General features: G+C 39.5%; 4 protein-coding genes across 4 annotated transcripts; 3 read left to right on the plus strand and 1 right to left on the minus strand.

Moving 5' to 3' along the window:
• Positions 1–6354: 6354 nt before the first annotated feature.
• LOC126800678 (uncharacterized protein At1g10890) lies at positions 6355–7522 on the minus strand. Its single transcript, XM_050528115.1, has 4 exons — positions 7434–7522; positions 7138–7350; positions 6787–7006; positions 6355–6698 (listed from the first exon to the last, which is right to left on the minus strand). Exons 1-4 carry the CDS (start codon positions 7508–7510, stop codon positions 6438–6440), a joined length of 771 nt encoding a protein of 256 aa, XP_050384072.1. The 5' UTR covers positions 7511–7522; the 3' UTR covers positions 6355–6437.
• A 5089-nt stretch (positions 7523–12611) lies between these two features.
• LOC126800169 (uncharacterized) lies at positions 12612–14401 on the plus strand. Its single transcript, XM_050527497.1, has 3 exons — positions 12612–13098; positions 13226–13489; positions 13938–14401. The coding sequence occupies exons 1-3, from the start codon at positions 12697–12699 to the stop codon at positions 14130–14132; spliced, it is 861 nt and encodes a 286-aa protein (XP_050383454.1). The 5' UTR covers positions 12612–12696; the 3' UTR covers positions 14133–14401.
• Positions 14402–42961: 28560 nt separating this feature from the next.
• LOC126798648 (asparagine--tRNA ligase, chloroplastic/mitochondrial) lies at positions 42962–49810 on the plus strand. Its single transcript, XM_050525698.1, has 15 exons — positions 42962–43414; positions 43494–43562; positions 43799–43909; positions 44604–44708; positions 44975–45112; positions 46034–46114; positions 46553–46630; positions 46734–46802; positions 46901–46975; positions 47111–47194; positions 47373–47459; positions 48135–48230; positions 48354–48428; positions 49161–49287; positions 49571–49810. The coding sequence occupies exons 1-15, from the start codon at positions 43043–43045 to the stop codon at positions 49684–49686; spliced, it is 1683 nt and encodes a 560-aa protein (XP_050381655.1). The 5' UTR covers positions 42962–43042; the 3' UTR covers positions 49687–49810.
• Positions 49811–57454: 7644 nt separating this feature from the next.
• On the plus strand, positions 57455–58879 carry LOC126802844 (probable transcription factor At1g61730). Its single transcript, XM_050530557.1, has one exon. It carries the CDS (start codon positions 57455–57457, stop codon positions 58877–58879), a length of 1425 nt encoding a protein of 474 aa, XP_050386514.1.
• The last annotated feature ends 982 nt before the right edge of the window (positions 58880–59861 follow it).

Here is a 59861-nt window from a genome sequence, read left to right on the forward strand (position 1 = left end):
ACCCTTGGAAGCGACATGCCGTTGCTCGCCGCATTGAAGCTCGATCGACGATTTAAAGCGCCTGCAACTCGCCGCCGTCCAAGCTCCGTCTCCGGCAACGCAAGCACTCGGGGATAGCTTTATTGGACAACTAGATTGGCCGTCCAATGTTTTACGAGTACATCTATTTTTAAATGTCATTTGTATTTTCTTTAGTAGGCGATGTGTGTTATACTATTGGTTTACTCATACGTGCTGTAAAGCTTACCGGGTTTGTATTTACAATCCTGATGCACCTATTCGATGGTGTAGGGGATAGTTCTGTAGGTACGGATTAGCCGCATTGGAGGGCTTTCTCTAAAGATTGACGAAGTTTATTTATTCTATTTGTGGTGAGGATTGAGCGGATTTTACATTTCCATTTGTTGTAATGCTTGAATTATAAACTTGTTTTGTAATAATTAAATTGATTGAGTCGTACTTTGAACTCAGTTTCGATATACTGTGACTATAAGATGATTTCAATATATTTGAGATTGTTTTAAAGTTTTTCATGGTTTCGATTTCGAGTTTTATTAATCGAAATTTCGGGGTCACGACACAGGTCGACCCCAACGTTTTTAATGTGCCCTGAGATCCTATGGCCCGGCCATGATTAAACAATAGAAGCAGGCTGTAGCCAGAATACCATGATATATATATATATATATATATATATATATATATAACTATAATGTAATGTGATCAGTTCCACATTAATCAAATTAAAACCATCCAACAATTAGGTCTAAAAACATTATTAAACACTACGAAAAATTTTCCAGTAGGAACCAGATAAACCTTTGTTGCCAAATACAAAATGCATGAAACTACATATACAAAAGAAAAGGACTTTTTTTAATGGAGTCAATTGCCTAGTAGTTCGTTGATGTGAGATTAAGAGGAATAGAAATGAAGAACAAAAAAAATAAAAACAAAACATTAGCAGCAGTAGGAGAAACTTATCCAAAGGCAATCATATCATCAGCAAACTTAAGATTGGAAAAGGCGGCCATCATAGGCACATAATGAAGATATAATGCCTAATTGATGAGTCTATTATGTATGTATTTCGATTCAGGGATTCACTACGTACCTAATACAGTTGCATTCTCCGAATATATGCATGAGATTATGTAATAACTCAGAAACTACATCGTATCTGCCACTTTCAATTTTATTATCAGCACTAAGAAGATAAAGCCAGTCGGTTAGCTTGTATTTTTGCTGTGGAGAATGGTTTAGCTCCTGTAGTCTTTGAGACGGATTGCTTGAAACTTGCTAATGCTGTGAGAGATACGGGTGGTGATGGTTCTAACTTTGGTACTTTGGTTGAAGATGTCCAAGTTAGTCTTGTTTCTTTACAGTTTTCCTTCTTTTCTCGTGTTGGTAGAGATATTCTAATGTAGTGGCTTATAAGTTGGCCAAATAGCTCTTCAGACTAACTGTTCCTTTAGTTGGTTTGAAAAAAAAATACATTTGAAATGTGAGCAAGTACGTACATATCGATCTGTTAGTTTTTTTTTAATTTAATTGATTTCTTTTTATTGAATTGATTCTTTTATCTCCCATGTAAAGCTCCCTGGCCAAAAATACGTCCAGGGCATCGTAAACTAGTATTTTGCTGTGTAAAGTACATGTACCAGTGAATTATGTCATAATCTCGAAAACATTACTACTCAAATATCTTCTTCTTGATCTCTTTTCTAGGGCAGCCAATTCAATGGTGCTTACTTAATTTTGCATATTGTTTCGATGACTATACTGCTTAACCTTAATTAAGCGATCTATGCAGAAGTGCAGAACTCATCAAATTCACTTAATATTTCTCTTCCTCCAACATAAGTTGATTAACCTAATGACATAAGGTGGGTCTTTGTCAAGATAAAGTTCGATTTTATAAGTTTTTCTTTTAACAATAAAATCCCACATCCAAAAATTATTCTTCTATGAAATACCTAATATAATTAAACTTTAGGAATTAGTTTGCCGAGCTCAGTAACGTGAGCTTGTGACCTGAGTTGGGGGCATTAAGGTGGAACCGTGACAATGTGGGAGGGCTCCAAGGTACTCACAACTTGGTGAGACCCTCTTGTCTAGGAGTTGGCCATTACTAGACAAGGGTCAGCGTGTGCTGTATCGGCAACCTCTGAAAGGCAAGTACATAAGGTGCCTTTGCCTCCTAGTAGACCCACTGGGGCAATACTCGTTCACTTATCAGAGTGAGCGAGTACGTGGTCGAAGTATTGAGTCCTCCAGAGGTCACAGGTGTCGATATGGAGGGTACGCACGAAACCAGGTCTGCCTGGCTGCTCGACCTCCATCTTTTTCATATGCCCTCTTATATCTTTTTCTAGGGAGACCATGTTGCATCTTCTCTTTTTAAGACTTAAGGCTACTACATAAATCAATAAGAGTGATACATCCAGCCAAAAGTTGTTCAACCAATAAGGCAGCATACATATCAGCTTAGACTTGTTGCATTGCCATCAAGATCATACATATATTCTGCACGTCCACTTTCCCTTAATATTGACGAGGTATGTACTCATCATATTGAAGAAGTACTTCTCTAGCTATGTGTGAAGATCTCGCAAAGTAAAGAGTGATTATTCAGAGCAAGTGCTCTATTTTGTTTAAGGCATTACCATGAACTAGCTAATGACGAGTAACAGATACAGTTCAGGGAACTCGAAATCGGGATTTGGAGGCTTGGAGCTGGCCGATGATGTATTTGAGGCTGAGTTCAGACTGTTAACCACCCTTTACACACACAAACATACGAAACACATACGAGATCCTAAATTTATGTACAAGTGCTTCCGGCTTCCTTAGGGAATTCTATAGAACAGTTGTGCATGCCCACAAAGTTCCAAATTTCCCATTACAATGGCAAAATCAAATTGTAGAAAGTTCCAGGAGATAAGCATAGAGACCATTTAATTCCTAGAAAGGCATTGTAAGGACATTTGAACACAGGTGGATGTTGTGAGATTGAACACCAGGCATATGTACAAAAGCCGAATCGTAGAAACAATTGTATTCATTTCCTAGTATTGTACAGACTTTAGTAAACTAGTATCCACACAAAGACCAATTCCATAAAACTAAAAAAAAAAAATTTGAACAAATAGCTCAGCATGCCCATGGTCTGCCAAACTTTTCATCTTAATTAGGAGCTCAAAGACCACCAAGAGGATTGGCCTCAATGTCCTGCATAATAAGGTTTAAGTTGATTCCGATTAATTCAATATCCAATTTGCAATACTCAAAGTTCTCAAAAAAAAATTGCAATATTCAAAAACATTCTGAAACCAAAGTAACAAGTAAGCTCAGCATCTAAACCTTGAGTATGATCTCAGGGAGTAAAACCTCTTTTGGAACATAGACACGAATATATGAGCAAGTATCAGAAGTGTGCCACAAGCCTAGAAGTGTTCATCAACTTTAAAAACATGATTTCTCATCGATTTCATCCTAACCTAATATTCTTCTTTTTCTAACAGAGACTGCTTATCCTAATTACATAAGGAGGGGTCTTTGTCTAGACAAAGATTGTTTTTATAAGTTTCTCATTCGAAATAAAAATCACACATCTAAAAATTATTCTTATCTCACATACTAAATAAAGGTAAAGTTTCTCAGTAACGTGAGTTTGTGACCCAAATTGGGGGCATTAAGGTGGACTCGTGACAATGTGGGAGGGGCTTCAAGTTATAAAAAAAACTTGGTGAGGCCTCTTGTCTAGGAGTTGGCCAATACTAGACAATCGGCAGCCTCTGGAGAGGCATATACACAAGGAGGCATAGCCTCCGGTTAACCCGCCGGTGGCAATGCTCGTTTCCTTATCAGAGTGAGCGAGTACTTGCTTCAAGTACGTGTTCTCCCGTGGTAGTGGTCTGTGACCACAAACCAGCGTAATGGTCTGCGACAGCCCCAAAGTCGATACGTGCAAACCGCACGAAACGAAGTAACCCCGACCTCCAACATTTTTTATGTGCCCTGGCCTGAAAACCGATAGGTACATTTGATTGCTGCCGGAACTATATATGAGCCTAAAATTGTTCCAACTTTCCAATATATATAGACAAGGTACTTGGTCGAGCTGTTCTATTTGAAAAGTACTTCTCTAGCTATGTACTTCAAGAAGAGCATCTCTCAAGTTAAGACTTAACAGTGCTCAACCATGACTAACGAGTTTACAATCAAGACAGATCAGGAACTGGAAATTTGAAATCTGGTGTAGCAAAGTGAAGAAGTTGAGCCTGGGTTCAGAATTGCTTGGTTGATATTATTCTGAAACTTCTGTGATAACCAAACATATGAGATACATTTGAGATCCTAAATTCTCAGGGGCATTGTATCGAACAGTTGTGCCCTCAACATTCCAAATTTCCGATTACAATGGCAAAATCAAAATGGTATAAAGTTCCAGGAGATAGGCATGCTCATGCTCTGGATCTTCTGGAAAAGTTGTCATCTTTGGAGCTCAAAATGTTACCAGCCTCTTTAAACTCGATACCTTGATTAAGTAAATAGAAACAATTCTCTTGACTAATTAATCCTGAAGAAAAGGAAAGGCTTCCCACTGCCTTAACTTTAAGCAGAAAGATGTACTTGAAAAGAGAGGGTTCCTGCAATCTCGAGCAGGAAGTGCAATGTAGACTAAAGTGGGGGTGGAGAAAACCTTAAAAACTACCAAAAACAGATCAACAATAGAAGCATAACTAGAAGCAGGCAGTATAGCATGATATAGATACAATCATAACTAGATATTGCAGACAGATGTGATCAGTTCCACATTAATCAAATCAAAACCATCCGGCAATTAGGCCTATATTTTAACACTACGAGAAAAGAGCCAACCATTTTCCAGTAGGAAACATAAGCTTTGTTGCCAAATACAAAATGCATATACAAAAGAAAATCAATTATATTCCTTTTTTTACTCCATTTGTTGCCTAGTAGTTCACTGATGAGAGGAATGTAAATGAAGAACAAAAAATATAAAAACAAAACATTAGTTCAGGATGCTAACTATTATGTTAGTAGCTGAGACACTTTATAGGACCTACTATTGTAGGAATAGAAACATTACAATATACCAAGAATTTTACTCTAGTGAACTGAAGCCAGGTAGTAGCACTAGGTATACGGTGAGAAAGTTCTGAGAAATATAGGCATAAGAGACCTAATTTCAAGGATTTACCTTACAGAGAGCATTTTGGACATTAGAAAACAGGCCAATGCGAAATGATAATATCAAACACCAAAATTTCCAGAATATGTTAAAGAAAGCCAAAACATAGAAATAAATGTATCCATTTCCTAATCTGATTAGAGACCAATATTTTCATAAAAATCGATTCCAAATAATTAAAAAAAAATAGCAAGTAGCTCAGGCTCATGGTCTGAATCTTCTGGCATACTATTGTAATCTACGATCCCAAATTCAAATCCCAACAAAAAGAAAAACAATTCCCACTTCCTTAACTTCAAGCAGAAGATGTAAGAGAAAATAGAGGATTCTCAAGCAGAAGGTGCAAGGAATACTACAGTGGGGGTGGACAAAATGGAAAATAAAAGCAGAAGGCGCATTGTACCAACTATAGAAGCAGACACCTAAGCATGAGAGACTTCTAAACATAACTAGATACTGAAAAAACCGTGAACATATTCCACAATAATCAAATCAAAACCATCCAATTTTTAAGGTCTAAACACTATGAGCAGTAAGTCAACCATATTCCAGTATGAAGCATAATCTTTGCCACCAAAGGCAAAATGCATGCAACTACAAACGCAGCAGAAAATTAATTCTGTTCCTTTTCAATCTTATAATGCAGTCGGTAACTTAGGAGATTACTATCTAATGATGAGAATAGAAATGAGGAAGAGGAGACAAAATATAAAACAAAACATTAGTTCAGGAGGTAACTATTATGTTATTTAAGAAGTAATATTAGCAGTTTAGATACTTTATATGAATTATTGTAATGCCTTTAAAATTTTACAGTATTAACAAAGAATGTAGACATTCAAGTAAACTACGGTGTTCATTATCAATTCAATTCTTCAAAAGTGACCCACCATTCATGTGCTGCAGCCAAGGATCTGTCACGCCACAAGGCCCTCCTGTACTACAGTCATGAAGATGGGTTCTTGAAGGATTTATTTATTGTTGTATGTTCTCTCATAAGTAAAAATTTGAATTAATCACACAGCTATGTCCTAGAAGAATCTCAAATTACAAAATCCAGTTCAATACCCTAGTATGATCTAGCTACATCTAATTATTTCAGTAAACACTCTCTAGTAATGCTGAAATAAAAGAAAGACAGATAACATCATATGAATTAGAATGCAAATTTTCACTATTATTCGTCAATATTAGACTAGCCAATTGGCACCAGTCGCAATTAAAATCCCATACTAGAAGACTTTGACCGAGATTTATTCTTACTAGACAACTTCAAGAGGCGTGCATGTTCTTCTTCCTCTTCCATCTTTTTCCTCCTTGCAGCCTCCTCTTTGTGCCTCTGAATCAGCTCCAACTCCCGATACCGCTCCTCCTCTTTGCTCTGCAATTCCAAAGCTTCTCTCCTCTGTGCCTCCTCCACCCTCCTCCTATTCTCCTCTAGCATCTTATCAAGCTCCTCTCTCTCCCTCCGAGCTTGTTCCTGCACAATGTAGCAGCCACATCAACACCTCATAACAATCAGTCATAAACACACAACATATGCAATCTACTCGCGCTACGATGCTTACTTCTTTCCACCGTGCTTCATTGAGAGCAGCTTCTTTCTCTTTCTGAAGCTGAACCTGCACATCCTCAAGCAGCTTCTTCCGGCCTTCCTCTATCCGCCTCTCTACTTCAATCCTAACTTCCTCAGAGCTCAGCCTCTCCTCTACATTTCTCCTAATCGCTTCCTCGATCCTCTGCGTAGTCTCCTCCTCTAATCGCTTCAGCTCCGCCTCCAGTAGCAACCTGAAATTCCACACCACAGCTCAAATTTCAATTACAATCAAACCTACTAAGCATCATACTGCATTCAATCTCATCAATACAGAAACTGCGTTGTTCGATTCGAAACGAAGAGTCAGCTTGATCAGAATTACCTGGCCTTTTCTTCCTCCTCCTTCTTGACCTTATCGGCGGCATTTTTCCGGTCAGTCGTCGACTGACGAGGGGGCGGAGGAGGAGGAGACGGGGAGCTGCTCTTGCTCCTATGACGGCGACGTCGTCTCGGCGTGGGAGAGCGGCTCTTGCGGCGGCGGTAACTCGGCGAGCGGCTTCTACGGCGGCGCGGGGAGACACTAGAACGACTCCGTCTGTGATTTCAAATATGAATGAGAAGAGTGTGAGGAGTAAAATGGAATAATGTAAAAAGATGGAGGTGGAATTTGGAAGTGACCTGGAGGAGAAGGGTGAGCGGCTTCGATCTCTTCGGCTTCTTCCTCTCGACGGTGACTTTGATATGCTCCGACCCATCTTTCTTCTTCTTTCGCCTCTTTTTCTACTACTTGCGATTGAGGAAGGTTAAATACTTCTAAGAAAGAAATTACTGTCACAGAAATTACACTTTTAACAAAGAAATTACTGTTAATCAATTGAAAATTACACATTAGCACCGAGCTGAATTTAAATCAATAATGGCAAATTAATTTCAAATAATTCAAACAGACTCGATTTAGGAAATTTTTTTAATACATTGAGATGACCTGAGCTGATCTTAAATACAGAGAAAAAAAAATTCAAATTTTAACCCTCAAGCTCGATCTCGATCGAATGAAAACGAGTTGAACATGAACAACTTATTTTTTTTACTTTGCTCGACTCACTTACACCCCTACTAACGAGCACTGTTTTTTACACTTGAATTTAATAGAGGTGGGTCATTTCGCCATGTGTATTGTAAATATGGACATTATGTTGTGTCAAAATTAACATTAATACTCCACCTTGGTTTATTACATAGACACTTAGTGATGGTCTCTGATTACTTGTTCATGCAGGCAACAATTAATGTGAAATAATATACAAGCTATACATGATTGATTATACCTATTACATGTACTAGTCATTAGTTAGTGAAGTAGAAATGTACCACATGTGGTGGCATGGCTTGGTTGGGTGGGTGTCTTCAATGTCATTTTTATGCGTATGCGAAATTGCAGATATAGGAACTTAGTGCAATGTATAGCTAGCCATGATATGAAAGTTACCAAGAGGCAGACGAAAATAGACACAGACATTCTCAGAGTATATATCACCATCCAAGTAATTACTAGGCAGAACACCCGCGCTTCGCTACGGTTTTTATCTTTTTAGTTTATACTATGAAATGATACTAACAAACACTTAGTTAAAAACAATATATAGGTAAATGCTAGCTTACAAATATTCGAAAGAAGAACCATAGAATTTTGAAACTTAATATTAGTCATTCATGTATAGACAAATATAGCTATATGTTCCAAAATAAGTAAATACTGCAGATGGAACTAAGAAATAGTTAATTTTTAGCTCCTTTCACAATACCAATAGCAATCCGCTCTCAAATATCGCTTTCTTCAAACCCCAAGGTTTTGGTCTCTTTCTTCAAACCCACAAATGAAAACTCGCAGACTGAAATCCAATGGAATTACCATGTTCGCTCAGCTTCAAATAAGTGTGAAAATTAAAAAAAATATGAAAGAATGAAGATCAAAACATTTTCAGCTTGATTTGATCATGAAACGAACTTTGATATATGAAATTTGAACTTGGAAAGATTATATCAGAACATTCATTCCTTTACATACAACCTCTATATTCAATTTGCTTCCAATATGACCATAAACCTTGACTAAAATGGTACAACACTACAAACTCACAATACCCTGTTTTTACAAAACCTCAAACTGCAATACACACAAATACCAAAAAGAGCTCTTGTTAAGATGATAGTTTGTTTCCTAAATCTGAAGCTGTTCCTAGGAAAAACAAATTAAATCAAATCTTCCACCAACTAAGCCACAAAACTAGAAACATTTATTACACAATCATTTTATATGAAGGCACATGAGTCACCCTTGCAGTCATTGAATATCCAACAGTCATCTACTGTAATGCAAAAATAGAGGATTAATCTATATTTTCCTTTTGAAATCTATTTTCTCTAACATAATTCTTTTCAAATATTGAATTAAAGGACACAATAATTCCTCTTCAACAATTCATACATGTAATACATATCTAAACATTTGTGGAAACTTGATAAGGGTGAACTAAATTCTGAGAAGCAATTTTGTATATCCAGCTAAATTAATTTGTTAGACACACCACTTGCAATTCTAAGTATGTTTTGCTCTTCATCTATATTCTTGGAATCTGTCTTATCTATATATCTAGATCATAAGCACTTATCAATCTATTAACTTCCTTTTTTTTTATTAAATGAAGATAACTATTATGTATTCAAAATATTTAAATCACTCTCGCTCTATCAAAAGAATATTAGAGATGACAAAATATGTCTAAATCCCACATCTAACAAACTAAATGAATTTTCAGAGCATTAAGGATTCCTAGAGAGCTGAGGAACAACATCAACAACAGGCACCGCAGTGTCCACCAATTTGAACATATAAAGAGAACAACAAATTAAAATCAAAATCACAATTGAAAAAAATTTATCAAATGCAAACCCAGAATTGAAGAGAGGAAGAAAAATGAGAAGAAAATTCATACTATAAAGCTTGCAATTAATTTCAAGTTTCAATCTAGAGAAAAATCTTTGGTAACTACGGTGCCTGTTGTTGATGTTGTTCCTCAGCTCTCTAGGAATCCTTAATGCTCTGAAAATTCATTTAGTTTGTTAGATGTGGGATTTAGACAGATTTTGGCATCTCTAATATTAGGTTGTTAATTGATTGAATGAACTAAAATTAGGCTGAAATAGAAACTTGAGGTACTAATGCGATAGTTTTTAAATGTGATGTACTAAAAGTTACAATGACTAATAGTTGGGTACCATTTGTTGAGTTCTCCATTTCTGTATTATGAAAACGTAATTCAATATAATAAGCGTTCGGTGAGTCAAAACCCAAAAACAAGGAAAACCGTTTTCACGATACAACTAAGAAGCTCTGTATTTATTTTGGACACGTCTTTGGCTCATTTTCATTGTTTTTGACTTTTTGGAGAACATTGTACTCCAATTAAAAAGAAAAATTTTATTTTTACAGTCATGCTCGATCACCATCAATCCCCACCAAGTTCTCAGATTTTCTTTTTTCGACCTGTAATCCTCTGTTCTCTGTAGGTCGATCTTCATAGCCAATCTCCTTTCGTTTTGCATATATCTCCTGGAACTGCAATTCTGCATACGTATGCTTGAGAATGTGGGAAGTTCTATTGAATATAAAACAAGTAAAGAAGAAGAAGGTACAACCTGCAAGTTTCTCCATTGAGCTATTGCTTTTCTCTTCGATCTTATACGTGAGATCGAATTGATAAATATTAGAGTGAAATTTGAACAAAGAATCCTCGAGTTAAATATGTATAATCAGAGGCGGATCTAGTGTCTCAAAGCTAGGTGAGCAGAAAAATAATCATGGAGAAGAGGCAAAAATTTTGCTAAGTCAAAATACAATTCTTATATGCTATACATAAGAATCCAAAAGAGAATTATATGCTCGATCGAAATTGTACTTCAAATGATCAATCACTTCATCTCAGTCAATAGTGTTAACATTTTGTTTTTCAACTTCATTAATTGGCAAGGAAGAAAGACAATCAAAATAATGCATTGGAGTCTCTGATGCAACTGGTGTTGAAGTGTGATTATCAACATCTTTTTTATAGAAAGAAAACATATTCTTGAATCGTTGACATCCTATTGAATCAAAAGTTACAAACAGATTATACAAAATGACTGGATAAAACAATAGACAATCCAACAAAACAATAGATTATGTAAAGTATAACCTATAGATTGTATAAAACACACTAATCTCAATTTAGAATTTCATATTAATTATTAAGCAACATCACAGAACATATAAAATACAATTAGGATTTGAGAATTTAGTTATTTAGATTATATAAAACACAACTCTTCATTAAACAAGTAATACAACTCAACACCCCAAATCCCGAGTCCCTACAAATTCTCAAACAATTCAAAACCCTAATTTTGAACTTTAGGAATTTAATAAAGTTAGAATAAAATGATAAGAAAAAAGTCAAGAGATACATACGTGAATATGGTGAAGTGCAAACAACCAGTCTGATTGAGAGGCTGCAATTGAGATTGAAAGATTATGAAAATATAGATTTTCTGGGAAAAGAGACTGAAAGGCAGAACAATTCTTGTTTGATCAATTGATCAATGAGATTCTTTTCTTGTGTTGGATATGTATATGGGCTAAAGAATAATGAGTAGACTGCTAGTAATTTTACAATTTTACTCAGCAGAATTGTTTTTTGAACGTGGCCCATTTTTTTCTTCCCAGCATAAGCTGGGCTTGCCACCTGCTAGGTCCGCCTCTGTGTGTAATGAAGGACAGCAACAACTTCCACCAATCTATACTCCATTTGGTTTGAGATATGTTCTAATTATAAACATTAAAATTGATAGAGGTTTATATAAACGTGTAGGTGCTTAATTTAGAGTACCAGGGAGCATGGAAGAGAGGTTGTCTGACAGGTGTTGGTATGGAATGTAAGTATGTCAAGTCTTTCTATTCTCTATTAGGTTTGCTTGATTAGATGAATGATAGTCATGGACATGGAGTTAAGACGTACTTTAGAGTTAAGAGTGAACATAATATCCATGGATGGTTGGGTTAGGCATCTTGATTGCTTTTACATCAGACAACTAATCAAGTAAGAGAAAGTTACGAAGCTATTCAAACCGGTCAATGTAAAACACATTTTTTTTTTAGAAAATATACCGAACACATTCTTTACTTGAAAAAATACAAAATTTAATTCAAATTTTCATTTGATAAAACTGTTGTTCGTTACCGAACAAACCCTTAAACCTTTCTCATACTAACAATTACACTCTAAACTGCAAAAATCTGTAGAGCATGTTTGCTACTTAATTTGCATGCGTAGTTCATGTAAATTGAGATTAAGGCACTATATCCTATCTATGTATTTTTTCTGCAATTTTATTGCCGCTCAAAACTTAAGAGCAACATAACGGTGTTTGAGTGGTGAATTGGCTGTGTGGGTTGGCGGGCTCTGTGCTTAGATTCGCCCACATACGCTCCATGTTATAAAAAAACAAAACTTAAGAACAATTATACATGCATTTTTCTTTAAAGGTAGATCACGAAAACTATATTGAGGTCGAGAGACTTTAAAACATAGCAATTTGTGTTGGTCTGATTCCGATTAGCTTCGCATCTGTTATTCATGAGGATTGTTGGACTGAATATGAGATTGCTAATCTGTTTTAGTCGACTGCAAATTCACAATGTTTTATTTATTAATGGTTTTTACAATCTGTTATTAATTAAAAATATTTGATGAAAATTTGAACTAAGAAGGAACCTACTTGTGTTGACAACGTTATCCAGAACCATGCTGACCCTTCACTTTGTCTCCTCCTCCCCTAAAACTCCACCCTCTCTTCTCTATCTTCTTCTTCTTCTTCTTCTTCTTCTTCAAACCCTCTCTCTTCCATGGCCAACGCCTCACCCTTCGCCCCCTCATTTCCCCGTAATTACCTCCTTACCCCTATCCCTCCCTCTTCCCGCCCTCTCCTCCCTAAACCTCCCCACTCTCTCCACCATTCCCCTGCCTCCTCCTCCTCCTCTCTTCATGCACTTGTAGGAAAGAATTACCCTTCTGTCCCTCGTCGTTTGAAGGCCACGGAAGTCCCGGTGGCGGAGACGTCGTCGTCCGAGAACTGGGTGCCGGTGGTGCCGGTGGCAGCGCTGCCCAAGGGAGAGCGGCGCGTGATAGTTCAGGACGGGGAGGCCATACTGCTGCTGTGGTACAAGGACGAAGTCTTCGCCATTGAGAACCGCTCACCGGCGGAAGGCGCCTACACTGAAGGCCTCCTCAATGCCAAGCTCACTCAGGTCAATAACTGATCAACTTCATCACCAAATATTAATTATTCGCGATAATTAAGTAAGTGGAAGGTTCTGAGTTCGACTAAAGGACTAATTTTTACTCAATTGGTTTGGTTTGGTTTGTTTGGTTTAGGATGGGTGTATAGTGTGTCCGTCAACTGATAGCACATTTGATCTTCGGAGTGGTGCCATTAAGGAATGGTACCCGAAGAACCCGGTGCTGAGGGCTCTCACGCCGGCGTTGAGGACTCTTTATGTTTATCCTTGCAAGACTGATGAGAAGAATATCTACATCAGCCTCGAGCCGGGTACTGTAAATTCTGATGCAGCTGCAGAGATTGTGTTCAGTGGCAAGGCTCAACCGGGTGTCACTGCTTCGGATGTTAATATCGAGGAGGTAACTCAATAAGTTCATCTTCTTGGGTTGTTAGATTGCCAGTTTGCCATGTATGGATGAGTACATTGTTGCTAACTAGTGAACCTAGACATTTAGATTGACTGGTAAATGAGCTAGTATTTTTAGTACCTTATAACAGTTAATGATTAGTGTACAATATTTGAAGAAAGTTACTTGACATGAAAGTTTACAAAAATTAGCTTCATTCATAATCATAGGTTGCTGTAGGAGGTTAAAGTTTGAAAGAATAAACCACAGAAAACCGGCTGTAAATTTCTTGTGAAAAAAATCCAGGGGCCATGTGCCTAACCAGTATAAAGACCGGAGATCATTGTAAAATATTTTTTCTTTTATCAGTGAAAAATAAAATAGGAGTGGGGAGCAGTTAGTATGTTCCAGTTGGTATGATTTTCTTGATAGATAATGATGCTTTATTCCAAATGATCAGGTGAAAATGGTGGTCGATGAGGGCTTAGAAGGAGGGGCTTTTGGTTTCACAAGGAGGAATGAGATAATAAATGGGAGAGCTGCTACTATTGGGTTCCTCTTGTTATTAGATGTTGAGCTCTTGACTGGTAAAGGTCTTCTTAAGGGAACTGGCTTCTTGGACTTTATTTATTCTATCTCAAATGCTCTCCAATAGAACAAAATTGTGCAAGGAAGGTGAAGTGGGTGTTTACTCGGTTATTATACACATATATACATTTTGATGTTTAAGCTCCTTTTGATTGATTGTGTAAAAGTGGGAACTGCATGCTTGATTAAATATGTTATTGTAAAGTTACTTGAAATGGACCACATCTAGATCTATGATTTTGTTCTTTAGGTTCTGCAGTTTGTTGAGATAATAATCAACTTGTAAAATGAATACAAGCATATATATTACAATTTCATTTAAATTGGTGGTGTGTACAGAGAGTGAAATCATATTGAAAGGTGTCCAGGAAATGAGCAGAAGTTATTCATGCATCCTCTGAATTATTTAACCTGAGTGTGTGAAAGTCTATCAGAAACCTTAGCTAGCCTTCACAGCATGCAACATGTTATGGGATTGTATATTTTCTGAATGTTTGGCCAAATCCAGATCTATGATTTCTTACCTTCTTTAGGTTTTGCAGTTGGTATGATTATGGAGTTATACACTTCTACAAATAGACATATACTGCATCTAGAAGTCCATGGCCTCTATAAACCTGAAACAAATATAATGAAGGACATGTATGCATAAATAATTTGTGCATCTTCTGTGCCTGTAGATGTATCGTATAATTTATGTTAATATGTTGGTTTTGGACACACTCGGTTTATCCTGTTAGAAAAATTAAACGATATAATGTCGATCTCTTCCTTCCTTGCCTCAGTTGGATGGCATTTTAGGCCTATTCACTAGTCACTACCACCTTCAATGATTCTACCATTAATCAAATTGTTCTTGTCGAGATTATATTCCTGTACAAATAGGTTCTCAAATAAAATAGCGATCAAATAGTGATTCGGATGTAATAACCCTAAATTTCAATACATTATTTGATTCAATTTGAATTCTATAAAGTTATGAATTTTAGTTTAAAAGAATATAATTGTTTGCAACTTTACGGAACGGAAACGGAAACGTTATCGGAACGTTTGATTCGAAAAACGTTACGTTTCCGAACGATTTTATCAACTTTTATTCCGTCACTCGGTTGCGAAAACTTCCTTCACGAAAGTTGTAGAACTCGTCGATACGAGTTCGTGGATATGTGACGCGTTCAAATCGGACGTTGTACGTAAAAGTTTTTAACGTTAGAAGTTGTTTCCGATTTTGGAAACTAGTATAAAAAGGATGTTTAGTGAGCTAGGGTTTCCAAAAGTGCAAACCCCTCATTTTCTCTCTTCTCTCCGCCTCCCTCTCCCTCTCACCCGATTCACTCTCTCCCTCTCGAACCAGCTCCGGCGATCTCCTCCTCCACTTGTCCGTGTCGCACACCGCCGGCCTGGGAAGCTTCGCACGGACGACCGCAGCAACCCTCGAGCTCGCCACACCTCCCCGCGTCGGCGTGAGTCTCTCCGCTCCAACCCGAGGTCTGCAAGTTCCATCGCCGCTGGCATGCATCCCTCCGACGATCTCCGGTGACTCCAAGGCGTGGATTAGGTAAGGATGAGTTGAATTGATTGTTTGTATGGTTGTTTGGTGTGGTTTTGTTGGGATTGGAAGGATTTGTTGCAGATCGGGGGAGGAGGAAGGAAGAGGGGGATACCGCCGCCTTAAGCGGCGCGTGTGAGGGCGTGGATGGTCTAGGGGCGGCGTGAGGCCGTGGCGGAGAAGAGGAGAGAAAAAGGGAGAGAAATGGGGCGGCGGTGGCGTGCTACGCGCCGTCCCTGGGCTCGGCGCGTGTGCCCCACGCGCGGCCTGCCGGCGGGTGGTGCGTGTACCCCACGCGCCGCCATGTGCGGCGGTGTGACAGTGTTTCCGATAGGGGTATTTTGGTAATTTACTTAAATGTAAATGTAAATTTTATTTACTACGGTAAATGTAATTAAATTTTACCTTCGGTAAATGTAAATATAAATTACTTTCAGTAAATGTAAAAAGTAATTTGTAAAAGGTAATTAGTAAATTTTATTTACTGAGATTGTATTTACATTTAAATAGTACGTATACGTACAAAAATACGTATTAATATTTATACATACAGAAATACGTATATAATATTTATACGTACAGAAATATGTATATAATATTTATACGTACAGAAATACGTATTAATATTTATACGTACAAAAATACGTATATAATATTTATACGTACAGAAATACATATTAATATTTATACGTACAGAAATACGTATATAATATTTATACGTACAGAAATACGTATATAATATTTATACGTACAGAAATACGTATTAATTGTATATTTGTACAGTAACACTGAACAGTAACTTCGTAAAACCGAAAATTGCTGAACAGTAACCGACTATTACTGTTTCGGCATTTAAAGGTTTACGAAACGACTCTAAATTCTTTTCTTATCTTTTCAAGGTGATCGTTAAATCGAGGAAAGGAATTATCATCGGGAATTGTGGAATTACGCTCGAGTTGATAAGGTGAGTAAAATCTCACGTATTTACGAATCTACCCTCGCGGTGATTCCATATTTTGCAAGGGTATTTAATAATGAATTACGAACATGTATACAATATAGTGGACTACATATATACTGTATAAATGGTAATAAGTATATATATATATATATATATATATAGTTCATTATGTTATGTACTGTTATTAATTCATTAGAAACGGTCATTTCAATGACGAGAAATTGTGTATTGAGTATGTGTTTGTGAAATATGACATGTATAGGATATAGTAAACTATATATATATTGTATAAATGGTAAATAAGTACGAATATATATAGTTTTCTATATAATATACTGTTATGAGTTTTATTGCGATTATATCGAGCATAATTTTGAAACGTACAATATGATGTGTGATTATTGTACGTGAGTTTAACATTGAGTTTGTTAAAATGTTAATTTGTCTTTGGACGTGATTTAGTGCAATATGATGTGAGATTATTGTACATGTTTGGCAAGTCGGAACCTAGCCTTAGCCGGGCGAAAGTTACGATACAGTTAGAGCTCTAGTCTGTCAGCCATAGTACTTCATGTGAGGTAACGGGTGGTTATCTACTCATGAGTACTCAGATTGTTTTGGATGTTGGGTAGCGGGTGGTTACCCAATATCAGCGTAGTACTGCATGTGAGGTAACGGGTGGTTATCTGCTCATGGGTACTCAGATTGTTTTGGATGTTGGGTAGCGGGTGGCTATCCAATATCAGCGGTGTATTACGAGAGGGGTAACAGATGTGTACCAGCGTTCTTGGTACCCGTATTATAAATGCATTTAGGTAACCAGAAGGGTTACTTAATTTCTCATGAGCGTTTTATTTCATATTTCTTTGGGACAACCAGATGGGCCGTCCATTGACTCATGAGGGCATTTATATTGTTGATTGTGATTTTTCGTATATATTGATATGCGAACTGTATTGTCATTTTACTCATACGAGCTATAAGCTTACCGGGTTTGTGTTTACAATCCCGGTGCACCAATTCAATGGTGTAGGGGATAATTCCGCAGGTACTGATTAGCGGAGATTGAGTGACGACTCTGGAGATTCGAAATCGTTCGTACCCTGTTCGTGGTGAGATTTCTGGCGTGGATTTGTGTGAGAATTTGAGTGAATTTATTTGTAAGCTTTGTGAGAGTTTGTGAGGATTATTACATTTTCCATCATATTGTAATAATCGGTTTGACTGAGTTGTATTTGGAACTCAGAGATGATCCGCTGTGCACGTTAAATGATTTCAAATTCTTTGAGATTGTTTTTGGTGTTCTAACGACTTTGAAATTTTGAGTTTTTAGGCTCGAAATTTTAGGATCGTTACATCGGATCCCAAGTTAAACATGTTGGGATTAACATCAACTAAGTGAGTTGATTTCTTACGATGAAACTCGAGTGTTTCATGACTTATCAAACAACTTCCAACTCTCAAAGCGAAAAAAGTATCTCTTACCATGTTGATCTGGCTACTATTTTGCCAAGAGTAATTGAAAATCTTCGACATTCTAAATTCTCAATTCCTTTGATTTTGTAGTTGTGTTCAATGGAGTCCGATGAATCATAAAATTACCATTTAGGAATTATTATACAAAGTGAGGAACACATTGAAAAGTCATGTAAACTTCATTTCAGGGTTGTTCGGAGTTGCGAATATGAAGACTTGCACTCGAATTCGCCGGCTGCCAACACACCGCAATGGACTGTGAGGTGGGGAGAGTGCGATTCAGGGGGTTTGTCCCATATGAGCGATGCAGGGTTATCAAGTAACCCGCTCTGTCTTCTGTTGCAAGGTATCGAGATGGCGGAGAGAAGAGGAAACGAGGAGATGGGAACAAGCAGGGACAACCAAAAATGGTGGCTGGGCGACAAGAGAGTGGATCCGCCCGGTCGCAACGCGACGGCGGAGAAACTGGAGAATATCTGAGAGGTATACCATATCCCGGCGGATATCAGTCTGAGGCCGTTGGCCGAGGGGGAGTTGTTTCACATGCCGCCGAAGGGGGCGTGATGCATTACAGAGCAAGCATTGTCATGCGGACTAACACTCCTGATGACGTTCGGTGTTCAGTACCTTCTGTCTTGCCTGAATATCACCCCGGGGTAAGTCATGCCCAACATGTGGATGCAACTACTTGGGAGTATAGCGGTGTTCCGGGCGTTGAGGGAGGGGAATTCGTGCTGGCGGGAGTTCCTAGCCTGCTGGTCACTATAGGTATTCCCCAAAACAGGAGAGCGGGGATTGCATCAGGATAGCTCCCCTGGGTGCCCCGTTGGTGTTCGAGCCACCAAGCTCTACCCCGACTAATTGGAGGGACCGGGAGTTTGTAGTAAAACGGCTGTGGCAAAAGGAGACGTCACTTTTCCCGGTCTCGGGGACTTTTTAGGCACTCAATAAGTTTTTTTATGTTGCCCAGTGTTTAGTATCATACTCGTAGTCTAACAGTGTTGGCTTGCAGTGTCGATCCACACCGCGTTGTCGCCGATGATGGAGAAGCGACTGATGATTTGTATGCTCACCTTTAAGTAGCAAGCTGATAGGTCAGTCTACCGGTGGTGCCGGATGGGCGTGTATCAGGGGTACAACGTCATCAAATCAGCTAGTAAGAGTGATTTGAGCCGTTGTTAGAGTTTTTCTGTGGCAGAAGTTTAATAAGTGATTATTGTAGCGACGGTGGAAATAAAGTTGTCGGAGAGGAAGGAGCCCAGGCCGTATGACAAGATGACGGACGAGGAGGTGGTCCAGGGGATTGGGACGTCTTCCAAGAGTGAAGTCCGAAGGACGTGGACGTGGAGGCGAGGCAGGGTTTTCCCAGGGTGCCGGAGAAACTGGAGGAAGACATCTACCCCATGTCGCTAACCCTGAAGCAGTACAAAATGATGTCGGTCGTACTAGGGTGTGGCGCTGGATGGAAAGCCATTAGATGGCCCAGAGGAGGGAGTGGCGACGGATGGTCCTCCGGAAGAAGAGGTGGTGGCGGTGACTGATTCGGAGGAAGGGCGGGGGGAGAATCTGGAAGTGGATGTGGATCAGCCCGATGAGTAGCTGATAATTCAACGAGTCATGCCGGAGGATGTGGCCGGGAGGTCGGGAGAGGTGTCCAGGGCGCTGGACATCCCGGAGCCACAAGCTGAGGCATCGGCCATGCCAGCCGTGGCGTTGGAGGTGGGTGGGGCATAGGCTCGGGAACGGGTGGCCGAAGGTAGCCAGCGTCACAAGTGGAGCTGTAGTGATGAGAACCCGGTGTTGAGGGCATAGAGGGTGAGGTACTAGAGCAGCAAGACTCGGATCGGGATCATGGTTGAGCTAGCCGAGGTGGTGAGTTGGCACCCTATCAGAAAAGATGGCCGGGCATATGAGGCACATGTGCCAGAGGTCAACGACCCGACATAGTGAACATACTCGGCTGAATGTCCATGAGGTGGAGAAGAGACTCACCCGGGTAAGCATGCTATACATTTTCAAACTTGATGGAATCATTATGCTGGGTTGTGCCGTATTCAAGTCTAACCGGTGCCTTTGCAAGTAACGGCCGAAGTCCACGAGCCCGGGACTTCCTGGGGCCCAGTATCAAACAAAGGCGGCCGAAGACGAACGGGTTATCCATGACTATGTCGCGGCGAATGAGCCGCTCTTGGTGAGGGAGAGGGAGCTTGAGGATCAGTAGGTGGTCGATGCTTCCCGGGTGGATGAGGCGAACGGGGCGGTGGGAGAGCTGCAGGTGGAGCTCCAGAAGAGCAAAGATTTGCTCGTAGAGCGCGACGCCATGGTAGTGGAACTGGAGGGGCAGTTGGCGGAGAGGGACAAGGAGCTTTTCGGGGCTAAGGGAATAGGAAAAGACATGGAACCAAGCGGCGGCAAAATTTAGAGGCCTGGAAGAAGGAGTGGAATGAGAAGTTAGACGTGAAATGGGCTGAGAAGCTGAAGGAGAAAGAGACAGACCTCTCTTTGCGGTGACATGTGGCGGATAAAGAGCTCACTGAGGAGCTGAAGAGGGAAAGGGAAGTGGCGTTGCAACGGTCGAATGAGGCCTATTTATATGGATGCAATGAAGGGTGGCGTGACGGGTTCAATGACGGGCGCTAAGACTTCTTTCAGTTTGGAGTGGATCAGGGCTTCATCAACCTCGAAGAAGCCCGGAGGCATCTTCAGATTTCAACCCCAGTACCGGGGTAGCATTCTCAAGTTGTGATGCCTCTCACCAGGACCGTGCCTAGCCCCCAGGTGCCCACACCCCAAAATTCCTCGGTGCTTTCTGTGCAGACACGAAGTCCTAGAGTCGGTCGTGGACATTGGTAAACTCTCACCAAATCTTCGACGCCTCCTCAGAGTGCCCAGCCGAATACCTCCATGTCAGAATCTAGGGCCCCGACACGAGCGAATCCTCTGGCGGCATCGTTGGCGCTGAAAATGTCGTACGGTCAGGGCCGCAGCTGAGGGAAAAGGGTGAAGATGCTGGACGGTGAAGATTCTGGGCGATAGGGCGGCCTTAGCTTATTTTGCCTCTTTTTTTTTTGTAAATGTACTCCCGGCTGGTTCGGCCAAGCCATTTAATGAATATGGAGCTTCTCAGTGAGTGTAATATTTGATCTTAGTTTTGGAGTTCACATATGTATCCTTCTATAAACTTTAGCCCACTAGGCCTAGTGTTGGGCTATTGTGCACTTGGGCCCAAACCCAAAATAAAGCCACGGTGTCAGTCCTCAATCATCTGCTTGAAACGTTCAACCATTTAATAAATGGCGATTGTAGAGTCAAACCTAGGGAAAACCGTTGGTCACAAATTCATTCAACGTGTCCATCTATTTTATCTCATTACCATAATTAAGCATAACTGTCAGCCTTAATCCCAATGTTTCCTTGAAGAATCATGGCCGTTGGATTGCAGTGTCTCCCTTTATAAAAGGAGACTGCCTCACAGATGAAACACAACAAGTAGCCATGGTTTCAAATGTGTTGTTTCCTTTCTGTATTTTGAAGCATCGCATATGTTCTAAATATTTTCCTCCAGACCTTGTCATGTTTCTATATATTGATTTAGGCGTAAAAACTCATCCTCATGTGTGTGGTAGGCATAAAAACATATCCTCATGTTAAACTTTCTTAGAATCCTTTGGATGGAGGGTGACCGAGAACGCTCCGGGTAAGCTGGCTCAAGAGCAGGGTTCGTAGGAGGAATGAGAGCTCCTCACAACCCTCCATAAGTATAGTGCAGCTTTTTGGATGCCAAGTTGGATCCCTACTACACAATTTGTTTGCCGAGTTCGAGTGCGGCGAAAGGGGGGTAATAAGGCTTATCTGCCTGATGGCGGTCATGCTTTCTTGTAGCCGATAGCATCATGGAGCGGAGAAAGGAAAAGATAAGTCGGGTTGTCTTCCTAGGAGATATAGTATCAGGGCCTGGTAGGGGTGATTCCCATTTTTTTTTTGTATCCCCGGCCGATTCGGCCAAGCCGTAGGAACGAATAGTTTTGTTTCTTTTGTTTAATGTTGTAAATATTGTTGTATGAATTTAGAGAATAAAAATTACCATGGTGGTTCACCCCTTGGTAATTAACCTGTATTTAGTTCATTTGGTGAGTAATCAAATAATAAATTAGAATTGAACTAAGATGGAGAATGTTATGGATATATTCAATGCACACACGTTTGGAAATTCTTCATTACTTGACCAAGTCCGCAGGGAAATTAGTACAAAGATAATCCGGAGATACACAAAATGGAGATTAACACTTAAAATTGGAGAAACTGTTGGAACATCTGGTGACCGCATGCCTTGGGGTCTACTTGGGGAAGTAATGGAGATGTTGAGCGTTCCCAGGTGTGCCAACTTGCGTCTGGATGTGTCCCAGCGATAGAACGTGGTCAGTTCGGCCACCTCAATAATCTCCATGGGTCCTTCTCACTTGGAGTTTAATCCAACAAGTCGGGGCATGACCTCTTTCATCACCCAATCACCAATCTCTATGGGCCGGGGGTGAATTTTCTTGTTGTAGTGTCGGGCGATCTGTTGCTTACCGTTAATAGTTCGTAGGTGGGATTCTCGTGGTATTCTTCAAACAAGTCCATATTGAGCTGGAGGCCATCGGTGTTTGTGTCCGAGTTGTAGCCCTTGACCCACTCGAAGAGGACTTCAATCTCTATTGGGATTACAGCCTCGGTGCCAAAAGCCAAAAGAAATTGAGACTGGCATGTGGCGGTGGGAGTTGTTCGGAGGGCCTATAGCACATCCGAGAGTTTTTGAGCCCAAAATCTGGTGGCCTCGTCGAGGCGCTTTTTCAGGTTCCGCTTGATGAGCTTGTTGATAGCTTCGACTTAGCCATTGGTTTGGGGGTGCGCCGGAAAAGCATACAAAACGGTGGTGCCATTCTTATGGGCAAACGCCCTGAACTTATCGTTGTCGACTTGAGTGCCATTATCTATGACAAAAGCCTTTGCAACATCTGACCGGTAGTATACACACCGTCATAAGAAGCTTATCACCCGGTTCATGGTGATTTTAGCCATATGTTCTGCCTCTATCCACTTAGTATGGTAGTATATTGCCACAGTGACGTACCTAAATTATCTCGGGGCAACCGGCAGTTCCCCAATTAAGTCAAGCCCCCAATGTGCAAAGGAACTGGAGATACAATAACAGAAAGTGGGACAAATGGGCGATTGATGTAGTTAGCGTATTGGTGACATTGTACATATGCCCCAACTATGGCTTTAGAATCGGCATCCATCGTGGGCCATTAATATCTGGTCCGGAGAGCTTTAAAAGCCAAGTTCCTTGCCCTGCCGTGATTTTCACACACCTCACTATGTAATTCGTTCAACAAATGTCGACCCTGCTCCGGAGCCAAACATTTGAGCTGGGGGGGGGGAAAGACTGACTGTGCCGGTAAAGCTTATCGTCTCAGACCATGTAGAGGGCGTCTCTATGCCTTAAGCCCTTCGCCTCGGTTTCAGCCAGCAATTCTCATGTTGTCAGGAATGTGACAAAGGGGTCCATCTGTGATGGTGGCATAGCTTGCTCAATGGCAAAAATCTCTGAATAGGGTCGGGAGATACTCGGCTAGAGTTTCCACATGGACTCCGTGCATTGTCACTCCGGGCTCAGAGTTGGCTAGCCGGGCAAGCGCATCCACTTTTGTGTTCTTAGCTAGGGTGATATGTATAATTTTAAAGTAGTTAAACTTCCGCAGTAACGACCCAGCCAGATTCTGGTATGAGATGAGCAGGGGTAGGTTAGATTGATAGCTTCTATCAACCTGGTTGACCACCAATTCGGAGTCACTGAAAATCCGGACGTTGGTGCTTCCAACTGTCGACATAACTTTATCCCGGCGATTAGGGCCTCATACTCGGTTGTGTTATTAGAGGCTTCGAACTTGAATCAGAGAACATAGGGGTATACATTCCCCTTTGGGTCGCTGATGATCACACTTGCACCATTGTAGTTCTTGTTGGCCGAACCATCCACATATAGTTCCTAAACTAGCGCCGGTGCGGCTATCTCGGGGTCAATGAAATCATATGCGGCATGTCCTTTCAGCGTTGTCCCCCTTGAACTAAATGTCAAATTCCCCAAGTTCAACGGCCCACTTTACTAATCGCCCGAACGTCTTCGGCTTCTGAAGTACCTGGCGAAATCGTTGGTTAGTCAATACATGGACAGTATGGGCCTGGAAGTAATGCCGAAGTCGTCAGGCGGTGGTGATCAGTGACAAGGGGAGCTTCTCAATCTCGGGGTATCTGGTCTCGGGGCCATTTGGACCTTTGCCACTGTAATATACTGGGAGCTCTTTGTTGTCTTCCCATTTGACTAGGGCGGATTATCGCTGTCTAAGAAACCACCAAGTATAGAAATATAACTTCCCCAGGGACCGGGGTTGACAACGCCAAGACCGACCCAAGATACTCCTTGATCCTAAGAAAAGTCGCCTCCTGCTTTGGGCCCTAAGTAATATCTTTGTTGTGCTAGGTCCGGAGCAATTGTAAGAATGGTGCGCACTTGTCTGTCATACGGGAGATAAAGCGGGCGAGGGCCATCACTCTGCCAGCGAGGCACTGGACCTCATTCCAGGTCGTTGGTGACTTCACGTCCATTATTGCTTGGACATTCTCGGGGTTGGCCTCTATGCCTCTCTTGCTTACCATAAAGCCTAAAAACTTTTATTCGGCCACGCCCATTCCACACTTGGCTGGATTTAACCTCATGCCATAGTGGAGGAGAATGGAGAAAATCTTGTCAAGGTTGGCAATATGCCCTTCCCCTATTTTTCTCTTGATGACCATGTCATCTACATAGACCTCCATGGTCTTGCCAATTTCTTTCTCAAACATCTGGGTGACCGCCTTCTGATAAGTCACCTCGGCATTCTTTAAGCATAAATGCATGATCTGATAGCAATATAAACCTTTATTAGTCACAAAGGCAGTGTTCTCTTGATTTGGTTGTAACCCGAGAAGGCGTCTAGGAAACTTAACAGCCCAAAATCGGCCGTCGTATCAACTAACTGATCTATCCATGGGAGTGGGAAGCTGTCGATTGGACAAACCTGAATCAAATTGGTGTAATCTACGCACATCCGCCATGACCATTTGACTTTCTGACTATTACCACATTAGAGACCAACCTTGGATAGTCGACCTCCCGGATGAAGTCGATATCCTGGAGTCACTTGACCTCGGCCTGAATTGCCTAATACTTTTCTTGATCGAAGGCCTGGTGCTTCTGGCGCAATGGTCTTGACCCTGCTAAGATGTTTAGCTTGTTAGAAATGAAGTCAATGGAGATTCTGGGCATGTCTGCATATGACTAGGTGAAGATGTGCTAATGTTCTTGGAGGTACGCTACCAATTGGTCCGGGAGATTTGGTCCTAAACTCGTCCCTCTCCGAATCTTTCGGTCCGGATGCGTGTCCGATAGACTTAACCACTCGGTCTCTTCAACTGTTGTTGGATGTGCATTCGGGCGGGGGGGGGGGGGGGGGGGGGGGCTTGGTGGCATTCTTCTCTGTACCTTGGAGGGCTCACCCTCTACTAGGATCTCGTCCCGTGGATCATTGATGGCCCCCACTGGAGCTACAACATCTCATGCGGTCCCCGTCTGGCGGAGATGAGGTCAAGATGATTCTTGAGTGTATTGATCTCATCTTCTCTAATTGTTAGAATCCCACCCGGGGTTGGCACCTTCAACATAAGCATGTCCCGGCGTTTATACATTGGAGTCCCCACAGCACATTTCGGCCCAAGATGATGTTGTAGGAGGATGCACAGTCTACAATGAGGAACCGGGTGGTGATCTTGGCTTGTTTCGACCCCGAACCAAGAAATAAAGTCATACGGTCAGAACCCATGGGTTGAACAACTGCCCCGGAGAAATTGACTAGGGGGTCGTGGTTACTGTAATGTTTCACCCGATCTCATTTAAGCTTGCGATAGCAGTCGACGAACATCACACTAACCGTCGTTCCAGTGTCCACCAATACCCTTTGGCACGAATAGTGGTCTACCAATGCTGTTATCAACAATGGTTAGTCTTAGAGGCCTAGATGGCTGCCTCCCCACTGGAGAAGTGGATCGTGTCTCAAGTAGCCGGTGCGGTTTTAACACTCTGGCTGAGCTCGAAAAGCTCCAAGGTCTATTGTCTTTTTACCGTCTTGTGGGGTGGTGATTGATCGCTCCACCGCACATGGTTGTTATTTCCCCATGAATTTTTATGGCATTGGCATTCGTCATCAGGGTCTTGTATCGGTCCAATTTACCGGCTTGGACTAGCTCCTCGATGGCAGACTTCAACTTATAGCAGACATTTGTGTCATGTCCCGAATCATTGTGATAAGCACAGTACTTGCCCGTGTTGCTCATCGACCTCTTGTCATACCTTTGCCTGGGGGGCCTTGGCAGGAGATATTTTTGACGCTTGTATATGTCATCGTAGGACATAGTGAGGCTCGTGAAGACCTAGTTTTATGGGGCTCCCTATTGTCTATACCCTGCTGGGGGATTGCGACCCTGGGCGGGGTACGGGTCGATCCGACCTTGTCTTCCATGGTGGTCTCGCCGTCTATCGCCTCTAACCCCATCTCAGGTGTCCTGCTTGTTAGCCCCATAGGGTTGGTCTAATTAACTCGTCACATGCGGACTGGCAACCACCGTCCAGAGCATTGGTCAGCGTGGAGGAGCCTGCCCCATTGGGGTTTCCATAAGTGCGGTACTCAGCCTCCGCCCACCACGTCGCCGTTTCTATTAGCTCTTCATATGTTTTAGGAGCATTTTCATTGATCTGATGGAGAAAATCTCCCGGCCTGAGCGCTTGCCGGAATGCCACCACGACAAGAAACGTAATCCAGATCATGGCACCGCACAGTGGCGTTCTGCCATCGGGATGCAAAGTCTCAGAGTTTCGCATCGTTCCTCTACTTTATCCGGAACAGAGAGCTTGTGTCATGGTGGGCATCGGCCTCCAAGTTGAAACGATTGAGGAATTTTCTCGTAAGTTCCCCGAAGCTATCCACCGAGTTCGAGGAGAGACTAAGTAACCAGCCCAAGGCCTCTTCAGTGAGCATTTCCTGGAAGGCGTGGCATGACTAGGCGTCTGTGTACCGCGTGCTGGCCAAGACAGATTGGAAGTTCTTAAAATGGATGTATGGGTCAGAGCGTCCACTGTATTTGGTGACCTTGAGCGGTTTATCCCCTAACGGGCGTCGCTCTGCTTGCACTGGCTCAGCCCCCATATCTCCCATGCAACGAGAGAGGCGTGCCTTTGGCATCAATCCCATCACCAGGCGCTCCAAAGTATCGTTCATGCGTAACAAGAGTTGAGTCTAGATATCTTGCGTGGGCGGGCCCACCAGGACCTCTGGGTTGTTCTAATTTAGCTCAAGTTTTTCTGCGCTCAGGTCCACGTACTGCGGCACCGGGTGAGGTTTGTCCAACAACACATTGATCAGAGGCTGGGTGATATGCATCCTCTTCTGCGGTGGCCCGGGACGTTGTGGGGACGCTAGCGTTTCTCTTGCGACCAGCCTGTCTGGGGTATGGAACCGTTGTCACGCCGTTTCCAAGACCTTATCTGCATTTATTCGGCCCTCAAAAGTGGTCCAGATGAGCTGTTGCTCTTTTTCGAGCGCAGCCGTGCAAGCTAGGGCGGCACGCGTGGCCTAGCGCTCCAGCTAAATCTTAGCTTGGAGCCTCTTGTAGTCTTGGAGAGCCAATTCTAGTGCGGCTTGGGGGTCCATGAAGGGAACTTGGGACGACCCCCGGCTGTGGTCTGCGAATTGGGGAAATGCCACTGGCTCTGTGGTACAGATCGGGGAACAGTCTTAGGGAAACTGTCATGTCCGCCTCCGGGGGAGGGGACCGGCGGGGCGATTATGGGTTCTCATGTTCATTTAAGGTCACCATTGTTTATCAAGTTGGATGAGTCTTGCCGACGGGGACCCTCCTTCCAGCGCCAAATGTTACGATAGTTAAATCTGGGGGGACCTAACGTCGTAGCCTTGTATTCTGATGTATGAGCTCAGTGAGACCTGCACACAACACTAGTTAAAGTCAGAGTCAAAGAACCAGCTTTGCGCTGACCTTTGACCCTCTGAAGCTTAAGTTAGAATTTGGTCCGGGGTAAGATCGAGAGTTAAGGAGTTAGGAATACGTTACCTCTTTTATGTGGTTTGGGCATCCTATTTATAGGTGCATTGGGAAATGTGTCTGGCTCTTCCTCCAATGTGAGAGAGTGCGCCAACGCATAGCGTCTGTCACTTAGGTAAGCCACTGTGAGTGGCGTTAATGGTGATACCCGGCCCATACATGCAGTGAAGTTACCGGACCAGATTGCTCACCAGCTGAGCTCACTAGGGTTCCGGCCTCCAGTCCGGCGGCCGGAATAGGAGGAGATTAAGATGGAAACCACCACATTCAGAGAGTGGTGTTAACCCACATACATATTTCCTATGTTGTAACATAGGAAATAGGGCCGGCTGCACGGTGCCATCAAATGTGTTGGACATTTCTGATATGTTTATTGTTCTCTGCGAAGTTCTTTATAGAGAAGCAAAAATAGGGGTGCAGAAGGGCCAGGGCCAAGAACAAAAAGATATTGAAGTTAACTCCATTTGGACGGCGATCAACTTTCGTAGAAAAATGAGTCATCAGATTTCAATAAGATTTATATGCCATAAAGAATGATCGAGTGGCTCACATTCATAGAAATATATTTACGTATTCATAGATATTCATGCAATCAGGGGAATGAGTTGTTCGTATTCATATATATATATTACAGGCAATGTTTAAGAAAAACCAGTTCATCTGCGTGGGCAGTTCATAACCACAAACAATGGCAGTATGGCACACAAGTTTGGCAACTCCCTCTGATGCTCATCTCTTTGTTGGTTAATCCCTCTGATGCTCATCTCGTACATCCGCATGCAGCTGGGTTTATGACGTCAGATAATATAGATGGACAAAATGCTGCTGGCATGCATAGGTAGTTTTTTTTATGTTAGGAATAAAATAGGGAGTTTTTTTATTTTTTATAGGGGAATCTATTAAGGAATTCACAGTAAATTTAGAATTCTGGCTACGAACGTAAAAAGTAAAACTTGATTGATCGAATAGCATAATAGATCAAGAAAGACTCCGGCCGGCCAATTAACGTACTCTGTAACTATGAACCTCTAGAAGGGGAAGCTAACTAGCCTTATCATCAATGGAATAGATGAAAGTGATGTATTTGTAAGACTACCCTGAGTTCATTATGCAATCATCCTGCAGTATCATTAATAATCAGCATATGATCAATGTTAACAGATAGTAACAATCCAACACAACTACACATTCTAGTTTTCGCGCATGCTTTTGTACATATAGGTAACATATATATTAGTGTTGTAAAACACGAAAATAGATAGATCATGATCTCGAGAGGGCTTTCTCTCTCATTAGACTAACCCCATCAACCCACCGGCGGTCGAACATGTCATGTGGCCTAGCATTGTTCAGCTTAATTTGGTCGTTTTAGGGTGTAGAACGCGAATCTGAAAACAAACAAGAATGCAAACATGTGTACAAATAAAATGTAATTTATTGATAATCAAGCGCGGGGTTACAATCTTAGTGAACTCCTCTGATTCTATCTTCGTATATGACTTGGCTCAAGGGTGACGTGCACTTGATCTTGAGAATTTGAGTTTGATTTGGATTTGGATTTGATGAAGAACGAGTGATTTGGTAGCTTGACGATTCTTCGTGGACTTGAGTTTGGATTTGGATTTGATGAAGAACGAGCGATTTGGTGGCTTGACGATTCTTCGTGGATTTGAGTTTGGATTTGGATTTGATGAAGAACGAGCGATTTGGTGGCTTGATGATTCTTCGTGGATTTGATGATCTTCATGGACTTGAGAGACTTCGGGATTTGTCGAGAGTGATATTGCTCAAGTGATTTCCTCTCTTCTCCTCCAATGTAAAAATCTCCCCTCTCTTTATGTTGGAAGGGGTATTTATAGTGTCATGAATATTTTAATGACACTAAAATAATAATATTTCTTTAGTTGTATAATTAAATCAATATGTATTTTCTGATTAATTTAAATAATCAAGATTCAAATAATTTATTTAATTATAACCGTAAAAAAAATTATTAATTTAATCAAATGTCCGATTACCGTTTCGATCGTCAATGACATTTAATTTCCAATTAAAGTCGGAATCACGTAGCTTCAAAAACGATCATCCGTTTATGTGCTGACGCGAATTTATTCGGATTTGTACTGACTTTGTTGACTTTTTGGCCATGTGTGCAATTTTGTCAGGTTCTTGGTCGATTTAATCATATAATAAAAAATGATTTACTTCATTAAATTTCTTGTGTAGCGAGTTGGAAATAAGGTACCAAATCTTCCTTTTTGACCTCGTAATTAGTGAGTAGTTGATCAATCACCAACTTCGAGTCCCCATAAACTTCGAGACTTTGGATTCAATTTCTAACGTTGTTTGCAATCCCATGATTAACGCTTGGTACTCTGCGACATTATTGGAGCACAGTTCCCCGAGAGTGAAAGAATAAGGCAATATCTGTTTTTGTGGAGAGACAAAGATAACACCAGCCCCTACCCCGTCTGCCCTAGATGAGCCATCAAAAAACATCTTCCAAGTAGGGAAGACCTTTGCAAGGAAAACTTCCTCGTCCGAGAATTCATTTGAGATTTCCCAATCCGCTGGAATAGGGTGGTCTGCCAGGAAGTCGGCCAATACCTATCCTTTCACTACATTAGCGGGCACATATACGATATCGTATTGGTTCAATAGTAACGCCCACTTAGCCATGCGCCCGGTTAGAACTGGTTTGGATAATATGAACTTAACTGGATCGGCTCGCGCAACCAAGTGCATTGTGTAAGCTTGCATGTAATGCCTCAACTTTTGAATGGCGAAGACGAGTGCAAGACACATCTTCTCTATCGGCGGATAATTTAGCTCAGGTCCGGTGAGGGTCCGACTTAAGTAGTACAAGGCTTCCTCCTTTTTAGCTTCATTTTCTTAGGCAAGAAGGGCCCCAAGTGATCTCTCTTGAGCTGCGATGTAAAGGATAAGCGGTTTCCCGACGATAGCTGCACCCAACACCGGAGGATTCGCTAGGTATTTCTTTATGCTCTCAAAGGCATTGCGACAAGCTTCATCCCATACAAATAGAACATCTTTCTTCATGAGTCGACTGAATGGTTGGCAACGGCCCGCCAAGTTCGATATGAACCGTCTGATGAAAGCAAGCCGTTCTTGGACACTTTTCAATTCGCGCAAATTTCTTGGCTCTGGCATTTCCTGGATGGCTTTAATTTTGGATTGGTCTACCTCGATGCCTCGGTGATTCACGATGAATCCAAGAAACTTTCCATAACTGACGCTGAAGGCACACTTCAAATGATTCATTTTTAACTTATATTTGCGTAACCTGTCGAACACTCTTCGTAGATCTTGTAGGTGATCACTTATTTTCTTTGTTTTGACAACCAAATCATCAACATAGCATTCTACATACTTGTGCAGCATGTCACCAAAAATTTTCTGCATAGCACGTTAGTACGTCGCACCGGAATTTTTTTAACCCGAATGGCATGACCTTATAGCAATAAATTCCTTTGGGAGTTCGAAATACAGTGAGTTCCTCATCCTCCAAGGCCATCATTATCTGATTATAACCTGATGATCCGTCCATGAATGAAAAAGCCTCATGCCGGTTGTTGCATCCACCATGAGCTCTATGATTGGTAGAGGGAAATCATCTTTTGGACATGCCTCATTTAAGTTACGAAAGTCTACGCAAACGCGAATGTGTCCGTTCTTCTTCTTGACATGAACAATTTTTGCAATCCACTTGGGATATTGAAGCTCTCTAATGAAGCATGCGGCAATCAACTTATCAACTGCTGCTTCGATTTGAGGAAAAAGTTCTGTTCGAAAGCGTCTTTGTGTTTGTTTGGTTGGCCGAGCCTCCAGTTTGACTGCAAGTCGATGAACTACTACCTTTGGATCCAGGCCGGGTATTTCTTTGTACGTCCAAGCAAAGACATCTTTGTACTCGGGCAACATATCAAGATATTCTTTTTCTTCTTCAGAACTGAAAGACGCACTCACAAAAATAGGTCTTGGGTCTTCTTCTGTTCCCGAGTTAATCTTCTTAAGTTCGTCCATAGTGGCTTGCCCCCCCCCCCCGGTCTTCAAGTTCTGGAGGAGCTTCGTCTACTTCAATTTCAAAATCTTCATGATCGTCTTCCTCTACGGCATCTGCTTCTGCCACTGTGATATGATAAGTGGTTTGGACAATGTCATCCTCATCACCATTACCGAGGTCGTTATCTCCTTTTTGGTCAGTGAATATGATGGTATGTTGCTTCACCTTGAGTTGATCGGTGGAATCCACTTCCAACACACAATGTCTCTTCATGCGTGACCGGATAAGACTTCGGATTTCTTTGCTCTCCGCTCGACTACAAGTCGTTTTTCTCTTGCATATCCGTCGTTCCTTAGGTGCTTGGATCCTTTCCAATGCAGGCTTTCGCGGAATGATGTTTGACTCTCTCTTATCTTTGTCTGAACTTGACATCCTTTTGAATATGAAAGGCCGAGTTGTTGTACTACCGATGCGATGGAAGACTGAACCTCTACTTGATGTTATGTTCACACGGTCAAAAACTGACACCCTTGTGGTTGATCCTTCAATACGTTCTGATGTTGCTCTTCGGTGATCTGGACGAATGCGATCGAACGACGAAATGTGAAGGGTTGACTGAATCTCTTGACTATTCTCTTCAACTACCTCTATACTGATATGTTACACATTGGCTCACTCTGCCCTTCTTCTTCCTGAAATTCTGATTGGCTTGCTCGAAGCGAAACCGAGACCAGCTTTAGAAGAATCAAATGTTGCCCCTTGCTCTCTTAACTTCTTTTGTGGCTCATCGAGCTCATGCGCCATCTTTGCTGCAGCTTGATCGTCCTTTTTGCTTGATGAACCAAAGTCATATCTGGCATTTTCTAACAGCAAGTATGTGTTAGGATTGAACCCTTCACTCGTTCTTTTATCGGGCAGCAATCCATGTTCCGTCTTACCTTGAATTGGTTTGACAAACCCCTTTAGTGGCTGCTTTGTAGGATTTCGGTTGCTCACCTTTATCAATGGCAATGTTGATTCCTCCCTCAACAACTTCACATCATCCTTTTCTAATTTTCGTGGACACTCTTGTGACTTTGTTCCCACAAATGGAGACTCCCCATCCCTTCGTCTAGATTTCAGAACATAGCGAAGGATCGGAAATGCATGGCTGGCTTTTCTTTCCGCATACGATGTTGCTGCTTCAGATGAGACTTTTTGCGACACTTCACCATGAAACTCAATGGCTTTTGATTTGGCGTCATTCTCCCTAACTTTAGTGGCTTTTCCCGTATAGGGTACTCCGGCCGGAAGGACTTCTTTCATTTACTCCTCATCTGTGTAGAATTTAGAATCCGCAAAGTATGATTCAGCTTCTGTGAATGGTTTGGTATCCCCTACCACGGTTTTCACACCTCCGCGATAGAACTTGAAGCATTGGTGTAAAGTGGATGGCACAATGCCATTTTCATGCACCCATGGTCGTCCCAACAATAAGTTGTACGAGGTCTTCACATCGATGACATGAAACAAGGTGTTTGATTTTAGCTCTCCGATGTCATGTCTAGTCTGATCATTCCTATCGCTCTTTGTCCTCCTTGGTTGAAACCTTGGATCATGAGACGACTCCTTGATAACTCATCAACGTTGATGCCGAGTTGAGACATGGTTGACTTGGCCATGATATTTACTGCTGACCCTCCGTCTATGAGCATGCGATTCAACTTCCACTCGCGCATGTACCATGTCACAAAAAGAGGCCGATTATGTGGCTTAGAGCCCAATTGGAGGTCGTCGTCTGTGAAGTGATTGTTATCACAATATGCATCACACACGCCACATTCCTTCATGCTTGTGGAGTGTTTTCCTACATTGATGAGCAACTCCACAAGTGCGTAGCTCGTTGATTTTGGAAATTGCATCAAGTCAGAGGGGCTAAGTTGGAAAGGTCTCTCCAATTGTTTCAACACCTCATTTTTCTTTAACACTTGACTTGCACCTATTTCTCTTGCTTCAAACTTTTCGTCTCCTTCGGAGCTAACTTCACAACTTGTGGCCATTGAAGTGACATTCGGTTGTTTTGTGGGCAAGTGTTCTATTGACAAGTGCTGGCGAAAAGGCTTCCAGGAATATGGCACGACTTTTGTCTCAAAACGTCCTCGTCCATTCTCCTCTCGTCGTGGAGGTGATTTCTTCTTACTTGGTCAGGCAATTGATGAATTTGACATCATACCTTTGCGAGTTCTTCTTCGGGTGACCAATATCCATCCTTCATCATCGGCATTAGAGGCAACTTGGACGCTAGGTGTGGAAGCATGACATTCTTTAACTGCTTTGGTCTTCTTATGTTTGCGTGCCTCCTTTGTGAAACAGAACGGTGCTTTCATCGGGTGAAAAGAGAGTGGAACTCGCTCGAACGACCCGAATGTTACGGTAGTGCAATTGACTTCAGCAACGTCGTCAACGTCCAGCTCAATCTTCCCTTGCTTGGCGAGGTTCATTATCAAATCCTTGAGAACAAAGCACTTCTCTATAGGGTGACTAACGATGCGATGATATTTGCAATACTTCGTATCATTGACCCGATGCATTTCTTCTGGACGTTTGCACTTCGGAAGCTCTATTATCTTGTTTTCGAGCATATCCTCTAACATGCCCGCCACATCAGAGTCTGGGAACAGGTATGTCTTTTGCTCCATCTCCTTCAACGTGCGTTTACTCCTATCGTAGGTTCGAGGAGGTTTCACCTTATTGAACTTTTTCTTATCCCGCGTAGAGATCTTAACCGGTGCAGTATTGATGACCATTGATTCTTTGGAAGGCTTCTTCACAACCTTGTCAAATCTGCTTCAGAAGACTTTGTCTTTTCGTTGGTCGACCAAGATTTCATTCTTTCCCTTATGACTTGCCAAGCTTAGCTCCATGTCGTGAGCTCGAGTAGCCAACTCTTTGAAAGAACGAGGCTTGATTTCTTGCAAGATGTATAGCAAATCAAAGTGCATGCCTTCGATGCACATTTCAACAGCTGACACCTCTGACAGTCGGTCCTTGCAATCAAGGCTAAGTGAGCGCCATCTATTGATGTAGCCGATCGCGGGTTCATCCTTTCGTTGCTTCGTGTTAGTTCGCTCCATCATGCTCACCGTCCGCCTTATACTATAGAATCGATTAAGGAACTCGCGCTCCATTTGGTCTCAACTGTCAACATACTCCGGCGAACAAACTGCTTGACAAGGTGATCGCCTTCTGTCCCGGCGTTACTGCAAGTCTCCACAAAGTAGGCAACGTGTTGCTTTGGGTTTCCTTTACCTTCAAATTGTTGGAAATTTGGTGGCTGATACCTTCGCGACATCCTTAAGCTATCGATCCTCTTCGTGTAAGGTTTTGAATAAGTGAGGGAGTCACGAGAATAACCTCCATATTGAGCCCGAATTGAGTTGGTGATGATGTCCTGCAATTGCTGGAGTGATAAGGAACCAAGCGATTTGTTATTGTTCTTGGACGTTTCTCTCTTTTCGTTTACTTTGCTCCTGTTAGGCGACCCCTTGGTGAAGTTCTCATCATCGTGATCTCCCAACTTGCTATAAAGCTCAGCGATTTGCACGTCCTTTTCTTCAACCGTTCGGGTGAGCTTTTCAACCATCTCCAACAGATTGGAGAGTTGCTCCTTGATTGTGGATGTCCCCATCACCAAGACCTGCACATTGTCAGAAGAGGATTCATGCGCCATAGAATGGAAGTTGTCGCCATCTTCTTTGGGACTTCCATGGTATGATGCCGTGCTTGATTCGTCATCAGAGAAAACGTCTTCCAAGATAGGGCCATCACTATGAACGGGTAGAAGAGATTGCTCATTTGGCTTCTTCTCCTCTGACACTTGCTTCTTCCCACTTTGAGAAGCATGCTTTATTGCTCCCAAGCTCTCCAAGGTGATGACTGGTTGACGAGGCTTACTAGAAAGTGCCATAATATCGTGGGTTAAGCTCTAGCTACGCTACGGGTGACAAGGGCAATCGGTTCACTCTTTGATTTGGAGGATGTTTATTTGGACTTCTTGACCGGCTCGGCCTCTCCACTTGACCTCGCGGTTGTGGACTTGGATTTCTTCGTTAGGACGGCTTGGTTGTTCTTGGAAGCCATCGCACAAACGGATTTGAAGATTTCTTCGGAGAAGGAGATGAGAGGCCAAAAATGTCCCACTGGGTGTGCCAATTTGTAGAACGCGAATATGAAAACAAACAAGAATGCAGACACGTGTACAAATAAAATGTAATTTATTGATAATCAAGCGCGGGGTTACATTCTTTGTGAACTCCTCTGATTCTATCTCCGTATATGACTTGGCTCAAGGGTGACGTGCACTTGATCTTGAGAATTTGAGTTTGATTTGGATTTGGATTTGGATTTGATGAAGAACGAGCGATTTGGTAGCTTGACGATTCTTCGTGGACTTGATCGATGCGTTAATGATCGATGCTCGGCGTTGCTGGGACTAGAGGATAATCATGACCGGCTTGACGGCTTCATCATTTTTGCGACGGAGCAATGGAACAAGATGAATATTGCTGAGAAACGAGGCTTAAATATGTCTCAAAAGCGGATGGATGGAGGGTAAGTCATCTCCAATCCATCCTTGTTAAAGACTAAAAGACTATGATTTAGCATTTTTCATCTCCAACCCACATAGTTAAGGGCTAAAATATCATAATGAGAGGGCTAAAGCTATCTCCAATAAGGACTAAAAGACTCTCATTTAGCACTCTCAAACTTCAACCCCCTTAAGTTAAGAGCTAAAAGGCATTAAGTGCGGGTTAAAATGTATTGTTAATGACTATTTTAGCCCTTTGAATGGAGACTAAATATCATTTGTTTATTCAATAAGTCCCCATAATTTAACACTACATCTAATTTTAATTTTAAATTTTTATTAATGTAATTAATTTTGAATTTTAATGATTAATAAAATAAATTTTTATTTTAATGATTAGTACGATTAATTTTATGTTTTGTTGATTAATACAATTAATTTTAATTTTTATCAATTAGTATAATTAACTTTAATTTTAATGATTAACAATTAATTTTAATTATGATGATTGATACAATACATTTTAATTTTAATTAGTTAATACAATAAATTTTAATTTTGAGGATTAAAATTAGGAATGGATTAAAAAATAATTTATGAAATGTGATAGTATGAATCTTTGTCTTTGATAAGTCTCCAATTACATGTAATATGACAACACGTTTGATTGATCATTCTTGTTATCAAGCTATTTGATATAATAAGAGTTAGATAAATTCACAATGTCGTTGCTTTTTTTTTGTTAAATATATATAATCACGTCAAATATGATTGAATAAGAGAAGTGAGAGACAATAAGAATTTCAATTAAATAATATAATAAAATGTCAGAACTAATTTCTTAATTATGAAAATAATTTATTTACTTCAAATAAGAATCTAATACAAAATTATAATACTTAAACATATAATAACAACTTCAAATCTTAAAATATAATTTATGATAAATTTTTAGCCCTATGGATTAGAGACAATTAATCTCACATCGATGAATAGTTCAACTTTTCAAGGCTAAATTTTTAGCCATGTGGTTATTTTACCATTTCCGGTTGGAGATGACATAAAATGCATTATTAAGGGCTAAAGCCCTTTGAGTGGATAATAAATATTATTTGTTTATTTAATAGGTCCCCATATTATATCAACTACATCTAATTTTAATTATAATTTTTATTAATACAAAAAAGTTGATGATTAATACAATTAACTTTAATTTTTATTGATTAGTACAATTAATTTTAATTTTGATGATTAATACAATTAATTTTAATTTTTATGATTAAGAAAATTATTTTTATTTTAATTGGTTAATATAAAAATTTTAAATTTTGAGGATTAAAATTAGGAATGACATAATATATGTATATAACTATATGAAAACAATTCACCATAAATTTCTAAACTCTGGTGGTAAAGTCAATGTGATACGTAGACTTATAAAACTACAATTGTGGTACTTAAACATATTATTTGCTATCAACGAGAGGTCGAAGACCATTTTCCAGCACATAGGCGTTAGTTTGCTCACGTGTGCGGTACGTGCCCATTTAAAAAAGTACATATATGCTAAAATAACCTTTGACTGAAATACTACGTGCGGGCATTTTTATTACCTCAAATGGTTTTGAGAACAAGATCAGAAGAAGCCTCGAGAAGGTTGAAGGAGAAGAAGTGAGCAGTTAGAGATGAAATGAGGTAAGAAATTGAAGGGTGTGACTGAGCAGAGAGTCCAGTTGAGAGTGGATATGACCTAAAGCTCCATTCTTTGGACTGTTTTGGGTTCGAAGACAAATCTGGGCTCGAAGATTTGGAGTTCGACGATGTAAGGGACATGGGGCTCTTCCATCTTGGCCATTAAAGAAAAGCACGCCACCGAGAGCAGCTGAAACCCACCACCCATGTTGTCTCTACAACAAGAAAACAGTAGATGATGATGATGAATTTTTTTCCATCTTGCCACTAGAGTTTCAGGTATTGATGATGAATTTTTTTCTAACTATATATATATATATATATATATAATAACCTCACTATATCCCTTTCTCTATAAGAAGAAAATGGTCTATACAACCTCACTATATATATACTAGAAAGTATGTTAAATTTATATTATCATGTAAAATATAATTGAATGAGAGGAGTGAGAGTCAATAAGAATTTTAATTAAAATATATATTTAAAATATTGGAACTAAGCCTATTTCTTAATCATGAAAACAACTTATTTAAATTGAAATAAGAATCTAATACAAAATTATAATGTATAAACATATAATAATAACTTAAAATCTTAAAATATAATTTAAGACTAAAAGTGTAGCCCTATGGGTTGAAGATGGTTGATGTAACATCAATGAATAGTTCAAATTTTCATAGCTAAAATTTTAGCACTAGAGCTATTTTAGCCTGGTTGGAGATGGTCTACGGAATTCCTAATCAAATTGTTAAAAAATAAGTGAGAACAAAAAGTGAACTTTGTTGCATGTTGGGGCTCACCAGTGGGCATGGTAAAACAGAGGACCTAAACACTAGAGTGAATGTCTTCCTTGGTAATATGGTGATAGATATGTTTGCTTTTTAGGATGACTTTTTTTTTCAATATAGCAAAAGAAAACAAACAAACTAGAGGCAAAAGCCTAAGTTACAACCTAAGCCTGAAACATCAAAAAAAATAGCCATAGTTATAGAGGGAGGAAAATTAATTGTCCAGCTTCTAATTTCCATATGACTCGGTTACTAATAGTGCCCTATCCTGCAAAAGAATAATATACATATACATATAAAATGAAACCATAGCAGCAAAAGTCACTTTCAAATTCCAACATCAGTAGAATAATAATGACATAGCTCACTCACAAGTGCGATACCAGTTTCCCCGAGCATTAGTGCTGACAAGGACAAGTGCTTAGCAAGCTGGCATAGGCTATCAACCACATGCTTGCTCAGCTTTAAGAGCATCTCCCACCATAAGATAAAACTGGTAAGGTATAAGTGATATATGGCTTACCACTTTAGCATATTTCTTAGCATCTTTTTTGCCTTTCGTTTTTAAGCTCTCACCATAAGGTATAAATGGTAAGGTATACATAGGGTTTTTGGATGACAACGGCTATTATTTGAATCCTGATTGAAAAAACGGCTACTATTTGTTTGTCAACATCTATAACGGCTAGTTAACAGACATTTTTGAAAATTCTATATAAAACACATATTCATCACATCAAAAGGTGATGATGATCTTCAGGAGTACTAAATTCGGTGATTAGTGATTTCTTTTAATATTTATGTATTATTTAGTTATTTTACTTTTATCCATTAGTGTATATGGTACTTTTTTCGAGCTTGGAGGTCATCCCCGAGAAGGTTTTGAAGAGACCGTTAATTATCATTTATAAATCATAAATAATTATTATACATTAAAATAATTTAACTCGATCATATTCAATATTGGGCTCATATGAAAGAGCTCACTGCGAGGTTCGTGATAGTACAATAGTTATTTGTAAAAAATAAAAATAAGCATGGTATTTATGGAGAAAATTAATATGTAACTAAAATTAAAATGGATATAATTAGAATATTAGAAAAAGTATGAGGATAGATTAGGAAGAAAATGAAAAAATAATAAAAAAAATATAACTCATTTACCTTACGGAATGGAATGCCATAGATAGCATTCCACTGTTCACATAAGGCAAATTTGTTTTTGGGGAAATGAGAGATACCTTATGATGGGAGGTAGTAGTAAGGTATATTGATGGTTTTAGCTTATGGTGGGAGATAGTCTAAACATTTCATATTTAATTTTGAAAATCCGCGAAAAGCCAAATGCTAGTAAATACTTAAAATCAGTTACTTTTATATGCACTTAAAATAAGTTGAGAAAAACTCTGCAACTTCTGTAAACAGAATGAAGAAAACAGAGTATTCATTCCTCTAAACCTTTTCAGAGTGCCTAGCTTGATGAGTAAACTTTTAATAGTGTTTCCAAAAATAGGCTTGTTATATCCTGTGAGAAAAAGAAAACAAAAGATACTAGGACAACACATAAGTGAAAAATATAGTGAAATTAATATGTCTACTGCACATATAACAAGTCAAAAGTACCTATACAGAGTTGCTCAAGGACAGATTCAGCATTCAGTGCATCAGAAACCTTTTGAATAGTTCTAGATGTGATGGAGCATTGCTCTATACTCAAACTGCAAAGGGCTAAAAAGCAAAGACCACATAAAAGCAGGAGCACCATGGAAACAAATAAGCCTTACCTTTAGCAATATTTGTCAAATCAATTAGATACTAAAGAAAACGAAACATAACAACTTTTACTGTTCTACGACCTTTGATAAGGAACAGAGATCAAATTTGTAAGTTGAGATGCAAGAAAAGCAGTTTACCCTTGCACTTTTCCAAGATAGTTGAAAGGTAAGATGCACATGCATCAGTGAGACGATTTCCTGACACATTAAGCACTTCCAATCGAGTAAATAGGATAAAATGAATAGTTATCTACAATTTTACCCACTATGTCACAAATAACTTCCCAACTTTTATTTTTATATGTGGGTAACTTCCTCCTCTCCCTATATCAATGTGCCAAGGCTAGTAATCACTAAAGAAAAGTAGGGCTTCCAACCAAAAATAGATGGAATTGTAAACCGAACATGTTATTTAAACAGTTCGGTTTTTGTGTTTTCCAGAGTAAGAACCATTAGGAATTGAACCAACGCTTCCAGTTCCAAAAAGGTTCCAAATGGTTCATGCAAAACTTGTAGTTGAAACTCTGTATAAACAATCAAACATCAATGCTTCTCGATGATATTGGCAATATGCAATTGTGGATTACCTGTATTTGATTTATTGTTTTATCAGTATAATCCATGTTATATATTTAGCTTAAAATTGTGACCAGAAGAATTTTCATGAAGCCAAACATGTATGCTTTTAGTAATGTTAATCCTATGAGTGAGTCTAACAAGTATACGGTCGTTGATAATAAGACTTTAAACATAATGAAACAATTAAATGATTCAAACACCAAGTCTCAATATCTATCGACCTAAACTAAAAAGAAGAGAAACAAGGAGCTTTGGTGGGGGCGGAGGGAGAGGGAGGTGGAAGAGAGGGAGGGGATGAAGGAGGTGGAGGGAGCGGAGAACTGAGAAATTCGACTCTCAGAGAATGGGAATGAAGAGTTGAGAGGCTCTGAGCCTAATAGTTTTGTGACTTAAGGTTCGAGGAAACTTATCTAAGTTAGTGATCTAATTGTCAGTATTGTAATGCATTAAAATCCAACGGTTCCTATTTGTTTAAAAAACTAGAACCGAACTGAACCGTTTTGTATATAAACAGTTCGGTTTCACTGTGTAACTCCATTTTTTATAGGAACCCAACCGAACCGATTTAAATTGGTTCAATTCCAAAGATTATTGAAAGAACTGGGACCGATTAACAACCATAATTAGAAAAGTAAATAAAAGTGTCTGGTCGTGCCATAGGGGTTTTCTAATAGGATCATAATCCATGGAACTAGGTAGGGGCGGATCTAGCCCCTTTTTAGGGAGGCTCAAGCATCCCCAAACCCAAAAGCTTTCAAGAAAAATTATGGTCTTTTTTACTCGTTAGCCTTTTTTTTAGGGAGACTTAAGCATCCCCAACCTAAGAAAGCCTTCATGTCGTCAGGTTGATTTTTCCCTACTCTTCCCTTACTCAGTTCCTCTAGTCTACTTCTACTATTTCTTCTAATTTTGTAATAATTTTCTCGTTAAATGTCCAAATTTCTTAAGTACAATAACACCTCTAGTATTTTCTCTCCTTCATTAATTAAACTCTATCACATTGTTGAAATTCCCCACTATTTTGTTTTAGGTTAAGAAGTTCAAGCATCTCCGATGTTGTAATCCTAAATCCGCCATTGGAACTAGGTAATCGAGGAGTTAGGAAATGTAAGTAAATAATCTAGATAAACATAATATTCATTTCATTGATGATGAATCAAAGGACTGACACTAGATTCAAAAGGAGAGCGTCTTGCTAAGTTAAGACAGTGACTATAGCTGCAGCAAGCAGAAACGATGTGTCCTTAATGACAGCAGATTAGATGATGATGTGTAGCTGATATAGGGATGGTCCTAACATTTTCCTAAACCCCCACTTCATCCACACTCGGCTCATATTCTCTTCATCCACCACCACACAATCCGGCCAATGGCCGCCTTCGCCTTCGCGCCACCCTCTTCTTCTCTCCGCCTCCGCCTCCTCTCCTTCTACCCCATCCGACCTCTCCTCCCCCGCTCTAAACCTCCCACTTTCCCGCCATTTCTCCCCCGCCGCACTCTCCCGCCCTCCGCCCCTCCTCCCCGCCGCTACTTCTGCACCACCGTCGCCGCCGCTCTCCACTCCGGTGAGAGGACCGCCCCCGAAGTATCGGAGAAGCTCAAGGATAGAGTTGGCGAGTTCAGGAAGAAGCTCAAGGTCGCGGATATCAAAGGCGGCGCTGATGAGGGCCTCGGCCAGACTGTGGTGGTCACCGGCTGGGTTCGGACTCTCCGGGCACAAAGTAGTGTCACCTTCATTGAGGTCTCATCCCAAAACCTACTCTGTATATTTATATGTTGGTTTGATTGTTTAATTTGAGTTTGAATTTCATTTTATTTAGGTTAATGATGGATCGTGTCTTTCGAATATGCAATGTGTGATGAGTGCCGATGCCGAAGGCTATGATCAGGTAATGCTTTAGTATTCACTTGTGGAAGAGCTTCACATTGTTTTTTTTTGTCGATTTATGTCTGCATTTGAGTTGAATGATTGGTGTGTATGCAATGACATGTGTTTGTCGTGGTTGTTGTTCTGCGGTGGAGTGTGAAGGCCGTCGATTGTGTGTGTTGCATGTATGTGATAGATTTCTGTGGAACTCTGGGATGTCATTTTGGTTTTACTAATAGCTGTGGGTGTTGTTGATAGGTAGAGTCTGGCTCAATCACAACTGGTGCTTCGATATGGGTGCAAGGTGTCATAGCCGCTAGCCAAGGATCAAAGCAGAAAGTGGAATTGAAGGTCAAGAAGATTGTTGTGGTTAGTATTTCTCTTCCTCTGTCTGCCAAATTTGTGGTTGATTAGTATAGGATTGTGCTAAAACAATGATTCTTAATCCATTTCTGAAGAGCACCAAGAAAAGCGTGGGAGTTGTATTTAAAGGCAATCTCTGGTTTTGAGGTTGTAAATTCTCATGGTTGATTAGTCAGTGATTATACTACATTCTATGGTAAAACTTGCTTCCGGAAAAATGAAATCCTTCTGGAATAATTTCTTTCCTCAGCCGCAGAACGATTTCTAAGCAACTGAACCTAAAGGGAGGTGGCTTATTGGCATCAATTATCAGACAATGGGTTTTAAAAGTTATTTCTAGCCTACGTAAGAATCAATTCCTTTGTATCATTTGAATTAATATTTGTATATCAAGTCTCTGTGCTGCTCTTTCTGTTCGGCCAACTAGCATACCGGATGTAATCATGTTGAATATGCTAGTATATCCTACTCTCCATTTTAGATCCGTAATAATACCATCAAAAGTTCAAAAGAAAGATTCAAGAGGAGTGAACCTTTATCATTTAGACAGAGATTAATTAATCAGGTCTAATTTTTTTCACGTATCTGTGAAAGAAGTTTGAGCCCTTATTTTATTCAAAGCACTGATCTTCATTGACTGTGAATCACTTCTAGTTTTCTAGCCAATAATTGTAGAAATCATTGTTTTTTCGTGTTGTAGGTTGGAAAGAGTGATCCATCTTATCCCATCCAAAAGAAAAGGGTCAGCAGAGAATTTTTGAGAACGAAAGCTCATCTTCGGCCACGAACAAATACTTTTGGTGCGGTATGGTTCTGTTTATGGTTGCTAATCATTTTCTATGATTGCACAATTCAGAATCATGTTAAAAGATATATATATATATATATATATATATATGTTTGTGTGTGTGTGTGTGTGTCCTTTAGGAATTAGATTAAGCATTTTTGCTCGTCATATTTGAATATGTCAAATGGTTAGCATGGCATACTACTGTATGTTCATCCTTTAGGTAGTTTCTCTTCGGAGCTATGATGTCTTCTCTGAACACCTGTTTTTTCTTTTGTGAGAAGGTAGCAAGAGTGAGAAATGCATTGGCGTATGCTACTCACAACTTTTTCCAAGAAAATGGGTTTGTGTGGGTCTCAAGTCCGATTATTACTGGTTCAGATTGTGAAGGAGCAGGTGAACAATTCTGTGTAACTACTCTGGTGAGCACCACAGCTTATCAATCCTAATTGATTTTCTTCAAAGCGTTGCTGTTTCTAAACTTCTGATATAAATACTATCATGTTAGGATTGTTCTATATACTGACATGCTTTCTGCAAGTGTATTACGTTTTTTCAGTTGTGTTTTGCTTTTATTTGGTACAAACTCTGTTCGTATTAATATATATTAGCCTTTTGAGACAATGTTACGGGTGATTTTGGTTTTTGTTTTTCTTTTCAAAATGTGATATTATACAAGCATAATGAATTATAACATAAAAGAAGAAGAATGAAACAGATTTTCTATAGAAAAGATCAAAGGGGGTAGTGGTGGTTTTGCTACATTCTTTGGCTACTGGTCATTTTCTCTATTGAATCTCTTCATAAATTGCTTCTGCTCTGTAATTTAATTAGTCATGGTCATAGTTGGAAGTTAAAAAACCTAACCATTTTAAGGGGGAGTTTGCTGTATTACAAGTTTCATCTGTGAATACTACTACATATACACATATGCTTTTTAAGGGGATCATTGATGTATTATGGACATGTACATAATACACTTCTTTCTTCATTGATGTATTATTTCATCTGTGAATACGCTGCTTTCTTGATTGATTACTTGTCCCTTACTGCCTCCTTGGGACATGTACCTTAGATACATAGGCAGTCACCTTTCTGATGATCATGCATTTTGAAAGAGTTGACGTCAGATTAAGCTAGAAGCTACACCCTCTTCAACTATGGAAGACTAGACAGCCGCTATATCGTAGTTTTCTGCTTTCCACAATGTTTTTGTCTTTTATGGAATTTTTCTTTTTCTTGATCTTAGATTGTATTATAGGCCATTTAGAATAACTAGTTTAATGTAATGCTTGTTTAGATGTATGTAAACTCTAATACTTGTTTAATTGTTTAATGAACAGATTCCAAGCTCCAGAGAAGTCTCTGATTCCCCTATCAATGGTATACCAAAAACGGAGGATGGTCAAGTTGATTGGTCACAAGTGAGTTTGATGGAGCTTCATATGTTTTTTAAGTTGTAACCAAGAAAGTGCAACTACTTGCCAAATGAACTATTGATCTCATCACTATTCCCTTGTTCATTGTGTCATATAATAGAAATGAGAAAAGTTTGTTAAACAAGTACGAATGCTTCCGTTACTTCAAAATGATCCCTATGCAAAAAAAAAAAATTGTCTTCTCTACCAAAATTTGGTTCTCCATGTTTGAGAGAATCGTCATAGTTATACCCATGTCACATGTTGATATTTGTGGTGATCTTATGTCCAATTATATATGGCCTGAATGAGTTAATGACCTCTTATTTCTGGGTTAGATTTATCCTAAGACTGGATTTAAATCCAATTTGAAATGGTTTGGTCTACTTGATACTGTCATTATTACTCCCATTTCTGAGTTTTGATTTCAGTTGTTGATATCAGGATTTCTTTGGAAAACCAGCATTCTTAACTGTTTCTGGCCAACTCAATGCTGAAACATATGCAACTGCCCTTTCTGATGTAATTTTTTTTCTTCTCCACCTTTTCAATCCTCTTTGGTAACTAATGGGTATTATAACCAGTGTATCATCTTTCTAAGATAAAATGATGCATCGTTGTCCAGGTATATACATTTGGTCCCACATTTAGAGCCGAAAATTCCAACACATCAAGGCACCTGGCTGAATTCTGGGTAAGGTTTAGTATTTCTTTCTTAGATACACCTTTTGTTTGGCTCTTTCATTTAACTTTTGCTTTCTTAACTTCTTTCCTTTTCATGCCTTGGTAAAGATGATTGAGCCTGAACTTGCATTTGCGGATCTGAATGATGACATGGCCTGTGCAACTGCCTATCTCCAGTATGTAGTACGTTACCTGTCAATACTATATTCGTCAACAGTTTTATCAAATAGTTATACAGATCTGCCAAAAATCGTGCTAACTTGGTCAAGTGACGTTTCAATTTGTATTTTAGAGTAATATATTCTTCTGTTCTTATAGGTGAGACACGTGCTCGATAATTGCAAAGAAGACATGGATTTTTTTAATACTTGGATTGAGAAAGGAATTATCGATCGATTGACTGTATGACCTCTTCTTATAAATTTTTCCTTGTTGCTTATTAGGAATTGAGTCACTATCACATATTTCCGAATAGATTATTTATGTGGTGATGGAGCTATATGCCTTGCTTTCCAAAATTTGAAACAGAACTGGATTTCCCTGATTATATATCCTTTCTTTTTGTGGGTCCAACCAACAGGATGTAGCTGAGAAAGACTTTGTGCAATTGACTTACACCGATGCAGTTGAACTTCTTCTAAGAGCAAAGAAGAAATTTGAATTCCCAGTATGTAAACTAAAAGCTTCTAAAGATTTTTGGCAATTTATTGTTTATAATTTATTCATTTTTTTTAATCTCTTCTGTGTTATTGTGATAAACTTCAGATGATTATTGTAAAACTCTATTGCTAGATAAAAATATGATTTTCTCATATTTTCCTCATCAACATTGGATACTTGTGTAATGATGCAACAAGATCTGATCATAAAGTATGAGCCTCTGATTGGGGGAGAGTTTGACCAGAATTAAAATTTCTCGTAACCAAAAGTTGTTAAAAACAGTTTTATGTAGCACTGGCTATAGTTTGTCAATGTGCAGAATGATAGATATTCTTTTCTGGATTGCCACTTTCTGATCTTTTGAAATTATACTGCTATATGCATGTGAATGGTGGGCTGCTGTTTCATGATATATTCGATATCTCTTCAAGTCTTTGAGATAGAAAAGGATTGAAGTCAGGAGATCATTATATATAGCCAGGAGTCAGAAGTTACCCGTCAATAGTTTTTGGCTTTTTCAGTTTTGAAATATGTGTCTTGTGACCCAGTATTCAGTTGTATTTTGGCTATGAACGATAGCCATTTACTTCAATTGTTGTATAAGTCTCTTATCTAACAAGGGTTTACCCTATTAATTTCGTTCCTTTTCAATATTGACAAGGTAGTGAGTGTTTCTTATTAGGTGAAGTGGGGATCTGATTTGCAGAGTGAGCATGAGCGTTATTTAACTGAAGAGGCATTTAGTGGATGCCCAGTAATTGTCAGGGACTATCCGAAGGCATGAACTCTCCTTTTTCTGTTCTCGTTTTATGTAATTACCATTCAAGGGGAAAATTAATTTTGACGTTTAATAACTAAATTCTACTGTTCTGAAGCTCTTCATTGATGTTACTATTTTCAGGATATAAAAGCATTCTACATGCGGCAAAATGATGATGGAAAGACAGTGGCCGCTATGGATATGTTGGTTCCTCGGGTAAGTAAGACAAACCATTTCATCTGTATTGTTTCCTGTAGAAATTTACTGCCGCCTACTGTTGTTGGACACTTGGATGTGTGTTGAATACTTTGCAATCCCAGATTACTTGGAATATATATATATATATATATATATATATATATATAATGTTATACTGCGTTTTACACAGCATGAAATGCATGTGATGGGTCAATCAAATTGCAAATTAGTAGGGATACAGGGGAAGAGCATTCTAAAACCCCAAGGTTGTAATTGAATACTGTTGATAGTAAAGTCTATGTTTGACAACTCGTGTTTTTTGTCCACGCCTTGTCTTAGATTTCAAATAAGAATGAATCTGTAACTTCTGAAATAGCCCATGTTTTTGGGATGAGTGAGGGTTACTTGACTAAATCATTAATTTAAGTCACTTCCTTCAAAGCCGGCTGGATGCATTGTTTCAAATGCCAATTCATGTCCTTTTGATTGCTTATTGAAACTTATATGAGTTAGACATGACATTATGTAATTACAGTCGAACATAATTTCAGTATATCATGCCACTTCAAGGTAATTTCATGTCGTGTTGTAGCATTTCTCAAGTTAGGTCCAGCATGGTCTATAAATTGCCCCATGGCTAGAATTGACATCATATTGTGCGTCCTCTATTGAGCTTTTGACAAGTCTTATGTTTATTGATACATTGTTTACCTTTATTCTCACTATATATAGTGGTTGTGCTTTTATCAGGTTGGAGAGCTTATCGGTGGAAGCCAGAGAGAAGAGAGGCTTGAATATTTAGAAGATCGGTTGGATGAATTAAAGCTGAATAAGGAGGCATACTGGTGGTATCTTGATTTGCGTCGTTATGGGTCAGGTAAGGTGTTCTATAATTTGAAGTTATTTTATAAAATAAAAAGAAAAAAAAATCGATTTTTTTCGACAAGGAAAAAAAAAAGGAGTTGTTTGCTGCAAGATCTGAGTATAAAGTTAATGCAGAGTTTGCTAGGGAAGGTTGCATTATTTGTACATTTCATTGAAGGTTGACTTTTTGATATAGTTACATGATATACTATAAAGTTGAAGGAAGAGTTGTAAACATGACAATTGTTGGAACTCTTTACATCTTAGATGTTTGATCTCCTTTCTTGTTCGCCCAGTTCCTCATGCGGGTTTTGGTCTGGGTTTCGAAAGGCTTGTCCAATTTGCAACTGGGATGGAGAATATCAGAGATGTGATTCCTTTCCCTCGGACACCTGGTTCATCAGAATTTTGATGAGGTTGTATACATTCTTTAGCCCCCAAACAGTTTCTTCCCCACTGTGTATTGCAGTTTTCTCTACTTATTTTGTACACAGAAAATCAAATCCACAATGTAACTTTCTTCTTCTAGGTCTGAAATCAAGGTCACTAAACTAGGAGATGTTTTATGTTTAGAATCCTGATTGTCCTCTAATTTAGCTCTTCTGAAATCAAAATTTGAAACTTGAATTTTCTTAGGAAGCTTTTATTCATACCTCCAAAAACGGTATTTAGAACTCCTTACTCAGTGAACTTCTATTTTGCTTTTACACATACCTAAAATGCTATTTAGACCTCTATAGTTTTTCTAAAATGTCTATTATCTAATTTGATATATCAAATCAGACTATTTATTAGTTTCTTTCATACTCTATTTCAAATTCATTTATTATATACAACTTGAAAAACAAAACATAATAATCACAAACTATCTCGTCGAATTAATTCAGTCTTCCACTCGTTTTCTAAATTCATAATAAAATTGGTAAACTATTTTTTTTCATATATATACAGGGCCCTTCAACTAAAGGATCTATTTTTTGGGTATTTTAAAGGGATAACTCATTCACCAACTTTTCTATTACATTTTCACATCTCCACCGTTTAACTTTTAGAGTCTAATGTAACTCTTGTAAAATTTCAGCCAAAATGGTGATCGTTAAAATATCAAATTTTGTGAAAAGAATGGACGCACCAAATCTGTCAAACTGGAACTGTTCATGTTTATAAATTTAAATTTAAGTTTTGAATGCCTTAAACACCTTCATTGTGGCTGAAATTTTACAAAGGTGATCTATACATTAGACTCTAGAAGTTGAACGGTGAAGATGTGAAAATATAATTCAGAAGTTGGTCAAGTGACTTATCCCCTTTTTAAACCCAAAAAAAAGTATCCCTCACTAGAAGGGCTATGTGTGTACATTCCTATCTAGAGTGAAGTTACAATTTTGACACATGAACCTATTTAAATTAGATTAAATTAATGAACGAATTATAAATATTCAACGTCAACCGTTCGTGTAAATCTCTATTTTGAAAGCTCAAACTATTGTTGAATTAGATGAAACTTTGTAGAGATGATTTTTAATAGCATACCTAAATATTAGATCATTTGTGATGAAACAATTTGATCGAAAAGTGTTCCAAAATTAGAACTTCACTTTATAATTTCAGAGTTAAGGTTCACTCTGGATATGAATTGTATATGCAACTCACCAAGAAGTAACATTAACTAATGTATATGAAATAATCTAACCTCTAATGAACGAGTTTTGTTCTTTGGCTCAAATCGAAGTTTATGAGAAATTCATAGTTATATAGTTTATACATTAAATTGTCTACATTCAATTTGTTGTTAATCATCTACTTTGTTGTAGGAGAATCATCTCCTATGCATTCTTGGTGTATCTTAACCTAATTAGTATAGTATAGCCAATGTTCTAAATATCCCGATATATCCTCGATATTAAGAAAACGATACATCAAGTCAAATAACGATATATCGGGTCAAACCGAAAAATCAAGTCAAATGACGATATATCGGGTCAAACCGAATTTGACCCGATATATCGGTGTTTTTTTAAAACCACGTTGTTTTCAAAAAATAATTTTTTAAAAAATGAAAATTTCGTCGATAGCATTCAATGACGAGAGAGTTTATGATGAATAATCACCTCTATTTTTATTAATTAATATTATTTATGTATTTTAATTGTCAAAACAATCAAATATTTTTTTATGAAGTTTATTTAGTACATTTATTTTCTATAAGTTTTAATTTCTCAATTTATTTTGGTATATTTTAATGTATATGTTTATAAAATATATTAAATTTAATTAAAAATTAGCAAAAACGATAAATCCGATATATCTCGATATATTTCCGTTATATCCTTATTTTACAAAACCGATACGATGCCGATAACCGCTATTTAGACCATTGAGTATAGCTAGTTAAGAAAGATTATCTTATCCCTGATTCATCGGGATTTTTGATGTAATGCACACATATAAAGTCATATGTATATCAATAAAATTATAGTTATCACTCGAATTCATTCTACTGCAAACTGCCCTGTGAAGTTAGAAGTCTCAAACTCTGGGCAAGATGCCATCGTACCAAGGCAAGGCTCGGCTGAGCCTACCCTAGGTGGAGGCATGGCGACGGCCTCGACTCCTCCCAAGAAGAGGGGGAGACAGAAAGGTTCAACTGACTCACAGTCAAGAAAAAAAACTAAAGTCAAGGCACAAACGGATACACTCATCATAGACTTGGACAACCCGAGCTTAGAGATTATCTCTGATTATAGCTATGTCCATGAATCAACACTTGATGATCTGAGGGATGGTTCAGACTCATTGTTGATATCAGAGAGCAAAAAAAATCTCATTGAGCGAGTTAAATGCTCCATAAGTCATGGATAGGAATTTCGTACGGATAGATGATGTGTTTGCTTATTCTGTCGCTCGGGAAATCATCGATGACGATGACATGGAACCGCGCTCAGTTGAAGAATGTCAACGAAGAATAGATTGACCAAAATGGAACGAAGAAAACTAGACGAAACTAGACTCTTTGAATAAAATGCAAGTTTTCGGTCCAGTCATTGAAGTACCGCCAATTGTTAAGCCTATTGGACATAAATGTGTCTTTGTTCATAATCTGAATGAGAAAGGTGAAGTCTTGATTGCTCAAAGATTCTCTTAGCACCCTCGTGTTGACTATTAGCAGACATATTCTCCGATTATGGATATCATTACCTTTTGATATCTAATAAGTCTAGTGGTATCTGAAAACCTAGACATGTAGCTGTTAAATGTGGTGACCGGGTATCTTTATGGGGCTAGATACAGAGATATACATGAAGGTTCTTGATGAACTTTAAGTAATTAAGTCAAGTAACCCACGTAATGCCTAAGCCATTAGGTTACAACGCTCACTTTATGGACTTAAACAGTCCGGTAGAATGTGGTATACACGTTTAAGCGAATACTTTATTGGGAAATGATACAAGAATGATGAACCGTGCCCTTGCGTGTTTATCAAACACAATAGTTCTGGTTGTGCTATAATAACTGTCTATGTTGATGACATGAACATAATTGGATCTCTTAATGAGATTGGTGAGACGACACGCTATTTGAAAGCAGAATTTGAGATGAAAGACATGGGAAAAACTCGGTTTTACTTAGGTTCAGAAATTGAGCATAGAGTTGGTGGAATCCTTGTACACCAGTCTGCATACATCTAAAAGATGCTCATGCGCTTCTATATGGACAAAGTTATGCATCCTTCTAGTACTCCCATGGTCGTAAGAAGTCTGGATACTAAGAAAGATCAATTCCATCCGAAAGATGATGATGAAGAGATACCTGATCCTGAATATCCATATTTGAGTGCTATAGGAGCTTTGTTTTATCTAGCTCAATGTCTCGTCCATACATTGCATTTTCAGTGAACTTGTTGGCAATGTTTAGTTCTACACCAACTATGTGTCATTGGACCTGTATTAGTAACATCTCTAGGTACTTGAAAGGTTTCATTGATATGGGGTTGTATTGTCAGTATTCCGACAAGAAAAGTGCTATTCTTGTAAGAATTGATGGTGAAGATCAACACAACGTCGCCGCCATGCTCTCCCGGAAAGCCGAACACGACTCTGCCGCCGCCGCCAGTGTTAGTTCTCAGGATTTGAATGACAATTCCTCCTTCCCCTACAACTTTTAGTGATGAGTTGGTAGGATTTGCTGATACTGGATACCTTTCAGATCCACACAAAGGACGTTCCCAAACTGGTTATGTTTATACCATGGGGAATACAACGATTTCTTGGAGATCAACCAAGGAAATCTTTGTTGCTATTTCCTCGAATCATTATGAGATTATAGCATTGCATGAAGCAGTCAAAGAGTGCATTTGGCTTCGAGAAATCATTACTCACATTCGAGATGCTAGTGGATTAAGTTCTACTACAGTTGAACCTACATGTCTTTACGAAGATAATGTTGCTTGCATTAAGCAGATGAAGTTGGGTTACATTAAGGGTGATAGCATAAAACATATTTTGCCAAAGTTCTTTTATAATGAGCAACAACAAGAGATGTTGAATATCCAAGTTAATCAGATTCGTTTTGAGGATAATGTGTCAGATATGTTCACTAAGTCTCTTCTAAAATCTACATTTGTGAAACATGTGAAACACATTGGTTTGCGTCATTTACCAGAGCATCAGGGGAAGTCTATACCACATGCATTGACTATTTGTAGTTAGTGCGTTGTGTTCTTTTTCTCCTTCGACCAAAACTTTTAATTTTACCCAAGAAGTTTTTGTTTGGCTTGACAAGGTTTTTACCGAGGCAACAATATTGCACTATGTCACATTAGGATCATGATACAAGAGGGAGTGTTGTAGGAGAATCATCTTCTATGCATTCTTGTGTATCTTGTCCTAATTAGTATACCTTAGCTAGTTAAGAAATATTCTCTAATCCCTAATTCATCGAGATTTTTGATGTAATCCCTATATATGAGGTCATATGTTTATTAATAAAATTACAGTTATTCTCTCGAATTTATTCTACTGTTTCATACTTTAAATTTTTAACAAATGATGTTTGTAAAAAAAAAAAGTAATCAATTAAATCTTTTAATGAAATTTAATATTTCATTTTAGAATTTTCAAGCAATAAATGTAAAAGATAATTATCTACATTTGTATTTTATAATAGATAATTTAAGAATTATTTCCCTTCTTGTATTTTTATTATTATATGTTTTTTGATAACTTCATATGCATTAACTAAGTCAAAACAATTTAGAAAAAAAATAGAGGTCTAATTGTCATTTTAAGAGATGTGAATATAACCTTCCTTTTTTTATATTGAACGAAAGTTATCAAAATCAAGTTTTAATACCAGACTTGAGATGAAACTTTTCTATCCGATCAAACTGGTGGAAAACCAACAAAATTCTTCGTAATCTTAAACTCTGAAATTTAAAATTAAGGCAAATTATAAAAAAGGTATCATCTCCCAACTTATATTAGAAAAAAGTCACTACTTAAGAATTAATTATAAAAAGGTAATTACATTTAAGTGGAAATTATAAAAATGTTAACAAAATTAGAAAAAAGTCACTTTAAAAATATTTTCTGAACTATTTTGTCATTTCTCACCTTTTTTTTATTCTTTTTCTAATTTCGGCCATAACTTTCTCGTTCGGCGATAGATTTTGATGAAATTGGTACCGTAAGAATCTCACTCTCCTCTTTCATTTGATATACTGCCCACTCCGAATCGACCAACCGTACAAGACACAACAACCATCGCAAAGGGTTGCTGCCATCGTTGGCGGTATTCCAAGCAATTCCGGCAAAACCGAAGCTCAAAGTTCCCTAATTCTAACTATTCTCTTCATTATGAGCATACTTATACCAATCTCATTTGAATTTTAACAAAATTTCGCATATTTCCACATTTCCTCTCGGCATGTCACACCTCTTATCACAACCACTGTCACATACATTGTCACACTACCTTTTTCACTAACTGTCACACCTACTGTCACAACTGCTATCACACCTGTTGTCACAGAACCTGTCACACTATCTATTTACAATAACTGTCACACTACATGTTACAACCACTATCACACTATATATTACACTAACCTTCACACGCACTGTCACACCTACTGTCACATTCATTGTCACACCCACAGTCACACTATCTATCACACACGCTGTCACACTACCTATCACATCCTCTGTCGCACTACCTGTCACACTATATGTCACACATGCTGTCACACTCGATGTCATACTGCCTATTACACTAACTGTCGTTGTCACACTACCTATCACACTATCTGTCACACTACCTTTCACACTCACTGTCATACCCACTGACACACATGCTGTCACATCTCCTATCACACATGCTGTCACACTACTTATCACACCCGTTGTCACACCTCCTATCACACCCGCTGTCACACTACTTGTCACACCCATTGTCACAATTTCTGTCACACTACCTATCACACCTGCTGTCACACTTGCTATCACACACGTTGTCACACACATGTTTTCACACTACCTATCACACATGCTGTCACACTACTTATCACACCCGCTGACACATTGGCTGTCACACACACTGTCACACCCGCTGTCACACTGTTTTATGTGACTATATTGTGATAAGAAGAAGAAGAAGAAGTAGAAGAGAAAAAAATGACTAGTAAATAACGAACCTTTGTCTATTATGTGATCTTGAATTTGTCAAATCAACTCATATGATTCAAATATCGACAATAATATGATGTCACAACTCCAGCCACACTACATATTACATTACCACTACATATCACACTTGTTATCACATTAGCTATCACATTACCTATCACAATACCTATCACACTATCTATCACAGTAGAAAATTTGTGTGACAGGTAGTGTGATAGGTAATGTGATAGCTAGTGTGACAACAATTTTCTTAAAAAAAAAAAAAAGAACTATCCAATATCTGATGTGGGCATCCAGAAATTATGGGCACCCTGAATATATCTTTGGGCACCCAATGCACTATCTTGATCTCATAGTTTTTCCGGCGACCGCATCAGCCCTTGTTTAACTGCTGCCGTACTCTTCTCAGCGTCGTTGTCGGGTGGAACCAAAGTTTCTAAAGGGAGCAACAGCTTTTCAGACGAAGGTGGCTTTTCCAATGACTGTCCCAGATCGCCAATTTGCTTCTCCCATCGACGTTACTTTGTTGACGTCGCCGGGAGGTATGGATTCGGTAGAGGCGCGACAGAGAGGAGGAGGAAGAGGTCGGGATTAGTGAAGAAGATGGCCACAGTCGGAGTTGTATCAGGCTCGCTCCTTAAGTCGGAGATCTGTGGCCGAGCTTTTGAATGGAGCTTTGGCGTCGGTCAACTCGGTTGGGTCTTTGATCGGCGACGACAGTTGGTGTTGATCGGAGTCTGTGATTTGTGGTGATCGTTGATCCGGTGACGACCAAACTTGGATGGCAAGGTTGACGACGGAGATGGAGTTTGGAAAGTCGAGGAGGCGGAGTCGTCGAGAGCACAGAGAAGCGGAAAATCTCAGTGGCACAAGTCGTAATTTTTAAGAAAAATAAGGTCAATGGTTTAAGAAATATGATTATGTGATTTTTTTATAATTTTAAAATCTAACCTGATTTTTTTCTCATTTCATGTGTCAAAATAGATTTTTTTATAAGAAGCCGTTAAAATTAAAGTCATCGGAAAAACATTCAAAAACTAATCCAAATTTATTGATTGGTTAACGAATAATAAGAGATAAGATAATTGTCAAATTCTATTTTCAAAGAGTGATTTGGGTAGTAAGGTAGTTGATACCAATAAGTTCTATATATCTCCTAATTTTCACTCATAAACTTGTAAGTAGAGTTATGATACTACCAAACCAGAAGTTATTAAGTATATTTTGAGAAGCCATAAAGCTCTCAGAGCTAAATCAATCAAATCATCATTATATTATATAGGGTTTTGCATAGTGTTTATGGCCGAGGGAGCAATGATGATTTAGTTCTCGGAAATTGTAAGGTAAACCCAAAGTCCCAATTTTCAATAATTACTTAATTTGCACTGTTCTTCAGTGCTCCCCCCTTTCCCTTTTACTCTCTACCTTTACTGTTCTCCCTCTGAGCCTCTCCCATTTCTATTCCTCTGAAAGTGAAACCTCTCATTCCCCCCACTAATGGCTCCTCCACACCGTAACCGCCCTTCCCCGCTCGAAATCCCCTCGTCCGCCTCTTCATCGGAGGTGGAAGTGACCGACTCCGGTTCCGTCTCTAACACCGAGCAGCCCAACGACACTACTGCGGTAGTCACTCCCCTTAAGAACACCAAGCCTCAGAAGAATCACGTCAAGAAGACGGAAGCTTCCCCATCAAAGCCCTGGTCTTCTTCTTCTTCTTCCTCCGGGGTGGGCACAACAACTGTGCATGCAGTGGCAGCTTCCAAGCCCATGCAAGATTCCAACAAGTCCATGCACTGGCGGACCTACATAGAGTCCAGTGGGTGCTGCTGCCCGCACTCAAATGTCTTGCATTCCATGTTTTCTAGTAAAAAACAGCCTGTTTTAGCCAGCTTTTCTTTAAAATGTACTATTTTTCCCCCTTCATATAGTATTTCTTTGGTTCATATAAGTAATCGGCCCCCACTCATACATGATCTTGGGTCCGCCACTCCCAAGACTAGGTCGAAGTCCGCTGCTAGACTTGCTGCAGCGAAACCCGGCACCAAGCGTCCCGTAGCCGACTGCGGTGGTGACGTGGAGGTGCTCAAGGGGAGTAAGAAGGCCAAGAAGGAGGTGAAAGCCGAGAAGAAAGTGAAAGATGCTGAAGACAAGAAGGTGAGAGGTAAAGAAAAAGAAGCTGAAGAGGAGGAGGCTGCTGATGTGAAGAAGGGGAGGGGTCTATTTCAGATGCGGCTTTGGAGTGATGAGGATGAGATTAAGTTGGTGAAAGGCATGATGGAGTACGTGAAGGTGAAAAGAGGGGCGGATCCGGTTGTTGATGTGGATTCGTTTTATGAGTTTGTCACACCATTGCTGACTGTGAGTGTCAATAAGAGCCAGCTGCAAGATAAGGCGCGGAGAATGAAGAAAAAGTACGAGAACATTGCTCGCAACAAGTTTAAGCCAACCAAGGATCATGATTGGGAAGCCTACAGTTTGATGAAGAAGGTGTGGGGAGGTGGTGAGGACGAAGCCCGAAAGGTGGAAGAGGGCAAGAAGGAGGATCAGAATGGTACTGGGAAGGCTAAGGGTGTGGCTTCATTTGAGCCGTTGAAGGAGCCAAATGGGTCAGTTGGTGTTGGAGTTGGTGATGGTGAGTTGAATGGGGGTGGTGGGATTGTGAAGGGTTTCAATGAGGGTGGTGGGTTTGTAAAGGGTTTCAATGGGAATGGTGGGTTTTTGAAGGGTTTGAATGAGCTTGGGGGTTGGGAGAATTTTGTGAATCAAGGTATGAAGTTGGTTGATGAAGCAAAGGGTGCAGAGGTGAATTGTAAATGGAAGGAGTTGCATCTTCTTGAATTGGAGCTTTTTATCAAGAAGACTCAGGTTATGGGGGATCAAGCCAAGCTAATCTTGGAGGCTCTGAAGTCTTCTGACAATTAGCTTGCTGATCAGGTTCAACCTGATAAGATGAAGACAATCTTTGTTTATGTTTTGGGGGAGAAATCCACTGTGATCAGGTAACCCCATAGAAATTGGTCTAGATGTTGAAAGGAATAGGGAGTTGATCATATTTTGATTTTTGTTTGTGGATTTCTGAATCTAGTAGGGTTGAAGATGTAGTAGTCGGTTAGGTCGTCATCATCGTTTGTATGTGAATTCTAATGTCTTTCCTTGTCATTCAAATGAAGTACCTTCTTTACATTTCTGGCATCAGAGTTCCTGCCTTTATTTTGATCTGCTTGTTTTGTGTTAATTTCTATTCTACTTACCAGTCAGAGCTCCAAAATCACCAAAATATAAACATAAGGATAATACAGAGTTTGCTAGTGTTGGGGAAAGTTGTAATATAATCTTGTACTCCAACCAAATGATATCTATGGGGGGCACTATTATTGAAGACTAACATTTTGATGTAGTTATGTACAATTAAGTTGTTTGAGTGAGGTATGTACATGATATTAGAGATCCTGTATGTCAATGGTTTATACCGTTTAGTTGTTTGAAGAAGATTAAATCCGAGTACATGAGTTCCAGTTGCTGGAAATTTAAAGACGACAAGTTGTATCCCGTAAAGATCTTTGTCATCGACTAAGTGACTAATTAGTACCATTGTAAATGATTGTGTATGTGGTTGTTCTGGTCCCAAGAATTCTAAATTCCCCAACTTCGAATTGAAAATTTCAAGTTTGGTTACTGGGTTTCAGTCCTTTTGAGCTTCTGGGATTTGCTTCAGCTCCAGAAGAGCATTGGCAGATTAGTGATAATACCCTTTTGTGAATTTATTACTCTGCAAGGATGGCTACTTTAACTATAAACTGAGCTAATGAGACTGCTTTGGGCAATGTAATTGTTTTTCCTTGTAAGATAGGGTGATGAAGGTTGACACTCGACAGCGATTTTGATGCTGGGTTAAGATTTGGTT

This window comes from Argentina anserina, chromosome 1 (assembly GCF_933775445.1).
Source record: "Argentina anserina chromosome 1, drPotAnse1.1, whole genome shotgun sequence".
Taxonomy (NCBI): domain Eukaryota; kingdom Viridiplantae; phylum Streptophyta; class Magnoliopsida; order Rosales; family Rosaceae; genus Argentina; species Argentina anserina.

Coding starts and splice junctions, on each gene's coding strand:
- LOC126800678 (XM_050528115.1), bottom strand. CDS start 7,510: ATGGGTCGGAGCATATCAAAGTCACCGTCGAGAGGAAGAAGCCGAAGA. Junction 7,351..7,433: donor CGCTCACCCTTCTCCTCCAG/GTCACTTCCAAA, acceptor TTGAAATCACAG/ACGGAGTCGTTCTAGTGTCT. Junction 7,007..7,137: donor GAGGAGGAAGAAAAGGCCAG/GTAATTCTGATC, acceptor GTGGAATTTCAG/GTTGCTACTGGAGGCGGAGC.
- LOC126800169 (XM_050527497.1), top strand. CDS start 12,697: ATGGCCAACGCCTCACCCTTCGCCCCCTCATTTCCCCGTAATTACCTC. Junction 13,099..13,225: donor TCAATGCCAAGCTCACTCAG/GTCAATAACTGA, acceptor TGTTTGGTTTAG/GATGGGTGTATAGTGTGTCC. Junction 13,490..13,937: donor CGGATGTTAATATCGAGGAG/GTAACTCAATAA, acceptor CCAAATGATCAG/GTGAAAATGGTGGTCGATGA.
- LOC126798648 (XM_050525698.1), top strand. CDS start 43,043: ATGGCCGCCTTCGCCTTCGCGCCACCCTCTTCTTCTCTCCGCCTCCGC. Junction 43,563..43,798: donor ATGCCGAAGGCTATGATCAG/GTAATGCTTTAG, acceptor TGTTGTTGATAG/GTAGAGTCTGGCTCAATCAC. Junction 45,113..46,033: donor AATTCTGTGTAACTACTCTG/GTGAGCACCACA, acceptor TTTAATGAACAG/ATTCCAAGCTCCAGAGAAGT.
- LOC126802844 (XM_050530557.1), top strand. CDS start 57,455: ATGGCTCCTCCACACCGTAACCGCCCTTCCCCGCTCGAAATCCCCTCG.